Genomic DNA, 72,089 nt, shown 5'->3' with positions numbered 1-72,089 from the left:
TAGTCCTGGATTTTCACACACTGCCATCCTGACACATTCTAGTAACTGCAACATCAATTTCAATAGGTAGAATTTAGGGACTACATATACCATCAGGCCCTGGGATATACATTGAAAACCTGGGCAAGGCTAAAACCTCTCTGCTAGAACTGGGTTACACGGTAACTCTGGGGTCCTTTTACTAAGGTGTGCTGAAAAATGGCCTGTGTTAGTGTAAGCACATGTTCTGGATGTGCGCAGGTCCAAAGTACAAAACAAGAAAATCCTCTACGACAACGAAACACAGCAGGAAAAAGTAGAAGCTGACCAAAGACGAATCACCACCGGCGATATGAATCCAACAGTCTTTATTTGTGATGAATAAAAGACCCGACACGGGCCATGTTTCAACGCTGGAGAGCATCTACATCAGGGGTCAAACAATAAACTCAAGCAAACCAGTTTGTTGCAATGACTGTAGGAACAAAAAAAATCCATTTTTCAGCGCACCTGTAAAAAAAAAATGCCTTTTTTTAAACATTTTGGCCGAAAATGGACGTACGGCAAAATGAAAATTGGCGTGCGTCCATTTTGGGTCTGAGACCTTACCGCCACCCATTGACTGAGCGGTAAGGTCTCACACATTAACCGAGCAGTAATGGTCTACTCGCATAAAATGCCTTTTACCGCCACCTATAGTGGACGAGCTTAAAAAATGAAATTACCACCCGGGCCACGCGGTATCCGGGCAGTAATTCCAAATTCCTTAAGAAGGACTGGGGAAAATCCACTATTTCTGGGATAAGCAGAACAGTGTTAGACAAGATAGCACCACTCCAAAGTAGAACCTCACATAGGAAAAGTTCAATCCCTTGGTTCAACGAAGAGCTGAAAGAACTAAAAACACAGGTTAGAAGACTAGAAAGAGCTTGGAGAAAAAAACAAGACGAATACACGCTCAAAGAATGGAAACAGACGCAAAGGAAATACAAATACAAAATCAGACAAGCCAAAAGAATGCACTACAGAACTATAATAGGACTAAATTTCAAGGACACGCATAAACTCTTTTCACTTGTAAACAATCTCCTAGACACCACACTGGTCACCTCAAATAGTACAGAAACCCCATCGGCAACTAACCTAGCAAACTATTTCAAGGAAATCACTACCAACTGAGTATACAAGCATCCTTGAATGCTTAGACCCGAAATCTGGGGAATATCCAGCAGACAGATCATGGACCAACTTTGACTTGATTTCAATGGACGAACTCACACACTGGCTCGGAAAATACGCCAAATCTCAATGCAAACTTGACATCTGCCCGATTAGCCTATTAAAAGCTGCCCCCAAACAATTCAAAAAAGACCTCACAAACCAAGTAAATTACAGACTCCTAAATGGTCTCTTCCCTACGGACAAAGGAAATATCCTTCTCACACCACTGCCAAAAGATACCAAGAAAAGCACAATGGACCTAACAAACTACCGACCAGTCGCTTCTATCCCGCTCATAACAAAACTGATGGAGGGCATAGTGATGAAACAACTCACGGAATACCTAACCAAACACTCAATTCTACATGAGTCTCAATCAGGATTTAGATCAAATCATAGTACTGAAACTGTACTTGTGTCTGCAATGAATTCATTCAAAAAAACAATTGCAACCGGTAAAAACATACTCGTACTACAATTCGACATGTCTAGTGCTTTCGACATAGTAGACCATGGAATATTACTACACCTGTTAGAATATTTTAGAATCGGAGGCCCAGTTCTCAACTGGATCAAAGGCTTCCTCACTACCAGGTCCTACCAAGTAACAACGAACAATGACAGATCACTGCCCTGGACACCGGAATGTGGAGTTCCTCAGGGATCCCCCCTCTCACCAACTATTTTCAACCTGATGATGATACCACTAGCCAAACTACTAGCCAATCAGAACCTTAACCCCTACATATATGCGGACGATGTTACGATCCACATCCCGTTCAAGAGTAACCTAAACGAAATAACCAACGAGATCAATCAGAGCCTCCAAATCATGCACTCTTGGGCGGACTCATTCAAGTTAAAACTGAACGCAGAAAAAAATCAATGTCTGGTTCTCACTTCCCAATACAACACAAACAACTACCCTACCATAACCACACCTTACTGCACACTCCCCATCTCAGAAAATCTGAAAATTCTGGGAGTCACTATTGATCGAAACCTCACACTTGATACCCACGTGAAGAACACAACGAAAAAAATGTTCTACTCGATGTGGAAACTCAAAAGAATAAAACCTTTTTTCCCTAGATACGTCTTCCGCACCCTAGTACAGTCACTAGTGATAAGTCACCTGGACTATTGCAACGCTCTGTACGTAGGATGCAAAGAACAGACCATTAAAAAACTCCAAACAGCCCAGAACACCGCAGCGCGTCTCATTTTTGGAAAAACCAAATACGAAAGCGCAAAGCACCTACGAGAGAAACTGCACTGGCTCCCGCTCAAGGAACGAATTGAGTTCAAGATCTGCACGACCGTATACAAAATCACAACTCGTGCACTAGGCACTTGCTCCACCTCCCTTGCACAGATCACACCGAGAGCAACTTAGAGAAAGTTGGATTTTATTTTGGCTGCAGCCAGGAACGTTTTAGATTACAATTCAAAACAACTTCGTAACATATTATAACATAGCTATCACATAATTATCGTTACAACCACATAACCACATTTATCATCTATTAGTAACTTGGGGTACACAGTTTCGAATCTCACAGATGCTTAGTATGACCCACAGGTTGCCACCCAAGCAGCCTGTGCGTTCCCTGTGCCAATTACCAGCACCCGTAGACTCCAGGTGCATCCCGCTTAAGGATGCCCAGATCTAATATCAAAACGGCGTTCTGGCCCCCTGGCCGCCTAAGCCAGGAGACACGCTGTCCAGATTTTCACGCTGCCCCTCTGCAGCCTTACTGTTGCTTATGCTTATCACTTTGCAAGAGGTCTTTCTGCCCCCGTTATCAGCATCTCATTTAGTACTGTTACTGCTATGTTGCTGTGTACCTCCCGTCATTATTGTGTAAATCTCTCCTCTTAACGCCACTGACCACGGCAATGACACCTCGTTTGCCATGGTCCCCCAATTGTTCCTGACTGCGACCCGCTCATAACATAAGTGCCTCGATATACTCCTGTAAGTCATTATTAAATATATCGAGCCCTATGTCTGATAGGTGTACTCCATCTGCCCTGTACAATCCCGCACACGATTCTTTTAGCAGCTCATGCGTTATCGTATGCCCCCTAAGTGACACCATGAATTTCGCCAACCCAATGTTAATTTTCTTCCGCACCCTGTCCACTGCCTTATGGGACCTTTCGTCCCTCCATACCCTCCGCGGAATGATGCTGGACCAAGCCAGACGCAACCGTGGGAACCAACGAGCCAAACTCGCCAGGTCATACTGCATATTTTTCCATAGCAACACGCTATTCACTCAAGTCAAATCATTGCCTCCCAAATGCACTATGAGCACGTCGGGCTGCCCTATGGACCTTAATGCCCACAGCACGGTTGGTACGAGCTGGGCCCAGCACATTCCCCGTTTACCCAACCAAGTTATTGCTATCTTTTCCGTGTTAAAACCCAAATTCTGTCCAGCGGGTCTTGCTGCTGCTCTGATATGCACCCAGTGTACGTAAGAGTGACCGCAAATCCAAATCCGCCGTGGCTCTCCCTGGTGACCTGCAACGCACAGTGGAAAATGAGACGTTAGCCAAACAACTTCTAACAGCATTAAATGTGCATACCGAATATACCCCCCAGTGTGATATCATGTGCATCAAAACAGCCGCCCCGGGTGCGCCATCTGCGCGGGCCGAACGTATCGCTTGTATACGTTCGACTTCCACCGGCCCAGCTGTCTGATGCCTTCCGGATGCATGCCGCTCGCTGCAGCTTCAGTGGCGGCTCCGATCCGGAATGAGTGTGTCTTGTATACATCAGTTGGCATGCCTGCCCAATGCACACACCGCTTCAATATGGCGGTGAATTGAAAACAGGTCAGCGGCGTCTTATCCGCGTGTACCAGCAGCCATCCCTCTCCCCCGGCCCTATCCGCTAAGTATGCCTGCCAATTCAATACTGGGCATGCTATGTCCCGGTTCTTCCGGCATAGCCGGATGCGGGTCCCGCTTGCCCCCTGATCTGTCTTGGATCTGCGTATCAGCAACTCCGCGTTTGACTCCGTGATAGTGACATCCCGCAAAAGGAGACCGGTCTCTTGGCTGGCACTCTTAGATCTTGCAACTACCTCGCTGACGCGCAGGGCACCATGGAAAGCCAGTGCGAATGCACAGCTGAATAAGCGAACCTCGGCGGCACTGGAGCATACCTCCTCTAAAGCTGCAAACAGACAGACCAGCTGGTGATGCGGAATTGGTTGCCTCCTATCCTCTGTCCTCCCTGCTGACCTGTGCCAGCCTTTCATCATTTGGGTTATTGCAAAGTGTTTTGCTGGGTTTGGCATTCCCATTGCTTTGGTGACGAATGCGATGCTAGCTAGAGTCACTAGTACATGTGTTCTACTGAGCCCTTGCTTGCGTGCTACTATGACAAATTGTACTACTGCTGATGCTGTGAAAAAATCCGCGCGCCCAATCTCCCTCACCTGCTTGACATAAGACCGTAATGCTGCCATGTACCTCTTACGCATGGCGTCCGACAAGGATTGCAGAATCGATTCCCAGACGTCCGCGGTCCAAAACTCCACACGCTGTCTGGGATCGGGGTCTGGAACGGTTCCGCACCCGGGGCCAGGGCTCTGAAGTCGGTGAACTTGAAACGAGAGAGAGCGTCAGCTAGTACATTCTCCTTACCCGCAATGTGTTTTGCCTTTATGGCCACATTATGTACCAAACACTGCAGTACTATCTCCTGAATCAAATTAATGGATGGGACTGTGTGTGCGGCCAAACCATTTATAGCGTGCACTACTGCCATATTATCTGAGTGAAACATGATCGCCCTGTTCGCTAACTTGTGTCCCCAAATGTGAAACGCAGCCATTATCGGGAAGAGTTCTAAAAACGTTATATCGCGAGTAGTCCCTGCCGCCACCCACGCTTCTGGCCATCGCGCCGCACACCATGCCCCCTGGAAATATATGCCGAACCCTTCCCCGCCTGCTGCATCTGTGAAGAACTGCAATGCATCCGCAGGGATGGGGGCATCATGCCAAAATGAAATCCCATTGAAATTGACTAAAAACCGCCTCCACACTTCTAGGTCTTGCTTAATCGCCTTTGTTACTCTGATGTGATGATACGGCCGTGACCACTCCGGCGGTCGCCAAGGCCAGCTTTCTAGCGAATATGCGCCCCATCGGGATCACCCTCGTGGCGAAACATAATAGCCCCAACAGCTCCTGAAACTGCCTCAAAGTTGCTTTGTTGTCTAGGTCTTGCTTAATCGCCTTTGTTACTCTGATGTGATGATACGGCTATGACACTCCGGCGGTCGCCAAGGCCAGCTTTCTATCGAATATGCGCCCCATCGGGATCACCCTCGTGGCGAAACATAATAGCCCCAACAGCTCCTGAAACTGCCTCAAAGTTGCTTTGTTGTCTAGGTCTTGCTTAATCGCCTTTGTTACTCTGATGTGATGATACGGCCGTGACACTCCGGCGGTCGCCAAGGCCAGCTTTCTAGCGAATATGCGCCCCATCGGGATCACCCTCGTGGCGAAACATAATAGCCCCAACAGCTCCTGAAACTGCCTCAAAGTTGCTTTGTTGGCCTGCAGCATAGTGTTAACTGCCTCCGTAAGCCTAATGATTTTGTCTACCGGCAATCTTGAGCATTGGTCTTTAACGTCCAGCTCGATCCCTAGAAAGGTAATTACCTGTACTGGGCCCACCGTCTTATCTGCCGCCAATGGGATGCCGAATTTCTGCGCTACCTGCATGAAGACCTGCAACACGTCGGTGCATTCCTGCGCATCCTTGCCGCAGAACAGGAAATCATCCAAGTAGTGCACCACCGCCCCTGCTGTGGCTATCTGCTCTACTACCCAGTGAACAAAGGAGCTGAACTGTTCAAAATATGCGCATGATATTGAACAACCCATCGGGATGCATTTATCGAAATAGAAGCGACCTTTAAAGGTAAAGCCCAGCAAATGAAAAGACTCGGGGTGCACTGGCAGCAAGCGAAAAGCAGACTCGACGTCGGCTTTTGCCAGGTGTGCTTGCCTTCCCCACTGCCGAACCATTTGAATAGCCCTATCCACTGACGCGTAATGTACCGTACAGCTATCTGGGTCCAAGAAATCATTGACCGAAGCGCCCAGCGGATAAGAGAGATTCTGGATCAGGCGGAACTTTCCCTGCTCCTTTTTTTCAATTATCCCTATTGGTGATATTATCATGGGCGAGAATGGCGGGTCCGCAAACGGGCCCGCCATTCTACCCAGCAACAATTCTTTATGTATCTTATCTTCCGCTATCTGGGGATGCGTGTTGATGGAGGCTGCATTCTTCGGGCAAGTGATGGTCATGGGCTTGGGACCTCTATAAGGAATTACGTAACCCGAACTGAAACCTGAGACTATGGCCCTCGCACTATCCTTGTCCGGGCAGTGCGATAACCACCACCCCATGGCCTCAAGCCTGATTGGGGATGGTGCCATTTGCATCTGACCCGTGCCCTGACTGGAAGTTCTGTTGCCTCCTATTCCTTGTGCTCCTGCAGTATGCTGCTGGGTGGCCTCCCCCACAGTTTATGCAAGCATGCTTGAATTTACAGGGATGCCACGTACACGTCCCGCTATTAAACTGCGTGCATATTCTTTTTCCTGTCTGCCCGCTATATTGGCGCTGCCCTGGTGTAAATGCCTGAAAGGACTGCCCCTGCCGATTCCCTACGTTATCGGCCAGGTTGAAGCCCTTGTCATGGGCAAAAGGTCTATTGACTGCCATCTCATCCATCCACAAGTCAAATACTCTGTGTTTCCATGAGATGGCTGGGTTCTCAGCCATACTTTTACGGAATTTAATATCGTAATTTAGCCAAGCCCAACCCCCATAACGCTTATGTGCTCTGTTGATGGTATCCATATAACGAGCTAAGTAAGGCCCCAAATCTGGCTCCCTCTCAATTATTACCGTCATAAATACGTGGAAAGCCGATAACCAATTGCTGATAGATTTATAAATTTTCGGCTTTCTTTCCCGCTCCCATGGGGGGATAAGGCTGTCTTTCGCTTGGCTATTCTCCTCTTCCGTATCCCTCAACAACAGAGAAAATATGTCGATAAACTCGTTCTTCCAGATTTTCTATTTCATTGCCTTGGGAACACATGTAGAAAGGGTAAAGACCCCACACAGAGCATCACTGCTAGGACTGAATACATGGCCCGCCCCATCGCGCGCCGCTGCTGACTGCGCCCCGCACTCTGCGGCGCTCTGCATGCCCCCCATCGCTGGGTGTACGCACCGCCGCGCCCCAGACTCCGTGGCACTCAGCGCTCCCCCCTCCCCTGTTTGTCCACTTTGCACTGCTGCCATAGGAACGACCAGTGCCGCCTCGAAATCATGCACTGCATTTCTAAGAACCTGTAGGAATGCATTGTGTTGATTCTGTGCCGTGTGTGGTACGGCGCTGCCCGGTGACTTACCCCCGGCGGGTGTGTGAGGGGCCTGCGGGAGCTCCACCGTCTGCGCCTGCAGCTGTTGCGACCTGGGATCGAGCAGTTGTGAGACCTGCTCAGTACCAGCTCTGGCCTCGGTCGACCCCGGTACTCCCATGTCCCGCAATTGCTGTGTGACCGTGGACACGCCATGCTGCTCTATCTGTCTCCTGAGCTCGACCATCAAAGCGTCCATGTCTGTTGCTGGCAGTGCGTGTGGTGCCTGTGCCTGCTGCGGAGTTCCTGATCGGCCTCGCCGCTGTGGCCTTGCTTGGCTCGCCTTTCCATCGCGCCCCGCTCGCTCCTGGGCAGGCTTATTCTTCTTCTGCGACGCTGCCTTCACAGGAGCCTTCCTCGCTGCCCCTTGCTTCTTGTTGCGTTGCGATGGCATAATTGCTCTGCAAAAAACTAACTAAAAGTCAGCAAAACACATTATTGGTTTTTTTTGTACTTTATTATATATATATATATATATATGCGCATTTCGTTTGCTTTCCTCCCCGCATTGCTGCCTTCGCAATCGGGTCTCCTGCCCTGATGAATCTCTGGTGTATAAATCTTGCAAAAATCCTGCTGCCCCGAATTTAACATCTTATGGATGTCAGCTAACTCACTTTGTAACGCATTGCTGCCCTCTAGTGGGAATAACGCCACACGACATCTGTAATTATTCAAAATCTCATATTATTAGTCCATCACCGCCCTCTAGTGTCTCTATCCCTGCACTACCGTCTAATCTAGACAATGGGAGAAACATGCTGCTGGCCACGTGTAGCTGCTCACCTAAGATCCTCCTCCCAAATGGCTGCCACCTCGTTTCTTTTTTTTTTTTTTTTTTTTCGCCTCCATGCTTGCCTCCGGGTACACCCCGTGAAGCGCCTCCCGCTTTAAATGGAGCCCTCTTCTGCTCTACATTACCCCACGTGTTTTCCTGCCCGGTACGAACTCGGCCCTCGCTCGCTGGTATCCCCCTGGCCATGTGTAGTTCTCTCGGGGGCGCGCGGCCCCCTAGGCTAGAACAAGACCGCATCTATCTTGCTGCCCCGCTTCTCGGGCACGGAGCCCATGTGGCAAACGCAATATCGCGGCCCCCGCCCTGCTGCGTTGGCCTCGTGCACCGGCGCTAATTTTTCTGCCCGTTGCTTTCCTCCCGCCGCTAATCGCGGGAGGCGCCCTCGCCAGCAAACGCCAGCAAACACGGATTCACCTTTCCCTTCCTTCCTTTTAATTTCCTTTCTCTCCGCCCCTCCCCTCCCTTTCCCAGCCTTAACCCTTTGTCTGCCCGACTCCCTTTCTATCCTCCCTGTGCCCTCCCCCCCTCCCCCTCCCTGCCTGTCGCCGGCCATCGGCCCAGTTGTGCCCAGCCTCCCTTTAGGAGGTGTGGCTGGGTTCTTTCACGCAGAGGCCCCACTCTACATGCTGAACCTAATAGACTTACCACCCAGAAATGCCAGAAGATCAGCCCGCAAGTTCCTCAATTTGAACTTCCTCAGCTGTAAAGGAATTAAATATAAACAGGCATACGCTACTACCTTTGCGTACAAAAGCACACAGTTATGGAACGCACTGCCCATGACCCTGAAAACCATGGACAACTTAACCAGCTTTCGGAAATCTTTGAAGACATTTCTCTTCAACAAGGCCTACAAAAATAATCCTTGATGAAACAAACTACTCCGTATACTACCCAAACGCTTTAAAACACCTCTAACACAACCTTACCTAATACCTTCTAACTAATTCCTCTTCTACCTCCAGTTTATTACCGACTGTTTGTAAAATTATGTAATGACTATACCATATTAACACCCTGTAAGCCACATTGAGCCTGCAAAAAGGTGGGATAATGTGGGGTACAAATGCAATAAATAATAATAATAAGCAGTATAAAATGTTTTGTACATTTTTGGGATCTTGCCAGGTATTTGTATTTGTGACCTGGATTGGCCACTGTTGGAAACAGGATGCTGGGCGCGATGGACCTTTGGTCTTTCCCAGCATGGCAATACTTATGTAAGATGTATCAGATCAAGGTTTATCACAAATGTTTTTTAGTTGAAGAAGGGCCAACAGCTGTCACTGGAATGCATCTGTTTTTGCGGGGTATAGAATCATTACTGGATGTGTCTTAGCTGGAAATCATCCCTCCCCACCTAAGATCTGATGTCTAGATCTAATACGTAAGTCTCCTGATTCAGATGAACTGTGAGACTGAGCCAAGCAATTCTTGGGTGAAAAAGGAAGTGTCATGTGTAAAATGTGTACATTTATGCAGGGCCGTGCCGATGCGGTAAGCGGGGTAAGCACCGCAGGAGGGCGCCCACCTCTGGAGGGCGCCGCCGCAGTGCTTACCCTCGCCCCGCGCCGCCGAGGCCTTTAAATCTTTTACTTGCAGTCGCAGCAACGTCTGTGAAAACGGAGCGCTGCCGACGTCTCCCTTCCCTTGCACTCGTTGGTTCCCTCAGTGTCCCGCCTTCTTCTGACGTCAGAAGAAGGCGGACACTGAGGGAACCAAGAGCGCGAAGGGAAGGGAGACGTCAGCAGCGCTCCGCTTTCACAGACGCTGCTGCAACTGCAAGTAAAAGATTTAAAGGCCCCCAGGGCGCGCAGCGATCATCTTCACGGGGGGGGGAGAGGGGCGTGCGCCAACTGTTCTTCTGTGGGGGGGGGGGGCGCCAACAGTTCGTCTGCGGGGGGGCGGCATAGACCCTTGGCACGGGCCTGCATTTATGGGTTATGCAGGATCAGAAGCGGCAGTGCATCAACTGCTAGAGCTATCAGTCTGTTTTCCAGATAAATATCCAAACAACTTTAGAAAAACAAGACAAATGATCTGGATAACGTACTGAATATCACCACTCTCTGGATAACAGGACTGTTGCAAAGGGTAGTAAGAACCCCAGAAAACCTTCAGCCTTGCACTCCCTTCAATTAAATCCTATTCAAAACCTGCCCACTCTCCCTGCTGTGCTTTGTGTGGTTGTCAGAACCTATTGAATTGTTTTGACTGCAGTTGCCCCACCACCTAGAAGCTGCTGTTTTAGGAGATTGCCTATACCTGCCTGATGGTTGGCCCAAGCTTTGCCCAAAAAAACTTGCAGCTCCTTCCTTGCTCTGCCCACACCTGCCTGACACTGTACGGATACTCCCAAGGCGATCTGCATGAATATCCGGATAGTATTTATTTATTACATTTGTACCCCGCGCTTTTCCACACACGGTAGGTTCAATGCGGCTTACATTGTAACTAGAATAACAAAGTCTTGTAAGGAGAAATAGTACAAACCTGAATAAACATAATAGTAGTAAGACTTATACGGTCTGTGCCGGAGCCGGTGGTGGGAGGCGGGGCTGGTGGTTGGGAGGCGGGGATAGTGCTGGGCAGACTTATACGGTCTGTGCCAGAACCGGTGGTGGGAGGCGGGGCTGGTGGTTGGGAGGCGGGGATAGTGCTGGGCAGACTTATACGGTCTGTGCCAGAGCCGGTGGTGGGAGGCGGGACTGGTGGTTTGGAGGCGGGGATAGTGCTGGGCAGACTTATATGATCTGTGCCAGAGCCGGTGGTGGGAGGCGGGGCTGGTGGTTGGGAGGCGGGGATAGTGCTGGGCAGACTTATACGGTCTGTGCCCTGAAAAGGACAGGTACAAATCAAGGTAAGGTATGCACATATGAGTTTATCTTGTTGGGCAGACTGGATGGACCGTGCAGGTCTTTTTCTGCCACCATCTACTAAGTTACTATGTTAAATAAATGAATTGGATATGGGAAGATAGACAGAGATAGGATAACAAAAGGACTAGGGATAGAAAGGGATATGGTATAGGAGAGATGGAGAAGAAAAGACTGGGGATGAGTGAGAAGATAGGGAGACGAGGTCCAAGTTATAATCTGAATCAAGTACTGCTAAATGTCCAAAGATAGTACCGGCCAATGTCAATATCTGTGTAGCAGCTGCTGCAATATGGACATGTGGTTTCGAATATTGACACAATCAAGTATAAAGAAAATATTAGGGATGGGCAGCCCTAATCGTTTCCCCTGCTCTTTCATTTGGCCAATTTTTTTTATTTGTCATGTTGAGTGTGTACTATCCCTCGGATTCTGCATAGGTCACCCAAAGTTGGGTGAGCAATTTCGGTCATGGATCACAGATCCAAAAGTTAACTTATTGGCTAAATAGGTGATAACGATTGATTACTGGGGCTAACAAACACTTGTTCAGAGTCATTCGTAGTTATGTGTGGATCTGCCCTACACTCTTATTCTGTAACCCATGTGCCTCATTTATCTCATGTGCGTGTCCAGAGGAGGGGCATGGGTGGGTCAAAGGTGTTCCCACGATGTAGGCATCATTAGTTGGGTGTGATCATTTATATCAGCCTTTGGCAGGCATAAATCCTCACACCCAAAGTTAGGCACAAAAATGCATGTTACGCTAGAATTCTATAAAGGCTGTTCTGCCGCCGACCCCCCGCCATTGCCGACTTTGCCTCCCCCCCCCTACCGACCCTCTCAACCCCCCTCCCGCTGCCAACCCGCCGTCGCCTACCTTTGCTGGCGGGGGACCCCAATTCCCGCCAGCCGAGATCCTCTTCTTCTCACAAAAGTGCAGGATGTCAGAAACAGAAGGAAGCCTTTTGCGAGAAGAAGAGGACCTTGGCTGGTGGGGGTTGGGGTTCCCCACCAGCAGATGCAGGTGACGGCGACGGCGGGTTGGCGGTGGAAGGGAGGGTTGAGAGGGTCATTGGCAGGGGGGTCCAGGGCCAAATCTACAGGGGGCTCAGGCCCCCACTGGCCCCACATAGCTATACCACTGATCCCGACACCTAACTTTGGTTGACCTACACAGAATTTCCCCTATGTGCACATACACAATGGGCCAAATTCTATAAATGGTGCCTTAAAAATCGGCACCAAAAAACATACTCTTAATGCGATTATATAAACTATGTCTAAACTGCCCAAACTGCACTACCCAAACTGCGAAGGACTCAAATACAAATCAACTTATGCATCCAGCTTTTCCTACATAAGCACACAACTTTGGAACGCACTACCAAAAGCCGTGAAAACAACGTATGACCACCTAAATTTCCGGAACTTACTAAAACCTAACCTGTTCAAAAAGGCATACCCCACCGACCCAACCTAAATTGCCTGAACCCTGCAGCACAAACGAAACCAAACAGCGTAATGGACATAACACAACTCTTCCTCTCTAGGATTCTCTATTGTGTTGGTTATACATGAACCTTACTTTACCACTCCAACACTTTGTATTTGTTCATACCGCAATTGGCGATCGCCTTCACGGTACCATGTAAGCCACATTGAGCCTGCAAATAGGTGGGAAAATGTGGGATACAAATGTAACAAATAAATAAAATAAAATAAAGATAGGTGTAGTTTATAGAATATGCTTAGCGGTTACTATTGCAACTAAAATTTAATTACACCCATTTAGGCCACCTAAAATCAGGCCTAAATAACTGTGCCTAACCTAGGCACAGATTGGGTGTATTACATAATAGTGTGCATATATTTTTTAAACATCAGTGACCCACCCATTCCACACCCAAGGTCATGCCCCCTTTTTGGCTGTGCGTATTAGAATTCTAATTAAAGCCAATTAGTGCCGCTAATTGGTTGTTAACTACCAATTATTGACACTCATTGGCTTGTTAATCAATTAAGATGTGCGCACAATTCGGCCGTGCAACCAAATTAGCGTGCACAACTTAAGGCGCCATTTATAGAATTAGGGGGAATATGCACAGGTGTACAGTGGTTCGCACATGTACAATTGATATCTTCTTTGTAAACATTGTGTGTTCTCTTGAAAGAGTGAGTGCTATTATTGGCAAACCATGAAACATTCATTTTTGTGTTTTTCTGCTCATTTTTGTTTGCAAATGACATTCAACAACAAGGGATATGTCATTGCCATTTTCCATCTCATTGCAAATGAAAGTCCATCCCTAGAGATTTCCTATTTAAGCGCACAACTATAGAACGCTCTGGCAAAAATAGTAAAAACAATGTACGACCACCTAAACTTCCGAAAAGAACTAAAAACAAACCTGTTCAGGAAGGCATATCCCACCGACCCAACATAAAAGCCTGAATACCTGCAACATAACAAAACCAAAGATCGCAACGGACACACTCCAACTTCCTTCTCCCTCCCTAACTTCCCCAATGTATCTACCATACATTAACCTTATTCTACCACAATAACACCTGCATTTGTTCAAACTGGAACTGGTGAACGCCGTTATGGTACTATGTAAGCCACATTAAGCCTGCAAATAGGTGGGGAAATGTGGGATACAGATGTAACAAATAAATAAATATGTCCTGAGGTTCATGTAATATCACAAAACTACTTTGGTGTCATCTGTTGATTTTTTTCATCTTTGGAAGACAATGGTTTTTTGACTGTAATTCATGAACGCAGTCATCATTTACAAGACAATAGATATTTTTATTATTAAAATCATCACAATTTTAGTTACAAAACTGAGGTCTGCACCAGCTTCCTCTCTGGTGGTTGGTAGGCGGGGCTAGTTCTGGGCAAGACTTCTACGGTCTGTGCCCTGAAAATGGCAGATACAAATCAAGGTACGGTATACACAAAAAGTAGCACATATGAGTTTATCTTCTTGGGCAGACTGGATGGACCATGCAGGTCTTTTGCTGCCGTCATCTACTATGTTACATGTTACTTATATGGGTCTTTGACAGTACTAACCAAAGTTACAGCATGTAGCCATCATCGTTAACATTGCAATTTTGAGAATTCCATAGTTGATAATAATCAATGGTTAAATTGAAATGAACTTAATGAACGTTCTTGAATGAGTCAGCAGAGCATTACATTGTTAACAAGTATGGACTAGTTGTGGTAGAATTGGCAGTTTCTGACAGAATGTAGTCTTCTGTTCAACTTTGAGACACAATATAAGGCTCAATCCCATTCTCCCACTCTCTGCTTCTTCTCCAGGGAAAAACGTTTACATTCTTGGGAAGTTATATGCGATATCTGTGTTGAGCTGGAAGAATTTCTGAGGGAAAAGAACACAAGCATTAAAATTAGGTTGCATTCCACACACAGTTGGAAGTGTTTCTACAATGACCTTCCAAGTCCCTTCATCTACATCTGCCTTTTCATTTTAGTTTCATTCTTCTCTATGAAAAAGGATGTCTATAATATCGCAAAAGCTCATGTATTGCATCGTTTTTCGTTGGTCCTTTCAAAATGTATCACAGCCTGCTAATCCTGAAAGAGAACCATCCCTGATCGTCTTGCTCACAAATGACTTTGGATGTAGATAGTCATTCCCAGTTCAGTTGGTGAAATATTTAGAGATTCATTGGAATTCCTAGTCGTTGATGGAATCACAAGTTATGCGGGTGCTCAAGACAGCCTTTTTTTCAACTTACAAAGGGTCAAAAATGAATATCCATCGTTAGATGATAATTTATTTAGAACATTTAGATTATTTCAATGGTTGTTATTTGAGTTTGACTAAGAAACGTTTTCATCAACAACAAGTCGTGCAGAATACTTTGGCTGGGGTGATTTTGAGGATTCCCAGGATGGCCATCCTCTTGTTAAAGGTCATTACAATGGTCACCTATGAAAGCTTGAATATAATGTAAGACACATTATAGATCATGACCCACAATATTGATCATATTAGAATGATAATTACTCGGGATCCTTGCTCTAGTTTGGGTGCTCAAATTGTGGTACCAACATGATATATGTGAAGAAGGTGAATCCTTGTTACAGGGCCTTTTCAGTGTGTGCCCTCTTCCCATAGAACAAACCCTAAGTAGATTTTAGGCAGGAACTAGATTGTGTGAAATTCCAGTAGAAATTCAGAACATGGGTCTTCTCTTTCTTTAGCTGTTGGATAATTTAAGTCTCCCGTACTACTAAGTTTATCTACAGATATTATTATGGGGAGTGAATGTAGTCTTGTGTATTTTATCCCATTATACGCCACTTTGGAAGTGGTTTATAAAATAAATATGAGATTTTCTTTCTTTCTGGCCTAATTCTTGCTCGCCTTCCACTCTAATTTTATATATATTTACATGATATAAATGTACAAAAATTGAAACCAACATGGTTTCAGAATCTTACCTCATTAGTGTGGGAAATAGGATTAACCAGTTTTATAAAAGGAACACTTGGAATAGTCACCCCGCGCTTCAGTTTCCCTTTAAAATAAATATAAAAACAAAGAAACAAATCAAATCGAATGTAACACTCTTACAAACCACACCTTTTCAGATACTTCTTTATCCATGAATGTATTATCCATTGCAAGTTCAATGCTTGCTCCTCTAACTTTATAGATGTTATAATGTGGCTACCGTAACACTTTCTAGTTATACCTTAGGATCATCAACTGAAAACCATGCTGGAGTTCACCATGGCCTAGAAACCCATTCTGCATTCTGTCATCGCGTCAGTCTTTACCACTAGGGTAATGCGTGGCGGTAAGGTCTCAGACCCAAAATGGATGCATGGCAATTTTCATTTTGCCGTACGTCCATTTTCAGCAAAATTGTTTAAAAAGGTCTTTTTTTACAGGTGCGCTAAAAATGGATTGGCGTGCACCCAACACCCACGCCTACACTACCGGAAGCCATTTTTCAGCGTGCCTTTTTAAAAGGACCCCTTAGACATTGAACCTACTAGTGACAGAGAAAATACCTGCACGTAATAAATGAGAACCGCTTTGATTGTACCACAGAAAGGCAGTTTATCAAACCCATGACCCGTTACTCTTTTCACTTACATGGAATCCAGGCAGCCATACAAAACCCAATTATCAGTTCATTTGGGACATGAGATGCTGTGGAGGTAGCAGTATATATCTGTAGTCAATCCCAAATGTAGGGTAATCCAGTAAAGAATTCCACACTCTCCAATTAGTAACTGTAACCACTACATACATTAAATATTTGGATATTTTAAAGAAGGGAAATGCAAGGAGAATTCAGTCTAGGCTGATCCTTCAGCCAAGCCTCTTTGTTAGTGAGACTAGCCGTAATAACGACTCACTATCATGCTCTATACATCATTAATACTTCTTATTTTTGAGACCCTTCCAATTTTTTTTAATGTGAAATACTTTTAACAAACAAATATGTGAATATCAAAATAAATCAAAGAAAGTGTAGAAAACTTTAGTGAAAGTCCCTACAAAAACCTTGGTTCAAGAACTCTGAGTGCAATTCAATCAAAATACTAAAAGGCATTGCCAATATTGTTTTTCAAAATGGCAAGCACTAAACTTGAAAAAGCAACAACCATGGACCAAGGGGATAACAACTTCAATTTCTTGTCTTCTCCTCACTATGGTTCCTTCCGTATCCCTCCTCCATATTGTGATAGGGCTAAGCACAGTGATCCCAGCCAAGGGCAGGCAAGTTCTGAACTACCTTACCCAGAGTTCTCCAGGAAGCTTAAAGAGAAGGGCAGACAGGCAATCCCGGTAGGGATTCCGGAGAATAACTGGAAGGGATGCAGCTCGGGAAAAGGGATGCCATTGAAGTCAGTCACCAGCAGGGGTCCACTGAAAGATGAAGCCCAATTCCCTTGGGTACCTAATCAGTACAAGATACTCACAGATGCAAGGGGGGAGGGGAGCTTGAGTCCCTGAGAACAGTGAGCAGGTGAGCAGTGAAGAGAGAAGTGGAGAGTGGAAGGAGGGGGCAGAGCCCATGGACTGTGTGGAGGAAGGGAGGGAGTTCCCTGCTGACTTGCCCTGCTCAGAGGATCTAGCACATATGGACTGAGAGGAAAACACCTAAAAAGTAACTTTTTGTTAGCACTAGGTGGCAGAGTGGGGGGTGGTCGCAGAGGTAACATAGTAACATAGTAGATGACGGCAGAAAAAGACCTGCATGGTCCATCCAGTCTGCCCATGACAAACTCATATGTGTATACCTTACCTTGAATTTGTACCTGTCCTTTTCAGGGCACAGACCATATAAGTCTGCCCAGCAGTATTTCCCGCCTCCCAACCACCAGTCTCGCCTCCCATCACCGGCTCTGTTACAGACCGTATAAGTATAAGTCTGCCCTCCCCTATCCTCGCCTCCCAACCACCACCCCCTCTTCCCCCCAACTGCTCCGCCACCCAATTTCAGCTAAGCTTCTGAGGTGAATCCTGTGAAGAGGGTGGTGCTCTGCTAGGCCTTCTTTGTGCAGGGCCATTCCAGTGCTTTAGTGAGAGACTGAGAAACTTTAGTTTGAACTTCTACCTTAAGGATTTGATGGAGCAGATGAACTGAACTCTTGGTCCTGTATGAATGTTTTTCCCCTGGGAGGTTTGGGGATTGCACTTCAACTGACAGAGGGAACTGTGATAAGCTGAAGGATGAAGCTGAGTGGAGGTTTTTTTTTTTTTTTGGTTAGAACTGAGCAGGCCAGCCCTTGGCCCAAGAAGAGAGGCTGGTTACCAAGTGTGTGTTTGGTTCTAAACCGAGTTGGATTACAGGGTGGTGTTTAACTAGATCTGGGAGTGGGACAGGGGCATTCACCCCATCCGGAGAAGAGAATTGGACTGCAAAGAGCCATTCCCTGACCTAAAAAGAGTGCGTTACAATATTCTGTTTCCCATTTCATATCATTTTGCCTTTTGAGATTCTCTTCCTTACTTACCATCTAAAGTTGGCACAAGATGTTTCTCAATGAAATTTTTCACAGATTTCTCTAACTCTGCAAACTGGTAACGAAAATAAATAAAGAGCATTTAACTTCATCACGAGTCGGACGTTTCCCTGACCAGGCAAATCATTTTAACTACATTTGAGATGCGCACTATGATTGCCAGAATTGCCTTTGTGAGTTTTTCTCATCAGCCAATGGCTATGTTGAATCAGGTTTGTAGTCAAAGAGGCCAATGCGCTAAACCAGAGATGCCCATGTCAGTCCTCAATGGCTGCAAAAAGGTCAGGTTTTCAGGATATCCTTAATGAATATGCATCTGTCTAGTAACCACCTCAAATTTATTAAGACATTTCAATGACTTCTTTATAGAAAACGCTCAATGACAAATTGAATTAAAACCTTTTCGAACAGCAAAATAATATTAACCCACCACTCTAGTTCAGTCATTCCACATTCTCACTATCTCCATTCAGGCTAACCCAGTATAGCAATGCTTACGTTCTTATGTTCTAATAAGATTTACTTCCCAGTCCCATATGAAATAGATCCCCATACTCAGAAAAAGGCAGCAGATTTTATTGAAATATTAATTCTGTTTTATTCCTCCATCATTTCTTTTATCTCTTCCCCAGTTGTCACTTACCTTGGAGGCCTTAGTTTTGTCTTCAGACATGACATGTAGTGTAATACTAAAAGGAAGATAAAACCAAGGTAAGATCATACACTGACACTATTTTCAGTTTGAACTCAATATATATAATGGGGTGAGTTACCTAGGTTGGTCGGTTGAAAGTCACAAAATATAATTAGGTACCACTCGCCTCCACCTACCCTCCTCTCCTCTTTCCTCTACACATTAATTGATTTGCTTGCTTTATTTTTTTGTCTATTAGATTGTAAGCTCTTTGAGCAGGGACTGTCTTTCTTCTATGTTTGTGCAGTGCTGCGTACGCTTTGTAGCGCTATAGAAATGCTAAATAGTAGTAGTAGTAGTAGTTAAAGAGGAAAAAGGCCTCGAGAAACCCCTTGGCAGCTTAAAAAGTCAAATTGGGGTTGGACTTCCTCATTATCGGCCCCAAAAACCTCTATGCGCAGACTTAATTGGCTAAAGAGTATTAGAAGAAAACTTAACCAACAAGGGAGCACAGAGACTGACTCGTCCTTGAGCTAAGTTTTGTTCTAATACTCTTTAGCCAATTAAGTCTGCGCATAGAGGTTTTTTGGGCCGATGATGAGGAAGTCCAACCCCAGTTTGACTTTTTAAGCTGTTGAGGGGTTTCTCGAGGCCTTTTTCCTCTTTAAGCTAAGAGTACTTGCTTGAAGTAATTCATTCTTTTGAGTATGTAATTATATTTTGTGACTATTTTCAGTTTCACATTAAGTAGAGGAGTGTAGTAGCCGTGTTAGTCCACTCTTAAGGTTATCAATAGAAATCAAACAAAATAAAACATGGAAAAGAAAATAAGATGATTCAATTTACATACTACTACTACTATTTAGCATTTCTATAGCGCTACAAGGCGTACGCAGCGCTGCACAAACATAGAAGAAAGACAGTACATAGACATCATATGAACAATACTGGTGCCAGCAGGGTTCCCACGCCTGTTGGTCAACATTTTATAGGACCAGGACACTGTACCAGTGACTTCACAGTGAGAATCCTGAAAGGTAACTTTAAAACCATACAAGAACGTAAGACCTTTGAAGTCAGAATGATTGAATATTTTAACACCCAACAGAAAGGACTTAACAAGGATCTGGGGTTCCTAGCCCATTATAAACCATGAAGCTGTATGTCTCTGTTGATCACCCCACCCCTCACCTATCCACACCCATCCTGTTAGAATATCAATGATATGCTTTGATGTCCCCATGCATACTTCCTACCCACCCCCCTCCCCCCACCCTGTCAGACTGTCATAGTAATGCTTGAATGTTTCACTTATATATACTATCTGCTACCACATTTGCTTATTTCCGATCTGACGAAGAAGGGCAACCTTCGAAAGCTAATCAAGAAATGTATTAAGTTATGTCCAATAAAAAAAGGTATCATCTTATTTTCTTTTCCATGTTTTATTTTGTTTGATTTCTATTGATAACCAGTTTCACATTAAAATGCATCAATGCCGTATCATATAGCAAAGAGCAAAGCACCTATGTTTCTCTTCATTTTCATGATTTGCCTTAATGTCTGGATGCTAGAAGTCAGCATTTCATCACTGACAACCTACAAAGTAGCAGAGCAATGAATGCTAAGAACGTGGAAACTCTAAGAACCAAACAGCTAATTACACAAGCTCTGAAAGTTTTTATAGTTTCCGAGCTCTTCAGGTACGGGGATACGATCTTTAAAAGGCTATCAGATAATGTTGCTTTCTATTGCAATAAGTGCTGACCCGGCCTAGCCAACGATTTGTAGTGAACTACTCTGGAGATAGTGACAGCTCCATTACAGATAATAATTGCTGGAGTTCACGTGATTATTTTTTTTTAGATCTAAAGACATTTTGGATTGCTTTTACAATTTCATTCTGATGTTGTGGTTTGGAGTATTTACAATAAGAGATTTTTGGACACTTTTTTTTGTTGTTTCTATGTGCATCTAGGGCTAGTGTTACCATTTTTTTTTGTTACATTTGTACCCCATGCTTTCCCACTCATGGCAGGCTCAATGCGGCTTAGTTACTTATTTGTACCTGGGGCAATGGAGGGTTAAGTGACTTGCCCAGAGTCACAAGGAGCTGCCTGTGCCTGCAGTGGGAATTGAACCCAGTTCCCCAGGACCAAAGTCCACCACTCTAACCACTAGGCCACTCAATGTGGCCGCGCAGGCTTCTGTTTTTGTGAGTCTGACGTCCTGCAGGACGGCAGACTCACAGAAACAGAAGCCTGTGCGACCGTGCTGCTGATCTGCAAGGGCAGGCTTCTACATGGAATGTTGCTAGTGGAATAGCAACATTAACATTCCATGTAGAATCTCAAATAGTAGCAACAGAATCTCAATAGTAGCAACATTCCATGTAGAATTTGAAATAGGGAACTGGGACTTGATATGCTGCCTTTATGTGGGGTTTACATAGTATATACAGGTACTTATTTGTACCTGGGGCAATGGAGGGTTAAGTGACTTGCCCACAGTCACAAGGAGCTGCCTGTGTCTGCAGTGGAAATTGAACCCAGTTCCCCAGGACCATGTTCCCCCCCCCCCCCCAAAAAGGACACATGCCCCGGCCCTGCCCATCCCTGCCCTTCCCCCACCCCACCCTGCCCGCTGTTACGTACCGCCTACCCCTTTCACACCCCAACCTGCCCCCATGTCACAGCCCCTAACGGTGTCCTATCCTCCCTTTCCCTCCCTTTACCTTAATGTACTGCCCTGGTGGTCTAGTGACCTCTTCGAGGCAGGAAAGAGCCTCCTCTTTCCTGCCCAGAGCGACTGCAGACTGTCTTGCTGCCTCCCGTCCCGGTGCCGATTCAAAATGGCTGCCGACAGGGTTATTATGTCAGGATGCCCATTTTAGTAAAAGAGTCCTTGAATTATATCCCTGAATCTGCCAGTGCATTACTTTTATTTTTTTATAACTGGTGTGGTTGAGTGATGACTAATTAACAAAAATGTGCTACAAGGTGACTGTTTGGCAAGAATAGAAATAGGTGTTTACCCCTTCCTTGGCAAGCACCTATATTGCTATAAATACTCTTTAACACTGGTATGCAAGTTGAGTTGGCCTTTGTCCTTTCCCTTTAAACACAGTGAATCCTGAAATCTGGCATTACCTGTTCAGAGTTAAAGAACCGGTTACGTTCAGTCTGGAGTTTGATTCTGAAATGGACACGTCAGCACTGATGCTGCTTGTCTGCATGGAATAAGAATAGGAAGAGTCATCTCAGTAAGGCTGTTGTTAAACACCAAATATCCTGGTTCTGAGCGTGCCACAATTTTAGATAAATATTTGTTCTGAGGAGCCAGGAAGACTGATAATCCTGCAGGTGTGCAATGATGCTAGCCAGGAGCCTTGCACAACAGATACACAGGGATGTCATGCAGGCAGAGATGGAAGATCTAGTTTGACTCAAACCTTAGCCAGTCTGGTTCAGGGTTTGCAAACACCCAATGGATTTTTCCAACTAATATGTGATTTCTGAAGTATAGTTGCAGAGGTCTACTAGCAAATTTCTGTGGATATCCTACATAATAATTCTCACCTCCAACAGGATGTGCTTGGGACTGTGCCTGCCGGAAGTGGTCTGCTAGGCAGGCATGTACTGACCTCAGTGACAGACAATTTGGCAAAGCAAAACAATCTGAGTGCTGGCCATTAGGACACAGGGTTGATAGGAGAGTTTTAAAAGACTGAAGGAACCGAAAGTGTTAAATGGGGGGAGGAGGGGAGTTCTGAAGGACTGAAAGACATGAAAATTTGGGAAAGGAAAACAATCTGAATGCTGGCCATTAGGACACAGGAGGGTAGATAGGAGAGTTTTAAAAGACTGAAGGAAACGAAAGTGTTAAACTGGAGAAGGGGGGGGGGGGGGAGTTGTGAATGACTGAAACACATGCAAATTTGGGACAGGAAAACAATCTCAATGCTGGCCAGGGTACATAGGACAGTTTTAAAAGACTGAAGGAACCAAAAGTGTTCGGGGGGGGGGGGGGGGGGGGGGGAGGCAAGTTCTGAATGAATGAAAGAAATGAAAATTTACGAGAGGAACACAATCTGAATGCCGGGCATTTGTACACAGGGTAGATAGGACACTTTTTTTTTTTAAAATGAAGGACGTGAAAGTATTACATCTTGGGGGGGGGGGGGGTGAGGAGGAAAGCGGTGGGGTATCCGGATACTGGGCGTTAGGGCCACGGGGGTACATAGACTTTTGAAAGCCTTAAGGAGCCCAAAGTGTGGGAAGGAGGAGGAAAATGAGGGGAGGGAACGGGGTGAGGGGCATTAGGAACAGGGGAGGGGGCCCTGTCACGCACTCTCATTCTCACACACACACTGTCACACAGACAGTCTCACTCTGTCACACACCCGCACATTCACTCTGGCTCTCTCTCTCAAACATACACACTCCCAGGAAAACCTTGCTAGCGCCCGTTTCATTCGTTCCAGAAACGGGCCTTTTTTACTAGTTACAAATAACTTCTCTCTCTCTCTCTCTCTCTCTCTCTCTCCAGTAAAGTTGGTGAACCACTTGATGAAACCTGGATTTTGCAAGGGTTCATCAAACTGATTTGTGATGCTTTTATGGAACTTTACCCTCCCCACGTATTGATTTTTCGTGTTTTCTCTATGCAGAAAACAATTCTTCCTCTCCCTCTTCTTTGACCACAGAAAAAATGAATGCAATATCAGATTTGGGATTAGCCTCAGTGAATGTGCCTGTCATGGCAAGAATATCCAGAAGTGCTCATCACTGTCTCCTCTAAGCTTAGTGGGAGTCCTCCAACTGCAATGCTGCCAGTAGGGGGTGATGTTTCAATAGCAAGTTTTCAATTGCTATGGACAGACATGTTCCTTGGAGCTCTGCAGAGCTTGCCTGTCCCTCACTATTGAAAATGTGATAGTGAAACAGCTCCCCCTACTGGCAGGACCATAGGTGGACGACTCCTGCTCAGCTTACAGGGAACAGCGGTGCTCATGCAATGCAATTTATTTCCAGTATATTTAGGAACTTCTTTGAAGTTCTCAATGAGAGATCACCGAACATATTCTGCTCCTTTTCAAAAACATACGAGAACATTTTTTTTTTTTGAAAAGTGTGCAAACTGGTGTGGGTTAACCATTACCGCAGAAGTGCACTAACGGATATCGAAGTGGTACGACAGTTTGCACGTGCTAGTTCGCACATTAACTCTCAGATTCTATAAAATTTCCCCAAATTTGGGTGCAGGTCTCAGATCTGCAACCAAAATGATTAGTTAATGGGTGGAAAGGGAAATGGGACTTGATATACTGCCTTTCTGAGGTTTTTGCAACTACATTTAAAGCAGTTTACATATATTCAGGTACTTATTTTGTACCAGGGGCAATGGAGGGTTAAATGACTTGCCCAGAGTCATGAGGAGCTACAATGGGAATTGAACCCAGTTCCCCAGAATCAGAGTCCCTTGCACTAACCACTAGGCTACTCCTCCACTAGCAACATTCCCTGTAGAAGCCTGCCCTTGCAGATCAGCAATGCGGCCGTGCAGGCTTCTGTTTCTGTGAGTCTGACGTCCTGCAAGTATGTGCTCAGTCGATATTCATCACAGGCCGGTTAAGTTGAAACTGGTCAAAAATAGGCCTGCTATTTCAGTGGCCCAATTTGACTGCCCAACTTAGCCAGTGATGCGCTGAATATTCGTGGATAGCCGGCTATATCACGCGATACAGCCAGTTATCTGCTAAGTGCTGACCGAAAGTATTCAACGTGAGATAACTGGCTATTCCAAGCTAAATATTCACAGATGCCAGCTAAGCGCTATTTAACCGGTCAGGAGCCATTCCTGGCTGGTTAAATAGCACTGAATATTGGACAGCTTTTGTTGGGGTCAAGAATTAGGTGGGCCATAGAAGAATGGTGGACTGCATAATGTGTTGAGCTCTAATTTTAAGATTAATTTTAAGATTATCTACAGTGCAGCCCCAGGTTACATGATTGACCTTATCAATCTCTCAATCAGAAAAAGTACTAGTTCATCACGGTCTTATCTGAATCTCCACTACCCTAATTGCAAAGGACTAAAATACAAGACAACCCATGTGTCCAACTTCTCTTACATAAGCACGCGCCTGTGGAACGCACTGCCACAAGTGGTGAAAACAACTTATGATCATCTAAAATTCAGAAAATGATTAAAGACTCACCTATTCGGAAAGGTATATCCGAATGACCCAACTTAAGTGACTCAAGCCTGCAACACTTCACTATCAAAGATCGTATTGAAGATTGACAAACCCTTTTACCTCAAACCCAACTTGATTGAATCTTATCTTCCCTATCCCACTATAACATTTTGTACTGTTCCCATACCGGACTTGGCGAATGCCTTCACGGTATTATGTAAGCCACATTGAGCCTGCAAATGTGTGGGAAAATGTGGGATACAAATGTAACAAATAAAAAAAAATTAAATTTCCATTAGCACAATTACCATGGCTTCACTTAGGGGTCCTTTTACTAAGGTGAACTGAAAAATGACCTGCGCTGGTGTATACACGTGTATTGGACGCGTGCAGGTCCATTTTTCAGTGTGTCTGCAAAAAAGGTCCTTTTTTGGGTGAAAATGGACGTGCAGCAAAATAAAAATCAGCATGCGTCCATTTTGGGCCTGAGACCTTAACGCCACCCATTGACTAAGTGGTACAGTCTGGCACGTTAGGCGGTAATCATCAGTGTGCATACACTGCCGATTACCGCCCAGTTAGCGCCATGCAGTAGAAAACAGACATTATTTTCTGCTGCGCGTTTTGGACGCACGTCAAAATTAGAATTACATCCTGGGGCGTGCAGTAGCCGGGCAGTAATTCTAATTTGGCGTTAACTGTATGCACGTAGGAACCTATGCATCTTAGTAAAAGGGCCCTTAAGGTCTTCATTATAGATCAAACATATTTTAATGACGCCGAATTTGGTGGAAGATTCTGGCTTTTATAATGGAGCAATAATGAATAATTTGCATGATGTTCTACATCCTGTAATTTCCAACGAAATAGGTATCTGTAACTAGTTTCTTTGACCTCATTGCTCCACACAGATGCCATTTGTCATCATGTGTCATGATACTTACAATACTGACAGTGATCTCAGAGTGAGCAGGCTTTTTGTTTTCCTTGGTGACCAACTCAATTTGACCAGCCAATTCCACAGTCATGTTCTTTGGTTTCAGTGTGAATACTGGAGCCTTAGTGGCTCTTAATCTGCCTCTTGCTTCAGGTAAATTCGCGGTCACCTGTAGATCAGTGAAGACAGAAACATGAGGATTGATCAGGGAAGCACTGTAGTTCTGCTCCAGAGCAAACCTCTCCTTGGGGAAGCAGTAAGTCAATCCTCTGCCAAAAATATGAAAGCCGAAAGCACCTGTACGGTCCAAATACAGCCATGGAGGGGCGTTTTTGAAACAAAATGTCCAAATCAGAATTGGCAGCAAAGCAAGAGAACAGGAGAAAAATTCTCTGCAAAATCAGTACAAGCAGAAACAATAGCAAAGGCAGTCCAGAGAAGAAGAAGACGATTGTCAAATGTTTGCCACATGCAACTCAATTTTGCAACGACTCAGCCAAGTTTCGGCTCTATGCCTTTGTCAGGGGTCAGCAAACTGTGCAATATGAGTATAACCAAGTGGCTCATAAATATATCCTCCTAGTGAAGCCACAAATCACAGCTGCGCGTGGTCGTCAAAACACCGTTGTGACTTGTGGCTTCACTGGTCACATATTTTTATTATATTGCAATGCCCGCTAACCTCACTAGCACTGCTGCCTACTATTAAAACCTCACACATTCACTCCTCCGCTCACCTTGCACACCTGTATTTAATTTAAATACAAAACAGTTGATTTTACATTTTAAACTGCATACTTATACTGTTTCGTATTGTGCATATGTTTTACCATGCTTATACATTATATCATACTCAAATAATCAAAACTCAGTCCTGCCAGCTAAATGGTCCTTTTCCTACAAACGCCATGCCTTCCGCATGGACGCAGTGAAAATGTTTCCACATAAACGCTGGATGACTGTTCTTCATGGACAAACTCTGTATGTCCGTTAAACCTCCGTTGGCTGTTCAAATACGCCACCTCCAGTCATTAGTATGCATCACAATACAGGTGCTGTGTGCTCAGCATAACATGAAACAGATATGGTGGACTGTTGAGTTAGTCACCGAGCACACAGCACCTGTATTGTGATGCATACTAATGACTGGAGGTGGCGTATTTGAACAGCCAACGGAGGTTTAACGGACATACAGAGTTTGTCCATGAAGAACAGTCATCCAGCGTTTATGTGGAAACATTTTCACTGCGTCCATGCGGAAGGCATGGCGTTTGTAGGAAAAGGACCATTTAGCTGGCAGGACTGAGTTTTGATTATTTGAGTATGATATAATGTATAAGCATGGCAAAACATATGCACAATACGAAACAGTATAAGTATGCAGTTTAAAATGTAAAATCAACTGTTTTGTATTTAAATTAAATACAGGTGTGCAAGGTGAGCGGAGGAGTGAATGTGTGAGGTTTTATTAGTAGGCAGCAGTGCTAGTGAGGTTAGCGGGCATTGCAATATAATAAAATGTTTTTGTGATAAAGAAAAAATACTGGAGTCTTTGTGTAGTCGATATTAAAAGTGACTCTGGAATTAAAAGAGTTATCCCCCTGATTAGTAATTTTGGTCACATATATTTATGAAAAGTTCTCTGTTGCACCAGAATGTAAAACCAGACATTAATTCATTTCAATTTTTTAATGTTTTAAATTTGCAGTGCTCAGTCGTGCTGATGTGCATAAAACCATAATGATATGGAGTAAGATCTCAGCTTCCAAACATCACAGCACAAGTCCTTCCTTCCTTCCTTTCCTTGTTTGTCCAATCTAATTAATCTTGCGCTGCCTTAGTAGACTGTCACATATCAATAAACAGGTCACAACTGATATCTGAGGTAAAGCGTTCTTCACTTATCTTTGATGAGTAGACGCCTGAGTCAAGTCTGCTCCGTATCTCCCAATGTTCAGTGTTCTGTGTTTTAAAATCTTCGTTTTCCCAACGTGGAAGCCACGTTTCACTTTTAACGCTTTTTCAAGGGAATATATTTCCAACCTATTAAATAAACGGGAGAGTCTACTATCCTCGCTCCTCCCCGCTACAGAACACTGAACACTGACGGTATTGATTGGAACTTGGTTTTCGAACAATTTTTGGTGTTACCATAAGTGTGTATAATATATTTATATACACCTTTGATAGTTTTACCCCTGACGCAGCCTGAGGACGAAACGTGGCCACATCGGGCATTGTTCCAATAAACCTTTTTGACCTTATTCTGCTTTTCTGTTTGTTTATGAACCATTTTATTATTACAGGTAGATAGAAGAAAGGAAAACAGAACAACTTACTCCATCCAGCTCTTTAACAATGTGATCAAGCTGTACCAAGACAAAAAAAAAATAAGATTGAGTGTCAGAAATTTAAAAAAATCCTACAATTTGCGAAAACCATTATAGGATTTGCATTCCTTTCTCTAATGCACCTTAAAATATTTAGGGGCTCTTTTAATAAAGGGGCCCATTTACTAAGCAACGTAAGGCTGTACGTGTGTACGACGCATGCCAAAGGGAGTTACCGCATGGCTACCGCATGGCTCTTGCGGTAATTTTAGTTTTGGCGTGTGTCTAATTCCCCCCCGGCCGAAAAAGAATGTTCATTTTTGGCCACGCATATCGGACACGCGCCAAAGTGGCATTTGGCGTGCGTAGGTCACTACCTCATGGAGATTTTACCGCTAGATCAATGGCTGGCGGTAAGGTGGCTAGACCCAAAATGGACGCGCGGCAATTTTGATGTTGTCGCGCATCCGTTTTCAGCAAAAATTTAAAAAGGCATTTTTTTTTTACAGGTGCGCTGGAAAACGATTCTGCGCGTGCCCAAGACCCACGCCTATACGACCGCAAGCCATGTTTCAGTACAGCTTAGTAAAAGGACCCCAAAGTGTGGCAAAATCTGGACCTTAACGTGCACTAAACCTAGATTTACTGCAAAAACTTTTTAAGGTTTTTTTTTTTTCTTTTTTGTCATTTGCAGGTCATTCGCTAATGTTCCATTAGCATGCTCTTCCTGCAGACAGTTAACATAGGAGCACTTACCACCTCCTATTTAGGATGTGCTAAGTTCTCCTGTGTTAACCCTGTGTTAGCCAGTTAGTTCACATTATGTATGTATTTATTTATTTATTTATTTTGCTGCATTTGTATCCCACATTTTCCCCACCTATTTGCAGGCTCAACGTGGCTTACAATATATTATTACAACAACAATCGCTTTAATGGAATAAGAATTACAGAATATAGATACAGATATGGTGCATAAGAATATCATGGCAATCATATTAACGGAATAAGAGTTTTAGAATTGTTACAAATAAGGTGCATAAGAATATCGTGTAGGATTAGAAGTGGATAATTAGATAAAACCTAACATAATGATATCGGGGCAAGATATAATATTCAGTAATGAGGATGTAACTAAAATAGACAAATTAAGAAGTGTTCCATAATACGCTAACTGGTTAACATTTACATATCCATTCTCCATCCACGACATGCCTCTCTCAAAATATATATATATTTTTAAATTGGTAACATGCAGGGTTAGCAGATGCAAACAGGTAAACTACCGCAAAATGCTTTAATTTGTGTCTGCAGTAGCCTGTTCGCACGCATTACCAGAGCATTAAGAGGTCCATATTAAGCAGGCTGCCTTCTGTGCTCTCAAGTGCTGCAATCGGTGCTGAGCCTGGATCAGTGTGGGCAGATGGGAAAAATTTTCCCTACCCAAAATCGGCCCTAAACCAGCCCAAAACCCACCCAAAGTCAAACCCCGCCTCCAACGTCACCGACCCCGCCCCTGACGTCACCTCTGATGTTGTTAGCCCCGCCCCTGATGTAATCTCTGATGTCATTAACCCCGCCCCTGATGTCAACCCTACCCCGGAAAAGCTTCTATTGGACCAAATTGGACCAATAGAAGCCCCGGAAAAGAGCACAAACCCCGCACAGCTGCAACGAAAAAGAAGCCCAATTTCCCGCAGCCTTCGAAAATTTCCAGCATCCTGGCTTGAAAACCAGCCCAATTGGGTGGGAAACCCACCCATCTGGCAACACTGGCCTGGATAGTCAATGCTGAGCTGTTTCCGGTGACTGGCAATGAATATCCAGGTTTTATTTTTGGTGGTGGGGGGTGCTGGCTCAAACAGTTCAGGACCAATCTGCACAGGCACGCCATGAGACGACACTGACTCAACATCACTCAACAATAACAACGTATTTTAATACTGATTGATAACCATTTGTCAATTTTATTACACAAACTGCAGTTACAAAATGGCAGGGAAAATGACGACTAATTTTACCTGTTCTGGAAGTATTTCACTTACCTGCTTATGTGTGAAAGCTAAATGCAAGGCCTGATCATCAAAATAGGCCTGTGCTACAGAGTTCAAGGTATATTCAGAGATTCCAACGTACAGCATGGAATCGCTTGAGTCTGGGAGGGTGAAAGGGGCTGGAGCGAGAGCGGGCTCCGTGCGATTGTTAATTGCATAGAATGTTCCCTGAATTGGAAAGAAGTTCAAAGGTGGTTATTTATTTATTAATTTATTTATAGATATTTATATTCCACATTATCTCAAATTCTAAGCGGAGTACAAATACATACAAAAACTTAGGGGCCCTTTTACTAAGCCGTGGCTAAAAGTGGCTTACGGCAGTGCGAGCACGTCTTTTGATCATGCGCCGGGCCAGTGTTTGCCATGTCCTGGAAAAAGATCCCTTTTTTTAAGTGGCCGGAAAATGGACGTGCTGCAAAACAAAACCCAGCGTGCTTCCATTTTCGGCCTGAGACCTTACCGCCACCCCATGGACTTAGCGGTAAGGTCTCGCGCGTTACCTGGGGCATGCAGCGTTCTCCCATTGCCGTTTACCGCCAGGTAAGCGCCATGCAGTAGAAAATATTTTCAACCGCGTGTTTTTGACGCACGCCAAATTCAGACTTACCACCCGTGGCATGTGGTAGCCAGGTGGTAATGATGATTTGGCGTGTGCTGGGCTCACGTAGGGCCTTAAACATCTTTGTAAAAGGGCCTCTAAAAATACAATAGCAATAGTGAATTAACACCACATCAAGATCTTCCAGGTCCAGGAACAGACACTGATGTTATGAGGTGAGAGAGGGTGTCGGAGCTTGCAAACACGCGTAGCTGGAACAACGCAGCTCTGGGCTGATGGTCACAGATGGTAAAGTCTCACTTCCTCTCTCCGGCATCGATCTGGACTTTTTATAGGCCCAAACGCGCCTGGTTATGCATCTGATGGCTTTTAATACTACTGTAAACATATTTCATGAAAAATTTAATAATCTAAAGAGGAAATAGTTTAAGGGGCTTGTTTACTAAGACTTAATTGGTTGTCAACGGGAGAACTGCATGTAGAAATGTTTTATTATGGAGATTCATTTTGGGGCACTTTTATTAAGCTGTGGTTTTGTGTCGGGCACAAGCTACCTTGTGCTAAAAATAGAAAACATAATTTTGCGCTGGAAGCGTGTTTGGGGGTGGAGAGTAGGCATGCCCAGCGCTACACTGGTTAATGCAGGTGCATCACCGCGCACTAACGAATTATCGCAGGGTTAGTGTGGAAGCCCTTACTGCCTAGCAGATAGGTGGCAGTAAGGGCGTCTGTGCTACTAGCCCTGAGCCAATACTTTATTCCATTTTGTTTTCATTTTAATGCTCTCTGAAATGATTCAGTGTGCACTAAAATGTTTGGTGTGCACTACGGAACAGGTTTGCTAAAGTGTGCTAAGCAGTTAGCGTCAGTTTTACCATGCGCTAACCATAATTACAACAAATATTTAAAACAAATAGGAGGAAATATTTTTTCACTCAACGAATAGTTTAGCTCTGGAACTCTTTGCCGGAGGAGGTGGTAACAGCGGTTAGCGTATCTGGGTTTTAAAAAGGTTTGGACAAATTCCTGGAGGAAAAGGCCATAGTCTGCTATTGAGGCAGACATGGGAAGCAACTGCTTGCCCTGGGATTTGTAGTATGGAATGTTGCTACTCTTTGAGATTCTACATTGAATCTTGCTACTCTTTGGGATTCTGCATGGAATCTTGTCACTCTTTAGGCTTCCAGAATCTTGCTGTTCTTTGGGGTTCTACATGGAATCTTGCTACTCTTTGGGATTCTGCATGGAATCTTATCACTCTTTAAAATTCCAGAATCTTGCTGTTTTTTGGGGTTCTACATGGAATCTTGCTACTCTTTGAGATTCTGCATGAAATCTTGTCACTCTTTAGGATTCCAGAATCTTGCTGTTCTTTGGAGTTCTACATGGAATCTTGCTACTCTTTGGGATTCTGCATGGAATCTTGTCACTCTTTAGGATTCCATAATTTTGCTATTCTTTGGGGCTCTACATGGAATGTTGCTACTCTTTGAGATTCTGCATGAAATCTTGTCACTCTTTAGGCTTCCAGAATCTTGCTTTTCTTTGGGGCTCTACATGGAATGTTGCCACAATTTGGGTGAGAAAGGGCAGGGGACTGGGCAGGGTTTAAGTGGAGATTAAGCATGGACTGCACATTATAATTACTGTGGGGACACAAATGTGCATTGTTAAATGTGCAATTGTAGGGTATGTTTAACACCACCTCATGAGGTGGTGTTAGGCACATCCATGCTGATCACTCTCGATAATAACATGTATTAGGGAAGTTGTCTATGTGGAAACTTCATGGGGAATGCTGTACACACCCCCAACTGATACCCCACAGCTTTTACACTCATCACATTTTAATTTGGGCTGTTAACCTGTGGTAAATGGAAATACCTTCTGCACTTTAGTAAACCATCCCATACGTTATTTCAGTGCGAGGTATCAGTCTCCCCCCACACTCCTAAGAAAGATCTTCTAGCCCAGCTGTAAATTCCTGCTCCCTTTCCCCATGCGTTATCCAGGCTCCATCATTATTTCGGACCCTGTTACTAACCCTTATGCGTCCTTAGGGGTCACAAGTAATCCCCACCCACTTCTGCCCTATTGCCACCATAATCCAAAACTACGTATGTGTAATTATAGAATTATGTATACTGAATTAAATCGTTTCCTCACACGATCAATATAACCAGAGGTATGATAGAAAGCTTCATTAAGCTTCAAGAAAATGAAAAGTATGGTATGTATAAGTATGTCACAACCTTGAATTGAACTAAAAAATAATAATAACCACGTTGCGCCATTTTCAATGTGACACAAACACCCAGTAAAAACAAGGCATTGAATTGAACCAATTTTATAACCACACATGCTCTATAGTTAATATACTAAGATGTACTTTCATTTTCAAAGGATTTCTTTTCTAGTGCGTTCAATTTACAAACACCAAATCAAACACTAAAATATAAAATAGTAAATCTGAAATTGCCTCTCCCTTTTAAACATATACAGTGACCCAAATTAACATTTAGGAGCTGCTCGGCCTTGCAATGTACAAAGCACATCAGTTGTTACATTCCTGGCTTCACATTGTATAGCTGCTGCTTTCTCTTCCCTTCACTAATTTCAAAAAGATATTCTAACTCGTCATAGACAGTTTTGTTTTCGTGATTAAGAGTGAGTACTGCAGATGCCCCTTCCAAGTTGGTCAACCGTCCAATTACTGCAGGCATCTAACATAGTAACGTGGTAACATAGTAGATGACGGCAGAAAAAGACCTGCATGGTCCATCCAGTCTGCCCAACAAGATAAACTCATACTGTATGTGTATACCTTACCTTGATTTGTACCTGCCTTTTTCAGGGCACAGACCGTATAAGTCTGCCCAGCAGTATTTCCCGCCTCCCAACCACCAGTCCCTCCTCCCACCACCGGCTCTGGCACAGACTGTATAAGTCTGCCCAGCACTATCCTCACCTCCCAACCACCAACCCCTCTTCCCCCACCTGCTCTGCCACCATAGACAGTTTTGTTTTCGTGATTAAGAGTGAGTACTACAGATGCCCCTTCCAAGTTGGTCAACCGTCCAATTACTGCAGGCATCTTATTTTTAAATGGAGCTTGATGACAGAAATTTGCATGAGTCATAGATGTTTATAATTCACTACAGTGTCAGAAGGTTAACTAGCATCAGCTCTTAGTGAATCCACGCTCATTACCACTGTGCTCAGTGATACTTGTACGCCAGGGCCTCTGTCTTATGAGGGGAGGGTCACATTATCGATTGACTGAATAAAATATTCTAACAGGAAAAAAAATGACCTAACTGCTGATAAGAGATTTACCCAATTCATTTGCCCTGGCATCACACTTACCTTTACATCCACATCAGCATACTTGTTTGTGAACACTGGTGAATTCACTAGTCTGTAGTCTATTTGAACATGGTCGTCGATCTTGTGTTGGACTATGAGAACAGCAAGCAACATATATGTTACAAGCAGAATATTAATTTTCCAAGTAAGAAAACACAAGCTGATCAATTTTGGTGTTTGACTGAACAATGAAAACTCTCTCATCTTTTTCTCATGCCCATGTTCTCTATTCAACATGCGGAATATTCCCAACTAGTAAAAAAGGCCCGTTTCTGACACAAATGAAACGGGCACTAGCAAGGTTTTCCTCGGAGTATGTATGTTTGGGAGAGTGTATGTGAGAGTGACTGTTTGAGAGTCAGAGTGAAAGTGTGAGTGTGTGAGAGAGAGAGTGAGTCTGGGTGTGAGTGTGTTTGTGAGAGTGTGTGAGAATGAGAGTGTGTGCAAGTGTGTATGTGAGACACAGTGTGAGAGAGAGTGTGTATGTGTGGGCGAGAGAGAGAGTGTGTGTGAGACACAGATTCTCTGTGAGAGTGAGTGTATGAGACCAAGCGAGTGTGTGAGTGACTGTGTGGCACATAGAGAGTGAATGTGATACAGTGTGAGACAGAGTGTGTGAGAGTGAGAGTCAGAAAGACATTGTATATGAGAGAGAGAGTGTGAGCCCTGCCCTCCCAATCCATGCCCATCTGTCCCCTGCCCCCTCCATTCATCCTTTTCCAGCAATTCCCCTCTCTCCCTGAGCCCTGCCCTCCCAATCCATGCCCATCCATGCTCCTCTGTCACCTGTCCCCTCCATTCATCCCTATCCAGCAATTCCCCTCTCTCCCTGAGGCCTGCCCTGCAATCCATATCCATCCATGCCTATCTGTCTCCTCCATTCATCCCTATCCAGCAATTCCCCTCTCTCCCTGAGGCCTGCCCTGCAATCCATATCCATCCATGCTCCTCTGTCCCCTCCATTCATCCCTTTCCAGCAATTCCCCTCTCTCCCTGAGCCCTGCCCTCCCAATCCATGCCCATCCATGCTCCTCTGTCACCTGTCCCCTCCATTCATCCCTATCCAGCAATTCCCCTCTCTCCCTGAGGCCTGCCCTGCAATCCATATCCATCCATGCCTATCTGTCTCCTCCATTCATCCCTATCCAGCAATTCCCCTCTCTCCCTGAGGCCTGCCCTGCAATCCATATCCATCCATGCCCATCTGTCTCCTCCATTCATCCCTATCCAGCAATTCCCCTCTCTCCCTGAGCCCTGCCCTCCCAATCCATGCCCATCCATGCTCCTCTGTCCCCTCCATTCATCCCTTTCCAGCAATTCCCCTCTCTCCCTGAGCCCTGCCCTCCCAATCCATGCCCATCCATGTTCCTCTGTCACCTGCCCCTCCATTCATCCCTATCCAGCAATTCCCCTCTCTCCCTGAGGCCTGCCCTGCAATCCATATCCATCCATGCCCATCTGTCTCCTCCATTCATCCCTATCCAGCAATTCCCCTCTCTCCCTGAGCCCTGCCCTCCCAATCCATGCCCATCCATGCTCCTCTGTCCCCTGTCCCCTCCATTCATCCCTTTCCAGCAATTCCCCTCTCTCCCTGAGCCCTGCCCTCCCAATCCATGCCCATCCATGTTCCTCTGTCACCTGCCCCTCCATTCATCCCTATCCAGCAATTCCCCTCTCTCCCTGAGCCCTGCCCTGCAATCCATATCCATCCATGCCCATCTGTCCCCTCCATTCATCCCTATCCAGCAATTCCCCTCTCTCCCTGAGCCCTGCCCTCCCAATCCATGCCCATCCATGCTCCTCTGTCCCCTGCCGCCTCCATTCATCCTTTTCCAGCAAGTCCCCTCTCTCCCTTCCATGACCCCCCCTCGCATCCATGCTCCTCTCTCTCCCATGTCCCAGCCTGGCCCGCCCTCTTCTCCCCCCCCCCCTTCGCATCCATTTCCTTCCCCTTCGCATCCATGCTGTCGTTTCTCCCCTGCCCTCCCGCTCCCATTGTTCTACTTTACTGGCCACCCTCTTCTCTCCCCCCAACATCCCTTTTTGTTTTTTTTCTTCTTTTTAAATTTACCTCCGTGGCGGTTCCGGCAGCGAAGCGTCAGGGAAGGAGGCGGTGCTCCCGACGTCTAGCTTTCCCTTCGCTGTGTTCCGCCTTCTTTTGACGTCATCCTTGACGTCAGAAGAAGGTGGAACACAGCGAAGGGAAGGCTAGACGTCGGGAGCGCCGCCTCCTTCCCTGACGCTTCGCTGCCGGATTTGGTTTGTTTTTTTTTTCCGCCCTCGACGTCATGACGTTTGACGCGAGGGCGGGGCAGAGACGGCTGGCTGGCTTGAAGGCTTCACACCATGAATCCACGAACCCTTCAGCCTGGGAGTGACATCAGATGGCTTCAGAACGTTGTCCTCAGAACGTTGAGGGTGCGTTTTATTATATTAGATATGCTATCGCTGGGCAAGAAGAGAAAAAACTCACCAGGGAGAGCGTTGACATAGACTGCCCACTTCTTGGACTCTTCTGCCAAAGCTGTGCATATCTGTCATAAATAAGAAAGAATTAAATGTGTGCCTTTAAATGATCGCACTTGGTGAATTTATTTATTTTATTTATTGCATTTGTATCCCACATTATCCCAACTTTTTGCGGGCTCAATGTGGCTTACAATTCATCGTGGATATGGGAAATAGAGGGGAACATACATTTATTATAACAGAGAGTTTTGGATTAAATGATAGTAATATTTTGGAGTCGATATTAAGTGTTGAACTCTTGGGTTCCCTGGTGGTCTAGTGATTAGGATTCGGTGTGCTCGTCTCCACAGCCCGGGCTTGATTCCCAGTCAAGGAAAAACTGATTTTTGGAGTGGAGGAGTAGTCTAATGGTTAGTGTAGAGGGCTTTGATCCTAGGAACCTGAGTTTGAGTCCCACTGCAACTCCTTGTGACTTTGGGCAAGTCACTTAGGGGCCTCTTTACTAAGCCGCATAGGCGCCTATGCGCACCCAACATGCACCAAATTGGCCCTTGTGGTAAATTCAGTTTTGGCGCGCATCCGCTACGCGCGACTGAAATTTTTTTTTTTAATTTTCTGATGCGTGGCAGCTACGCACATCAAGTGGAATTTGATGCGCCTAGACCATTACCGCCCGGTTACCGTGTGAGACCTTACGCTAGGTCAAGGGCTTGCGGTAAGGTCTCAGACCCAAAATGGGGATGCGCGGCAACTTTCATTTTACCACGCATCCATTTTTGGCAAAAAAAAGGCATTTTTTTGTAGGTGCGCTAAAGAATAATTCTGCACGCGCCCAAAACACATCTACACTACCGCAGGCCATTTTTCAGCACACCTTAGTAAAAGTACCCCTTATCCCTCCATTGTCCCAGGTACAAAAAAACACAGATTGGGAGCCCTCTAAGGGACAGAGAAAGTACCTGCATATAATGTGTACAGCAGTGCATACATCTAGTAGCACTATAGAAATGATTAGTAGTAGTAGTTAGTCAACTGGGTAGGAGATGCTGTTAATGGGTTAAGTAAAGTTGACTGAGTCAGGACAACATTTAACCAGATAGTGCCACTAGGGGGAGAAGTTGTCATCATGGGCTGCCATTGAAATTTGTTATTTTACTGTTAACCTCAGTTATCGCTGAAGACCAAGAAATTCAATGCTGAGACCTAGGAGCAGTGCCTGAATAACTAGCGGGAGCTGCCGAAAACCCGGACACTCAGTTCTATTATCTGGATAAAGGCCGACACTGAATATCACAGGCACTCGGATAACGTCTGGGGTTTGTCAAAGATCAGATATTCTAGCAAAAAAAGGTGCCGGTACTCAAATGCCAGGCCACCCTTCAGGAGTGGGGTGATCACTGAGGGACCCACCCCATAAAAGCCAGGCCCCCTGCACAGTGGCGTTCCTGGGGGGGGGGGGCGGTGGGTATGGTCCGCCCTGGATGCACGCCGCTGGGGGAGTGCCATGCACCTGTCGGTGCCGCTCGTTCCGTGCTCCCTCTGCCCCGGAACAGAGGGAGCATGGAACGAGCGAAGCAGACAGGTGCGCGGCACCCCCCCCCCCCCCCCAGCAGGTAAAAATGCACCCGGGGGGGGGGGGGTTCGTTTCGCCAGGGGGATATGTCGTTTCGCCGGGGGGGGGGGGGGGCGCATCGGCGATCCACCCTGGGTGTCAGCCGCTCTAGGAACGCCACTGCCCCTGCAACCAGTCACAGAACCTATGACAAGGCAGAATTGGTGTGTAGAGCCTGAGCTCTTTCATTAAAACTTGGCCACCATGAGTCAGTTTTAGCAGACAATGGAAAAGGGGCCGGTACTCAGTACCCCTTCAAAAAAGCCCTGGGGCTAGCACTGAATTTCCAGTCTAATTCAGCCGCTGCCAGGTCCTGTACCTTGGCTTAATTTTCCTTTTTACACCAAATACTTCTTAGGCTGTGCAAACCATAAGGATCCCACTGATTATTGATAGCATAATTTCCTTTTATGGGTTTTTTTTTCTAAAATCTGTGCCAGCGTTGTTATGGAATACACCTGGTCGGCGTCTAATTTAGGCCTCAAGATTTACACCAGGTTTTACTTGGCATAACTGCCTGCAACTAAATTTAGTCCTACAGATGAACGCTCAGCCTATTCTATAAACTGTGTAGAAATTAAAGCTGATTCTATAAAAAAAAATATGCCTAAATTAAGACGTACTTTAAGCAAATTTCATTTTGGCGCCAAATGTTTAGGTGTGATGTATAGAATCTAGACCTAAGTTTCAGGCCTCTGCCTTAACTGTAACAAGCTTAACATGCTTTAGTCAAAGGCCTCCCTCAGGGGCTCTTTTTACTAAAGATTAGCTCAAGTTATCTGCAGCTGGGTCCATAGGAATGAAATGGGCCCTGCTGCAGATAACTGGAGCTAATCTTTAATAAAAGACCTCCTCAAACACTAGACTGCAATCATGTGAAGTCGTCTGAAGCACTAGGTCGTCTGTCTGGTCAAATGTTCCTCCCTTTCTTCTGCCCACATTTGTCTTTAAAAGAATAGGCAGAGGACAGCAACACCTCAAACTGTAAAGGTCTGATTCAAAATAGTTTCAGCTCACAGCAGTGGCGTAGCTACGTGGGGCCTGAGGGGGCCTGGGCCCCCGTAGATTTGGCCCTGGCCCCCTTCCGAGGATCCCGTTGAACCCCCCTCCCGCCACCAACCCTCCCCCGCCGTCGCCGCCCGCCCCGCCACTTCCAATACCTTGTTGTTTGCTGGCCCCGCCAGTCGAGAATCTAGTTCTTCGGCGCCGGAGTAGCACCCGCATTCAATGCAGTTCCTGGCGTGATCAGCTGTTTCTGACGCCATACATCACGTACGGCGTCAGAAACAGCTGATCACGCCAGGAACTGCATTAAATGAAGGCGCTACTCCGGCGCCGAAGAACTAGATTCTCTTTGGCGGGGCCAGCAAACAACAAGGTATTTGAAACGGCGGGGGAGGGTTGGTGGCGGGAGGGGGGGTTCAAGGGGATCATCGGGGGGGGGGTTCAATGTGGTGTCGTCGTTGGCTGGGGGGGCGGCGGCGGGAGGGGGGCTAAACAGTGCCCCCCCACCTAGGGCTGTGGCCCCCGCTCCCAGCGAGGTCTGGCTACACCCCTGGCTCACAGGCATCCATGTGATGATTTAGGAAACTCTCATTAGACATTCATGTGAGGCTTATGTACTGAAGGTTTTCTCTCATTTGAAAGAAGCACCAAGTGGGAGCGATGCTGTCAGTGTAAGAATCACCCAGAAGGACCAACAAGGCCAGTTTAAGAAGGAACAAATTAATTTAAGCCTTACCATATCATCTTTATTTTTTTTTTTTTCAGATTACGATGAATTGTGAAATCCGATCTGTGAATGACAACACGGCTATAGACCTGAATCATACATTCCTTCTTTTGCAGAATGGATGGAATCTGGCATATCTGACCTATTGCTCTGAGTTCGAGCAGCATTTCAGGGCCACCGAGTACCACAAAATCCAACTGATAGTCGTAGTTTACCTGTGAGTTCAGGAGCTTGAGGATGACGTCTTTGATCTTCTCGTCGCCATACTTTTTCTGGATCAATCTGTCAGGAATTGAGTAGGAAAGAAAATGCATGGATTTCAATCAAGCCCAGCATCCTGTTTCTAACTGTGGCCAATCCAGGTCACAAGTACCTGGCAAGATCCCAAAACAGTACAATACATTTGATGCTGCTTAAATAAGCAGTGGATTTTCCCCAAGTCCATCTTAATAATGGTCTATGGACTTTTCTTTTAGGAAGGCATTCAAACCTTTTTTTTTTAACCCTGCTAAGCTAACTGCTTTTACTACATTCTCTGTAGCTTCATCGCGTGCCCCCTAGCCCTAGTATTTTTGGAAAGAGTAAACAAGCGATTCACATCTACCTGTTCCACTCCACTCATATTAAGGCGGTCTAGGGTAATATTTAAAAACAGGTCAAAATCTAGAAACATGGGTCAAATTTAAAGAAATGCTTAGCACAGGCAGCACTAGCACAACCTTCATATCCAAGAAGGCATTCAAGGGTATAAAATGTGAGCAAATTCACATACTGTAAGGTAAGCACATACCATAAGTTACGCACTTAGAGCCAGATTCTATATAAGTGCCTAAAAAATCCGCACGGTACACATTTCCGCCTAAGTGTATTCTATAAGCGGCACCTAGATTTAGGCGCAGTATATACAATACATTTAGTTGATATCCCAGTGCTGAGAACTACGAGCCTCCATATACACCAATGAAAACATAGCATAAATCCCTGCTCATAGATTTACATGCACTTGGCCATATTTAATAACAATGCACATAAGTTTTGGTACGCTGATTTCCCCGCCCATATCCACGTCCCTTTTAAACTGCATGCTTTAGAATTTAGGCGCAGTTTATTACAAAATACGCTTAGCGAATTGGGCATGTAAATTTAAATTACTGCCAATTAGTGTTCATTAGTGCTTGTTAAGAGCTGTTGAAAATGCTGATTGGCATGTTAAAGCCAATTAAGTTACGCGTGTTGCTATAGAATGCGCCTGGATTTTGGCATGGATTTCTAGGCACGCTATTTAGAACTTGGAGGTTTCTACTGTAAGTTATCTGCATTGCATGCCACACTTGCATATTTGCATGCTTGCATGATTGCCATTGACCTGAGGTAAATGGGTGCGTCTGCATGTAGGCATGTTAATGTGGGTTTAGGCTAGTATTCTATAAGAAAGTCCAGGCACTCCCTATACAGCAGTGAGGCACCTAAAAGGGGGTGCACAATCATACAACTGCCCCCTTTAAGGGGTCTTTTACAAAGGCGAGATAGCATTTTTAACGCATGCTAAAAATTCACGTGCACTAAATGCAAAGATACCCATAGGAATATAGGGCCAGATTCTATATATGGTGCCTAGAAAAAACATGCGATAAACATTTCCAGCTAAGCATATTCTATAAGTGGAACCTAGATTTAGGTGTGGTATATAGAATACGCTTAGTTGATATCCCTGTACCTAAACTACGCGCCTCCATTTACACCAACGAAAACGTGGCGTAAATCACTGCACGTATATTTATGCACACTGGGCCATATTCTATAACTATGCATGTAAATTTAGGAATGACCACACAACAGCCATTTCCCCGCCCATAGCCACGCCAATTTTGAACTGCACGCATTAGATTTCAGGCGCAGTTCGTTACAGAATACACTTAGCGAGTTGTGTGCATAAATACTAATTATTGTGAATTAGTGTTTATTATTGCTTGTTAACCGCTGTTATCAATGCTGATTAGTTTATAAATCCAATTAAGTTGTTATAGAATATGCCTGGATTGCGGCACGGATCTCTAGGTGCAATATATAGAATCTGGCAGATAATGGGCGTCTTAGCAGTTAGCGTGTGCTAATTATTAGCATGCGCCTTTGTAAAAGGAACGCTAAGTGTCTATGGGGTGAATGTTCAGTACAAAAGTCCCATATGCCTTATTTGAAGTAATCAAGACAACACATTGTAATTATTTTTTTTTAATTAAAAATGATTTGTCTTGTTTACTCGCATTGTTCCGGAGAATAGCAATTTTGAATCAGTCTAACTTTGTGTTACATTCAGTGGTGTAGCTATTTGGGGCCACGGGGGCCTGGGCCCCCGTAGATTAGTCCCTGGACCCCCCTGCTGACGACCCTCTCGACCCCTCCCGCCGCCAACCCTCCCCCGCCGCCGTCGCTGTCCGCTACCTTTGCTGGCGGGGGACCCCAACCCCTGCCAGCCGAGGTCCTCTTCTTCCGGCACAAGGCTTCGTTCTGAAACAGAAACAGAACGAAGCCTTGCGCCGGAAGAAGAGGACCTCGGCTGACGGGGGTTGGGGTCCCCTGCCAGCAAAGGTAGGCGATGGCGGGGGAGGGTTGGCAGCAGGAGGGGGGGCTAAAATATGCCCCCTCTCCTCGGGCTCTGGCCCCCCCCTCCCGCCAAAGTCTGGCTACGCCCCTGGTTACATTGTAATACAATTTCTCTGATACCCACTTTAATGGTCCATTTAACTTGATTTCGACCTTCTTGATGTCAGACTGACAGCTGTTCAAAGATAATAATGGAGACCCTGTATCATTCTTTGAAATTTTGAAGGCTATTATGAAAGATGCTTCAGATAGCTCCAAGGTAGTTTTTTCTTTGGCTTTGCTGTAGAAAGAAGGGGATATGGATTCATATTAGACATATGTGAAACATCATGGGATTTGTTCAGTTGTAATCAAAATTAGGGCCCCTTTTACTAAGCTGCATAGGTGGCTACTTGCTCCCAATGCACGCCAAAATGGACTTGCCACCCGACTACCACGTGGCTCTTGCAGTAATTTCATTTTTGGTGCATGTCCAATACACGTGACTGAAAAATATATATTTTTTTGGATGCACGTAGCAGCCGTGCGCCAAGTGGCATCTGAGGCACCTAGGTCCTTACCGCCCGAATTCTTTACCGCAAGGTCTATGGCTAAGGGTAAGATCAGAGACCCTAAATGGATGCGCGGCAATTTTGATTTTGCAGCACATCCATTTTGGGGGGAAAAAAGAGGCCTTTTTTAGAGGCACACTGAAAAATAATTCTGCGCGTGCCCAAAACCCACGCCTACACTACCGCAGAATTGAAAGGTGAATGTTGATGCCTTGTATCTAAAAATGTAAAAGTCTTCAGGTGCTGTTACCCAGATGTGAACTCCTGACCAGAACCATATTGAGATTTTCAGAAACATTATTATTATTATTATTATTATTAGATTCTTTATATACCAAATAACAGATATAGTTATCAACGTAGGCTACCATTCAGACTTGTAATTTTACCACTAACTCATGCTATTTTAGTATGGGTCTCATTTTATGTAATGAGACTTAGGGGCAGTGGCGTAGCAAGGGCGGGACGGTGGGGGCAGTCCGCCCTGGGTGCATGCTGCTGGAGGGTGCAGAGAGCAGCCACGTGCCTGTCGACTCCGCTGGTTCTCTGCTCCCTCTGCCCCGAACAGGTTACTTCCTTTTCCGGGGCAGTGGGAGCCAGTGGAGCCGACAGGCGTGCGGCTGCTCTCTGCACCCTCCAGCAGCCAAGAATGCACCCGGGGGGGGGGGGGAGGTGGGGCCTTGATGCGCCGGGGAGGGAGGTGTCATTGCGCCGGGAGGGGGGGGTGTCGTGCTGCACCCTGGCGGGACGGACGCCACTGCAGCACCCGGGGGGGGGGGGGGGGTGCGCAGTGGTGATCCGCCCCGGGTGGCAGCCAACCTAGGATCATCACTGCTTAGGGGCCTTTTTAGTAAGCCTGACTACTGCGTGGATCTTCCGGTAATTTCATTTTTGGCGCATGTCCGATACACGCATCTGAAAAATATTTTATTTTATTTTCGGATGCGCGCCAAGTGGAATTTGACACGTGTAGGTCATTGCCGCCCGGATTCTTTACTGCTAGGTCAATGCCTGGCGGTAAGGTCTCAGACCCAAAATGGATGCGTGGCAATTTTGATTTTGCTGCAATGTCCAGTTTCGGCAAACAAAAAGGCCTTTTTTACGGGCGTGCTAAAATAAATGGATCGGCGCATGGCCAAAACCCGCGCTTACACTGCCGCAAGCCATTTTTCAGCGCGCCTTAGTAAAAAGACCCCTTAGTTACTGATAGCTGAGGTTAACAGTAAAATAACACATCTTAACGGCAGCCCAGACTGATAAGTTCATCCCTTAATGCTGCTGAAAATCACAGTTTAGTGCCCCCTGCACTACCTGGATGGAGCTAGTGTGGTCCAGAGGTGGAGGCAGGAGTTATCAGATGACCGACAATATTCAACTCTGGTTTTCCAGATAACTATTCAGATCAGTTAAGATGGAAAAAAAAAATGTTCTCCAAAATTAACCAGTGGTTACTCTGTAACAGGACTGACTGTCATCGTAATCTCTGTAATCATGACTCAGCTCTGATATCCAGATGGGCAACTGGTTATAACTTCGAACTCTGCGGCCAGCATTTAAATGAAACATTGACTGCAGAGTTTGAATACCGACCTGTAATTGTTCAGGATTTCTATATATTTATTATTATTGGTTGGTTAGATTATGTTCGCCTCAACCCCATTATCGTTCAAATACTCATCCACAAATTTCCACCTAATCCAAAGGTACACATGTGTTTATATACTCTACACATACAGTTGTGTATTTTATAGAATGCATGGATACATGGTAACTCTGCCTCCTTCCTGCCCAAACCACTTCCATGGGAATGCCTACGAGCGACACTTTCATAAGTATTCAGCACCTTGTCGGATTGCCTACGAGGTTTTATTTTGTTTTATTTCTATTGATTACCTTTAAAGTGGACTAACACGGCTACCACACCCCTCTACTCAAAGCCCTGATGAATCTTGACTTTCTAGATGGGAGGTGCATGGATCAGGCTCCCAGGTTTACTCATGTTGATGTGACCCATTTCTAAGTTGCAGCTAATGAACTCTCTATAATCTGCTTGACCTCTTATGAACATTTAATGCATTACCAACTTGTATTTCCTCATACTGGAAATGGCGATCGCCATTACGGAATAATGTAAGCCACATTGAGTCTGCAAATAGGTGGGAAAATGTGGGATACAAATGCAACAAATAAATAAATGATTCAACAGTACTTACATAGTCCAGTGTTCCACATTCCAGTTGCTCAGAATAGTTGCTTTACTATTTTTGATGGCCATCTGAATACCGACATCGGGTACAAAGGTCAGTGAACTGTCGATAATTTTGTAGTCTTCTACTTTTATGCTGGGGAAAAATTGCAAGCATGAATATTAGAATATGGTGCCTCTTTTTGAACCCCTAGTCATATTTTAGATGGGCAAAACCAAGCATTTAGATGTGCATAATGCAGACGTGTCTAAATACCGATTTTACAGCTGGAATGTATATGTCAAAAACTCAAAATTTGCATATAGCAAAGAGGCATAGTCTAGGTGTGGTTTTGGTAGGACTAGAGTAGGTCTAAAAAAATACTCACAATAACACAGTAAATGATGGCAGATAAAGACCCTCACTGTCTATCCAGCCTGCCCGACAAGGTTACCAGAGCTGCGTGCCCACTGTGTGTAGGCCCCAGCCACTCATGCTTAAACATTGGTTGTCATGTCTCCATCATGTCAACTATATAGGCAGCCACACATGATGGGAGTCTTGGTTATTCCCCATTTCAGAAGGAGAAGGACGAACATCTGCTCAAAAACAGATGTCAGGATTTACACCTGCTATGCCAGGTGCCCCAGAGGACTTTAAAGGCCGACTGAATTTCAGATTCGGCACCAAAACCAACCAGAAATCCGGGTTTGGGTTTCTGCCTAAAATGCCTGTGCATTTTCAGCGGAAGCCAGCGGAAGCCTGAAACTGTATCTCCACTATCAGTGCTGCAGGCCAGCCTCCCCCCACCAACCCTGAGAAAAAAAACATGGCCCCCGCTCCCAGGCTCCCCACCACTCTGCCCTCGTCACCCACAGTAGGTCCTCCTCGAGCCTACCTTTTAAAAGCCCTGGTGGTGTAGCGGTATCTTCGGCCACTGACATTAATAATTTATTTTTTTTTAAAGCAGACACCTACTTTTCTTTATAAAATAGGCTTAAGATAGGCACATTTTGGCCGCCTTAAACTAGATGCTTGGTTCTAAAGTTACCCTCTAATTATTAATATAGCAGATAATGCAGAGCTGTTAACACCACCCTGATGCCACAATGCAGTTAACGGGCAGTAAGTGTATTGTTTGCATTTATTGTATAATAGTTCCAGTGACGTTTCTAGGGGGGGGCGGTGGGTGCGGTCCGCCCCGGGTGCACGCCGCTGGGGGGGTGCCGCGTGCCTGTCCGCTACGTTCGTTCTGTGCTCCCTCTGCCCCGGAACAGGTTACTTCCTGTTCCGGGGCAGAGGGAGCATGGAAACGAACGAAGCGGACAGGCGCGCGGCACCCCCCCCAACGGCGTGCACCCGGGGGGGGTTCCTTTGCCGGGGGGGGGTGTCCTTTCGCCGGGGGGTAGGGTCGCGCTGCACCTGGGGGGGCGCTGCACCTGGGGGGGGGGCGGGGCGCATCAGCGATCCGCCCCGGGTGTCAGCCCGCCTAGGAACGCCACTGAATAGTTCACTCAAGCCTCTGAATTAACTGAAAATCTAAACACAGCCTCGGAGTGGTTGTGTATATATAATATTAAACACACACTCTGTTATCCACCTTATAACAATTATTTCAATCACTGATGGAGAAAAAAGCTTCAGTATCGCCACCCAGCCAGCCCGACATAGCAGGCTATAAGGCGTAGGTTCGGCGCACCCGCTTCCTCTAAATTTTTCGGATACAGCAGAGCGAATAGAGGATCGATTTTGGATACAATTGGATATTACTATATAACCCCTGACGCAGCACTAGCGAAACGGGGGCTCCCTGTCGGGTTGATCAGCTGGTGATACCGATGTGAGCAGAACACTACAGCGATTGGATTAAGCTAAGTGATATCTGGCGGGAACACCGGGGTTGAACCTAAGATTACAATATAAATGATATGGATTGTATCAGAGAACCATTGAAATATTGATCCTAATAATTTTGGACACACACAACTGTTATTTGAGATTGATTAAGTATTCTGCGAGAAGTAATTTATTGATGGAGTTTTATTTTAAGCTAAATGATGGTACGCCAAACCTACGCCTTACAGCCTGCTATGTCGGGCTGGCTGGGTGGCGATACTGAAGCTTTGTTTCTCCATCAGTGATTGAAATCATTGTGATAAGGTGGATAACAGGGTGTGTGTTTAATATTATATATACACAACCAGTGTGAGGCTGTGTTTAGATTTGCATTTATTGTATGACAAAATTCTGGTAAAGCTCCCTCCCCAACAGAAAACGCAGATCACCAGATATTTTAAACCATTTAACGAGCCAGGATCGGCTCCTAGAATGGCTCCTGGGTGGTTACATGGCACGTAACTGGCTATCCAGTAATATTCAGTTGGAGATAGCTGGTTATCGTCTGCTGAATATTGCCGGATAACACTTAGCAGATATAGCTAGTTATATCACGCAATATCACTGGCTATCCACCGATATTCAGTACATCCCTGGCTAAGTTTGGCCACAAAAATAGCAGGTAGATGTTTATTTCTTTACTTGATATACCGGCCAAAAGCTGTTCACTGGAAACAGCCCGGCATTGAATATCCAAGCTCAGGGTCTGATTATCGGGCCCAGAGTAAATGGACAACTAAGTTATTACTACTACTAATCATTTCCATAGCACTACTAGATGTACGCAGTGCTGTACACATTAGATACACATACTTTCTCTGTCCTTAGGGGGCTCACAAGGTCACAAGGAGCTGCAGTGGGAATCGAACCCAGTTTGCCAGGATCAAGGTCCACTGTACCAGGGGCGTATCTGGACTCGGGCGGTAGGGGGGGGCCAGAGCCAGAGGGAGGGTGCACATTTTAGCCCCCCCCCCCCCGGCGCCCCCCATCCCCCCCCCCCCCCCCGCCATTTCCGGACCCCCCCCCTCGCCACCAATGACACCCTCCCCCGCTGCTGTCACTTACCTTTGCTGGCGGGGGACCCCAACCCCCGCCAGCCGAGGTCCTCTCTTCCATGCAGGCTGCGCCGCTGCAAGTTTCAATGCTTCCTGTTCTTCTGAGTCTGACGTCCTGCACGTACAACGCGCAGGACGTCAGACTCAGAAGAACAGGAAGCGTTGAAACTTGCATCCTGCACGGAAGAGAGGACTTCGGCTGGCGGGGGCTTGGGGTCCCCCGCCAGCAAAGATCGGCGACGGGTTGGTGGCGGGCGGGCGGGAGGGGGAGGTGGAGAGGGTCTGTGGTAGGGGGGTCCAGGGCGAAATCTGCGGGGGCCCAGGCCCCTGTGGCCCCACGCAGATATGCCCCTGCACTGTACTAAGCATTAGGCTACTCCTCTACTCCTGCTATTCCAGTTCTCTCTGGACCACTACAACCTTGCGTTTTCTTACCCAGATAACTTTTATTTGGATAATCCATGGCCATGTGTTTACCAAATAACTTTCAGTCAGATAAGCGGCATCAATTTTCAGCCAAAGGCCTTAGCCAAATAACACCACTGTTAACTGGATAAATGCCCTTGACGTCAGGCCCCTGGGACCTTCAACTAGGTGTAACTCCAAAGCTGGGACTTCACTTTTTTCACACGGGACATTAACTACTTACTTGGTGATCTCATATTTCAGTTCTCCTTGGATATCTTCTTTACCACTTATATTTGGGATTGAAAGAGCTTGTACTTGACTTTCCAGAAAGTTCTTTGCAACCTCATGAGCTATCGGAAAAGAAACACAACAGAGAATATTGAAGGAGTAGACTGTTGAGTACTGTTCCTCTGGCTTTGTTATTATCGGGATGTCTCTGAGGAACAACAGCAGACTTTTAGATGATTCTGCAAAAGCAAATTTCAATTTTGGGCCAACTTGGTAGAAACCTCTCCATAGAAATAAGTGGACAAGCTACCTATTAAATATTTTACAGGAACATATTGTCCACATCAAGTTTATCAAAAAGCGCTTCATGTTAAAAAGTATGCAAAATGCCTGAAGATTTGTATCTGTTTTCACTTGAAGTGCACTTTTGCAGCCCTTGATCTGCCCCTGCCCCTCCCATAGCCGTGCCTCCTTTTCGGATCTGCACGGAAAATTTACAGGTGCATCTTTATAGAATCCCAACTAGGAAGTTGCAAATTTTAATTGTTGACAATTAGCACCAATAATTGATCGTTAGTGCCCAAATATTGCCAATTAACTGTTCATTTGTCCAATAAGTTCCACGCGCCAATTATGGAATATGGCCGATGCGTACCAAATTTTGTCACGCAATATTGAATTTGGGGGTTAGTGCAAAACTGCGGAGAGGGAAAGGGAATGAACACATGGGCAGAGCATGGGTGTGCCATGGGTACGTCAACAGGAGGGGCATAATCGAACGGGGCTGGCCATCTATAAGGGCGGCCATCTCTAACGCCGGCCCCGTCAAGCGGCGTACCCGACTGTATTATCGAAACAAGATGGCCGGCCATCTTTTGTTTTGATAATACGGTCGGGGCCGGCCAAATCTCTTAGAGATCGCCAGCGTTAGAGTTGGCCGCCATTGTTTTTCGCCGATAATGGAAACTAATGGCGGCCATCTCAAACCCAGCCAAATCCAAGGCATTTGTTTGTGGGAGGAGCCAGTATTTGTAGTGCACTGGTCCCCCTTACATGCCAGGACACCAACCAGGCACCCTAGGGGGCACTGCAGTGGACTTCATAAAATGATCCCAGGTACATAGCTCCCTTACCTTGTATGCTAAGCCCCCCAAATCCCCCCCAAACCCATTACCCACAACTGTACAACACTACCATAGCCCTTAGGGATGAAGGGGGGCACCTACATGTGGGTTCAGTGGGTTTTGGGGGGTGGTTGGGGGGCTCCCATTTACCACCACAAGTATAACAGGTAGGGGGGGATGGGCCTGGGTCCGCCTGCCTGAAGTGCACTGCACCCACTACAAATTGCTCCAGGGACCTGCATAATGCTGTGATGGAGCTGGGTATGACATTTGAGGCTGGCATAGAGGCTGGCAAAAAAATGATTTTTTTTTTTGGGTGGGAGGGGGTTGGTGGCCACTGGGGGAGTAAGGGGAGGTCATCCCAGATTCCCTCCGGTGGTCATTTGGTCAGTTGGGGCACCTTTTTAAGGCTTGGTCGTGAACAAAAAGGGACCAAGTAAAGTCGGCCAAATGCTCGTCAGGGCCGGCTTTCTTTTTTCCATTTTCAGCTGAAGTCGGCCATATGGTGACCACCCCCCGTCCCGCCTTCGTTATCCTATCGACACGCCCTCTTGAAGTTTGGCAGGCTCTGCGGCGGAAAGCAGTTGGCACCGGCCAATGTCACAGTTTCTAGGTTTTTCTGTTATGAAATTGTTTTTCCTAATGTGGATGTTGGATCTTTTTTTTTCTTGCTAAAGAAAGATCAAAATATATTCAGTTTCACATTGTTGAACAAAAATGTTTCTGTTTTATAATAAATTTTTATTATTTTAGTTACATTTGTACCCCGCGCTTTCCTACTCATGGCAGGCTCAATGCGGCTTACATGGGGCAATGGAGGGTTAAGTGACTTGCCCAGAGTCACAAGGAGCTGCCTGTGCCTGAAGTGGGAATCGAACTCAGTTCCCCAGGACCAAAGTCCACCACCCTAACCACTAGGCCACTCCTCCACTGTTGCTACTATTTGAGATTCTACATGGAATGTTGCTATTCCACTAGCAACATTCCATGTAGAAGTCGGCCTTTGCAGATCACCAATGTGGCCGCGCAGGCTTCTACATGGAATGTTGCTAGTGGAATAGCAACATTCATTCCATGTAGAATCTCCAATAATATCTATTTTATTTTTGTTACATCTGTACCCTGCGCTTTCCCACTCATGGCAGGCTCAATGCGGCTTACATGGGGCAATGGAGGGTTAAGTGACTTGCCCAGAGTCACAAGGAGCTGCCTGTGCCTGAAGTGGGAATCGAACTCAGTTCCCCAGGACCAGCGTCCACCACCCTAACCACTAGGCCACTCCTCCTGCTTTTAGATCTAACTTTAGTGTGCATTTCTGTAATAAACTCTAAAAACAACCAGCTTTGTGTCAGGCAGCATAAGCAAACATCTTCTATGACAATATACAACTGGCTTACAGTAATGCATGTACTTTTTTAATGATAGGCACTGTATACATGAAAGCATATAACATACCAAAGTCTAGCCCCTTTTGAGATATCATTAATTTCATTCCAGGATTGACACAATGAGAGAGGGTAAGTCCTGAGACAAACAGGACAAAACAGGAAACCTTCCACATCTCTTTGTTCCTTCCTTCTGCCAGTCTTCTCTGGAATCTGTTAACAGGTACAAAAGAAAGTGATCTTGGGGTCCTGACATCTGTGAGGCAGACGGGCAAGATCCAGATAGTAAACATAGTAAACATACATAGTAGATGACGGCAGAAAAAGACCTGCACGGTCCATCCAGTCTGCCCAAGAAGATAAATTCATATGTTCTACTTTTTTATTTGTACTGTCCTCTTCAGGGCACAGACCGTATAAGTCTGCCCAGCACTATCCCTGCCTCCCACCACCGGCTCTGGCACAGACCGTATAAGTCTGCCCAGCACTAGTCCCGCCTCCCAACCACCAGCCCCGGCACAGACCGTATAAGTCTGTCCAGCACTAGCCCCGCCTCCCAACCACCAACCCCGCCTCCCAACCACCAGCTCTGGCACAGACCCTATAAGGCTGCCCAGCACTAGTCTCGCCTCTCAACCACCAGCCCCAGCACAGACCGTATAAGTCTGCCCAGCAGTAGCCCTGCCTCCCAACCTCCAGTCCAGCCTCCCACCACTGGCTCTGGCACAGACCGTATAAGTCTGCCCAGCACTATCCCCACCTCCCACCACCGGCTCTGGCACAGACCGTATAAGTCTGCCCAGCACTAGCCCTGCCTCCCAACCACCATCTCTGCCACCCATTCTAGGCTAAGCTCCTGAGGATCCCTTCCTTCTGCACAGGATTCCTTTATGTCTATCCCACGCATGTTTGAATTCCGTTACCGTTTTCATCTCCACCACCTCCCGCGGGAGGGCATTCCAAGCATCCGCCACCCTCTCCGTGAAAAAATACTTCCTGACATTCTTCTTGAGTCTGCCCCCCCCTTCAATCTCATTTCATGCCCTCTCGTTCTACCGCCTTCACATCTCCGGAAAAGGTTTGTTTGCGGATTAATACCAGATGTGATATTAAGGAAAAATGTAGTAACTGCATATTGAAGAGAGAGCTGGGCTGAGTGCTAGCACATCGTATTAGCAGGGGAATAAAAGTTACAAAAAACAAAACAGAAGGTGATTCATTTTATTGGGCTAACCTAATACATTTCTATGAGTGCCTGTAGTTAGACGCCCAGAGATCGTGTATGTGGCGCCTATTATATGTTCATGACAGGCCGTTTTACTAAACCGCGCAAACATCTACACATGCCCAACACACGCCAAAATGGAGTTAACGTGTGGCTCTTGCGGTAATTTCATTTTTGGCGCGCATCCGATACGCAAGTCTGAAAAATAATTTTTATTTTCGGACGCACCTATCGGACACGCACCAAGTGGCATTTGACGTGCGTGGGTCATTATCGCTAGGTCAATGGCTGGCAGTAAGATCTCAGACCCCAAGATGGGATGTGCGCCAATTTTGATTTTGCCACTCATCCATTTTTGGCAAACATTTTTTTTAAAGGCATTTTTTTTTTTTTGCAGGTACGCTGAAAAATGGATCTGCGAGCACCGAAAACACGCACCTAAACTACCGCAGGCCATTTTCAGCGTACCTTAGTAAAAGGACCCCTTTATGTTGTTAGCAAATGAAAACAAACAGAATAAAGATGAGCTTTGGTATTTTTCTTTTGAAAGAGTGTGCACTCTTGACAACATAACTCCCATCATGAAAAAATGTCTGGAAAACCCCAACAAAATGAACATCCCAGTAATTGAAACGGCTTCCTGAAGGAAAAGGCCATAGAATGTTATTAAATGGACGTAGGGAAAAATCCACTATTCCTGGGACAAGCAGTACAAAACGCTTTGCTCCGTGGATCTTGTCGGGTGATTGTGACCTGGATTGGCCACTGTCGGGGACAGGGTGCTGGACCTTTGGTCTGTCCCAGTGTGGCAATACTTACATCTTATGAAACGAGAAATAGCATAAACATGAAAATCTTCTGGCTGCATACCCTGATCCAGAAGAGAAACAGGAGAAAAACAAAAATACTCCACAGCAACAGCAAAAAATTGAGACAGGGGGATAATGATGTCACTGGAGCCACACTGTAGTTATAATTTTATTGTTGACCAGTGGCGTACCAAGGGGGGGGGCGGTGGGGGCGGTCTGCCCCGGGTGCACGCCGCTGGGGGGTGCCGCGGCACGCGCCTGCTGCGAGAGTTCGCTAACTTCTCTCGTTCGCTGCAGCTCCCTCTGCCCCGGAACAGGTTACTTCTTGTTCCGGGGCAGAGGGAGCTGCAGCGAACGAGCAAAGTTAGTAAACTCGCAGCAGGCGCGCGCTGCGGCACCCCCTCCTCCAGCGGCATGCACCCGGGGGGGGCTCTTTCGTGGGGGAGGGGGTCTTTCGCCGGCGGGGTCCGCGCTGCATCAGGGGGGGCGCTGCACCCGGGGGGGGCTCTTTCACAGGGGGGGGCTTTCGCTGGGGGGGGCGCGCTGCATGGGGGGGCACTGCACCCGGGGGGGCGGGGCGTCGCCTCGGGTGTCCGCCCCCCTAGGAACGCCACTGTTGTTGACCCAACATATCTGTGTTTCAGCAACTGCCTACATCAAGGGCCCTTGTTTTTCAATGTGAGTAAACACAACGGGGCTCATTTTTAAAAGAGAAAAGCGTCTCAAAAATGGCATAAAGTGGCACTGGGATGTTCCCCCCCCCCCCCCCCCCAAAAAAAAAGTCAAAATTGTAATTTTTGAAACTCAGATTTGAGACACTTTTCTCTGCAGTGCATCCAAATCAAAAGGGGGTAGGATATGCAGCATTAGCAGTATTTTGTTGATTATATGAAAGCCTAAGGTTTCCAAACACATTCACCCTAATATTCAAAGCTATTTAACTGATCAGACACCTCCACTGACTGGTTAGTACATAAGTACATAGGTATTTCCATACTGGGAAGGACCAAAGATCCATCGAGCCCAGCATCCTGTTTCCAACAGTGGCCAATCCAGGTCACAAATACCTGGCAAGATCACCAAAAAGTCCAAAACATTTTATACTGCTTATCCCAGAAATAGTGGATTTTCCCCAAGTCCATTTAATAACGGTCTATGGACTTTTTCTTTAGGAAGCAGTCCAAACCTCTTAAAAACTCCGCTAAGCTAACCACCTTTACCACATTCTCTGGCAACGAATTCCAGAGTTTAATTACACGTTGAGTGAAGAAACATTCTCTCCGATTCATTTTAAATTTACTACATTGTAGCTTCATCGCATGCCCCCTAGTCCTAGTATTTTTGGAAAGCGTAAACAGACGCTTCACATCTACCCGTTGAACTCCACTCATTATTTTATAGACTTCTATTATATCTCCCCTCAGCCGCCTTTTCTCCAAGCTGAAGAGCCCTAGCCGCTTTAACCTTTCCTCATAGGGAAGTCATCCCATCCCCTTTATCATTTTTGTCACCCTTCTCTGCACCTTTTCTAATTCCACTATATTTTTTTTGAGATACGTCGACCAGAATTGAACACAATATTCGAGGTGCGGTCGCACCATGGAGCGATACAAAGGCATTATAACATCCTCATTTTTGTTTTCCATTCCTTTCCTAATAATACCTAACATTCTATTTGCTTTCTTAGCCGCATCAGCACACTGAGCAGAAGGTTTCAATGTATCATCAACGACAACACCTAGATCCCCTTCTTGGTTCGTGACTCCTAACGTGGAACCTTGCATGACGTAGCTATAATTCGGGTTCCTCTTTCCCACATGCATCACTTTGCACTTGCTTACATTAAACGTCATCTACCATTTAGACGACCAGTCTCCCATATCGATGCCTAACTACTAATATTTAATGGGAGATAACCGGTTATATTTCCGGTTAGCACCTAGAACATAACCAGCTATATCGTATGACTTATCCAGTGAGGAGCTAATATTCAGCACCTAACCGGATAAGCTTAGCGGTCAAATAGGACCCGCATAGATAATTGTTCTTTCTTTAGCTGCTAAAAATTAACTAATTAACACTGAACATTGGCATAGCCAGTTAGCGGTTAAAAAAACACCCTGGATATTCAGTGCTGGTTGCTGCTACTGTGGAAGTGAATAGTTACGCTAACGACCTGTCTTACAATGAGTTTGACAGTGACATGCTTTAATCTTGTTGCTGCCGTACCCTTCCCTACATCACCTTTATATTAAATTCCACTCGAGTTATTTAAGATGGGATTTAGAAGAAGTAATGAATCTTTACCATACATTAGGATATTATAACCCACATATTAAAAGCAACAGACTGTGACAAGGCTACATCCCCGATGTATAGAGTGAAGCAGCAGAACCATGAACTACATATCCCAGAATGCATTTCCTTTCCTAGCAGTGAGATCCCAGGGGATAGGCAAGCTGGCCATATACCGTCTCTGACCACAAGAGGGAGGGTGAATGAAGGAGCCAGTTCCCGGGACCAGCAATCTGTATATCATGCTGCCCACCTGTAATAGGGAGGGATGGGCTGAGAAGCAGGAGGATGATTGGATGGAAGAGGGAATTAATCAGCCTGAGCAGGGGAAGAAAGGAGAATGGAATGGGAGCTTGAGAGCTGAGGAAGGCAACCCCTGAAGATTTAGAAACCTACATGGTTTTGGAATTTATTTTGGTTTAAACCCTGCTTAAGTAGAGAAGCCTGGTTTTCTTTTGGGGAAACCCTGAGTGGTGGGGGAATTACTACCCTGTTTTGAAACCTGATTATTGTGAGAACCTCTGAAGTTGGAAGGCTTGTTTATGAAGGAGGGCTGCCTAGTGGGAAGAGGGGTTCAGTTCAGGAGGAGAGGAGCAGTACAGGCTGAAAATCCTTGGGCAAGACAGGTCCCTAAAGAACTGAAGCAGGCTGAAATACCTTGGGTGGAAGGAAGTCCCAAAAGTATTGAACCTCCTGAAAGTAAAGGCTGCTTGGTGATTAACACTGTCTTGAGGGGAAATCCTGCTTATGGGACAAGTACTATTTGTTTGCTACTGACTGGGACCAAAAAAGCAGGGATTCCCAAAGGACTATTGCATTCCCCTCAGGGAAGGGGGCAAAGTCTTTGTGTAATTGGCTGATGTACTAAGCAAGGCAGAATAGCCCTGCCTGAGAAGCAAGTCTCTACTCTGGAGGGAAGTTTTGCTTATGAATCTGGAAAATAAAGGAATGTTTTTGAAGTATTTCCTGGTGGCAGTTGTGTGAAGTTCTGGCTATTCCTAGGAGGCAGCTTCCTCCCCCATACTGGAGCAGCGGGCCCGTTTACAAGACATTGAAAATTAGGTCTACAAAATCCTGAGTGGTGTAGAAAGAGGAAACGTGAATCAATTGTTTATTCTTTCAAAAAGTACTAAGACTAGGGGACACTCAATGAAATTACATGGTAATACTTTTAAAACGAATAACAGGAAATATTTTTTCACTCAACGAATAGTTAAGCTGTGGAACATATTACCAGAAGATGTGGTAACAGAAGTTAGCGTATCTGGGTTTTTAAAAGGTATGGACAAGTTCCTGAGGAAAAGTCCGTAGTCTGCTATTGAGAAAGAAATGGGGAAAGCCACTGTTTGCCATGGGATTGGTTGAATGGAATCTTGCTATTATTTTGGATTCTGTCAGGTTCTTGTGACCTGGATTGGCCATTGCTGGAAGCAGGAAACTGGGCTAATAGCCCTGGTATGGCGATTCTTATGTCCTTATGTTGAAACTCATATTAAACGCCTAATCCCCTAATGGTTAGTTAGTTCCAAAGCATCTGATGATTTAAACTTCAAAAGTCTTATGCTCCTGGACCATGCTAAACTTTTCTCAGAGTATCCTTTAAGGAACCCACTGGAGAGAAAACAAACCACCACAAGAGATGAATTCCTCCATTCCAAACATATAGCGGCAAACACTTGTTGGTTCAAAGAAATTTCCAAAAGCTTGAAAACTTTGAGGCATACTCACATCACTGATTCAGGCAACATAGAAACCTCTCTATCTTACCTTATGGTGATCTTAATGTCTTCTGCAGGGCCAGGAGTCTTCTTTCCCACAATGAACTGAGCTTCAGAGTTTGAAGCCTATAAAGGCTGCTGGAGAATTTAGAGAAATAAGTCAAGGTATAATTATTATAATTGTTATTCTCCTCGTCGTTAGACTTTGGGTGTGGAGAGAGAAGTAAGTGAAACAGGAAGTAAAAAGAGTGATGTTTTCTTATGCGTGTGTAGTAATTTGAGCATTGATAATGTTTTGTGTAGAATGTTTTCCTTGTGTTACGTGGTAAACAAATTTAACATTTCGCTCTGTCTATTCCATATCAGCTTGTCCAACCTGTGGAACCAACTCCCAGTATCTTTGAGATCGTGTATAGAATTCCTGCAATTCAGAAATCTCCTAAAAACATTTTTATTCTGTACGTGAGGGCTTTCAAATGCCTAAACAAGGCAACTATTAATCAGGTCTCTTCCGAGCTTTAAGATATGTCATTAGTTTGTCTCTTCCATCTGTAATTCCTGGACTGGTTAGTCAAGCTCTTGGTTAATTGTGATCCTTCTTTCAACTCAATGGAAATAGGCGGAATACAAAAACTGGAAATAATAATAATAATAATAATAGGTAATATTCAGATTGACCATATTGAGACAGAAACCAGATGTGCTCTTTACTCTGACATCCAACTTTATTTTTGATGCCGAAAATCTACGTAGGGATTTAAAGGAAGCTGAAACCACCACTTCCCTTTATTAGTACAAGGCAGTTCTATAAATCTGTGCCTATGGCTAGGCAAAAAATCCATGGGTAACTGGCACTTATCCGTGTATGTGGTTGGTGCTCTTCTGTAACATATTACCAGGTGTGTGCTAGAGCATTGTATGGGGACAGAAATTTCACCCATCCCCACCCATTCCCAATAGAATCTAACCCATACCTGCTATGATCCATTCCATCCCCACCTATTCCCACAATTAATCTCCTCCATCCCCACCCATACCCACAGGAGTCAACACTATTATTTACTTGCTTGCGGCCTTTTGTCTCCTCCCAACTCCCAACAGCCTCCTGTGGGTTTTTGGATGCTATCCACTATTCAACCATTGAATATTCCAAGCCTCAATCTGATGTTCCAGCTGCCTCTCTGGACATTCCAAGCCTCATACTGGGGCTCCAACTGCCTCTCTTCGTACGCTCCAACCTTCATTCTGGTGCTTCGGTTGGCTCTTTCAGTGCATTCCAAGCCTCGTTCTGGAGTCACAAGAGATTTTGACTACACTCCTGCAGGAATCCCATGGCAACTTCTTCCATCCCCATGAGAAGCCCATGGCAACTTCTTCCATCGCCCCGGGTTCCGTGAAATTCCCAAAATCCCTATTCCTAGGCAGCTCTCTAATGTGTGAGGGCAGTGTGCATGGGAGGCATGAGCAGACAATGGGCGGGATCACCAGATTTGAGTATAACTTATAGAATCGTGTAAATTATGTATGAAAATGCTACACCTGCTGTTGATATGTGGTAAGTGATTGCAACTATATATTAGCACATATCTCCCTCCTTGTTCCAGTATTCTATAATGGCACATACCCATATACTTGCCGTTATAGAATACTGCATTACACTGTTGTTTCTGGTACTAATTTCTTGGTACCAATGTAAAAGGTGTATATATTTTTTAAAATAAAAATATGTTTTTTACCCGCCTTCTGGGATGTCTCCGGTACTCTGTGAAGGCTCTGTTGGGCTGCTGTTGGTCCCAGGATGATTTGGGGCTAGCCGATCAGAAAGCATCCTGGTGGGACCTGGTTTTGAGTCCAGAGGCTCTCCGATGGGATGGTTGGGAGATCCTGACGTTTTCTGGGCCATGATTTCAGGTGGAATTGGTGACCAGTGGCTAGAGGAGAACTGCCAGAGGGTCCAGGAACAGACACTCACAAAAACATCACCAGCAGTGAAAGTGTGCTGGCCGCAAATGAAGGGAGGCTGCAGGCAGCCCGGCAGGAAAATGTCCGACTTTCGGCCTGGCCTCCTGGGTGGGAGTTGACTGAGCATGTGCAAACTGTTGCACAGGTTCAGTAGGACTATGGAGCCCAGGGTAGGCCCAAAATGAAGCCAGGGCCTCAATTTTTCAGCCTGCTCAGTGGAGCTCCACGAAAACCGTCATTTTTTCTAGAACCACTGTGAGTCCAACTGGACTAGATCTGGAAGCAGAAGTGGTCTTGTTTGCCTGTGGGTAACCAGGTAAGAGGTCCATTGGGCCTTTGAATTTTAAAATGTGTTTTTTAAACCACATTTGATAGGTCTCCGGGGAAATTGTTTGAAAATTTTTTCTTGATGGTAGGGGTCTCTGAAGACATTCCTTAGGTGAGCCATGAAAGTCTGATCCAGGGAAAATTTTATTTATGTCTGTAAAATGGGAAAATGTGATATGGAGGGTCAGCACATATTGGCATGTGTGTTTGGGAATTTTTTGTCGGTTACAACTGGTAAAGGGGAATTTGGGATGGGGGGGTTCTATATGGTTTTAAGAAATTTTGCTGGCAATTTCTTTAACTTTTTTTTTGTTACATTTGTACCCCACGCTTTCCCACTCCTGGCAGGCTCAATGCGGCTTACATGGGGCAATGGAGGGTTAAGTGACTTGCCCAGAGTCACAAGAAGCTGCCTGAGCCTGAAGTGGGAATTGAACTCAGTTCCTCAGGACCAAAGTCCACCACCCTAACCACTAGGCCACTCCTCCTGTGAGAAAAATGCAGGCTTCTCAAGAAAGCCCTTATTTTAAAAATGTAAAATTACAGGAGCGTTGAAGGAGATGTGTTTAACCTGTGTAGAGAACGGGAAGTGAGTTGCATTTACTATTATAGAAAAATTCAGAAAATGTTCCTTTTTCCCATTACAATCTATGGGGATTTGGGTTTTCAAAATGGAGCTGGCACTATAACATTCCAGGTTCCTTGAAAAAAAACTGTGTTTTGTTTGGTGACTGCTAATTGGCCAGTGTGGGTCAGGTGACACTAGGTAGAACCCTGTTGCTATAAGAACAGCTTGGGGAGAACAGTAAGTTCAGTTGGGGACTAGTGCTGGTAAGAGAAGGGTGCTTTTGAGAGTGCTGGCAGGCCTGGGATGAATTTGGGAACCCTAGCTGTAAGAAATACTAGCCTAAAATACAGCTAATGATTTTGAGAAGTGTTGCTAGGAATTAAGAAGCATTTTAAAGGTGTTTTATGGTAATAGGCAATTTTTTGGAGGAAGCCTAATGTTTGGATGCTGTTCCAGTTCTAGTTGGCAGTGTATTTCTTTAAATACAAGAAAATCTCAAAAATTCACAAAATTATATTGTTGGGTTTCAAGGCCCCCGGGACACCACAGCAGTTCACCACATGCCTATCCATGGAGAAAAAAACTTCAGTAAAGCGACCCCACCTGCAATGCTTCTAAGGTATGGGCACAGCTCACCATCATAGGAAAAACACCACTTACCGCAGTGTAGGAACATTATCACTTTTGGTCCCAATGTCAATGAAGCCCAATAATTTTTCACAGGAAAGTCCAAGGGCAGCACAATCGAACACTCAACGGTAATACTTCAGATCTTTGGGTTCTTCTCAATCTTCCAATCCTGCCCTCCGCCAAACTAAAACACTCCCAGATGCCCGACAGGGAGCCCCTGTTTTGCTAAGAGCTGCGTCAGGGGTATCGCACTAGGAATCTCCAATCCCAATCCTGTGTCATGGCCACTTACAACCAACAGCGGGTAACTTGTAAGTGTATTTCTTTAAGCCACAATTCTCAGGGAGTTGGCTGTAAGGGGTGACCTTTGGGTCAACAGGCCCAAAACGTAAAGGGAACTGGTAACAGGAATTACCTGAGTAAACCCAAAAGCAGAGTAGCTTAGGGAGATGGATTTTTTCTTGAGAGGAGTCCAAACACCATACATGTCAGGTCAGATCACAGCTGTTAACAGGTGGATCTGACTGAGAAAGGGAACAGAGTTAATTAGATGCACTGGGGTTATCTCAGAAAGGGAGACGTGCTTATGTTTCTATTCTATGGCTAGCTAGTTTCATCTAGGTTCCTGCTGAAGAGAGGACACACAAACAGTGCAACATACAGGACATTAGCCTCTCTTTTTGATTTATTTAAAGCTAGACTAGATAAGTTAGTAGGTACCGGAGCACAAGAGTTACAGTCCTAGCCATGTGGTTCCTGACCGGGAGTAAGGAGGTTACCCAACGCAAGAAAGTGCAAGGAAAAGGATAAGTTTTTACTATTTTCTTGTTTTTGTTTTGTGTATGTGGGTGTGCCCACGTTTTCGTTTTTTTTTTTTTTTTTTAGAAAGATGAGTTTTTAAAACCGGAATATTTAAAAACACTTTATGAGTGCTCAATGTTATCACTTTTGGGACTCTTGATATTGCTGGGACATTACAACATACTACTCACCTGAAGACAGTGACGTTCGTAACCTGTTCGCCAGCCAGGATAGATCACACTGTGCTCCCCCGGTGCATCACCCCCCGGCGGGTCACCCCCCAAAGCGCATCACCAGACCTTTCCTCCCAGCAAGGGATATGAGTAGCAGACACGTGGCTATCGGCTGTGCCGGCCCCCTGTCCCAGAACAGGAAGTAACATTAGAGGGGCCAGGGGACCGGAAGAGCTGACAGCCATGCACCTGCTTCATGCACCTCCTTGCTGCCTGCATCCAGGGGCGGACCGGCCCCACCACCCCACCCTTGGTAGACTACTGCTTGAAGATGGTGGTGGGGTATTCCTTGTTCCTGACCTGTGGAGACTAAAGCAAGAAGCAATAATTTTAAGACAAAGAAACATATTCTTTTGAAAGTTAATGCTCAAATGTAATCTGAGTAAAGCTAACTTTACTTATGTAATTGCATGCTTAGTGGAGGGAATTCTTTCTGTGGGCTTAAATCCTGAGTAAAGCTGTCCTGTAGAGAAACAACAATGCATGTGTCACTTGTAAGTTGTATATGACTGTGGGGATTACATTGAAATATTATTACAAGCACTTTGCAGATGTTTACAGATTTGACTTGTTTTTAACAACTTCAATTATCATGCTTTAACCTGATTAAATGTGCAATAAAAGTTTATCACTTTAGAAAAGAGTTTGAGTATCTTTGGGAAGTTCTCAAGCGTTGCCACACGTCTCCACATTTCAACATTGGTCCTGTTTTTTTTTAATAACTTGATTTTTTTATTGAAAGCAAAGCATGAATAGACAAATAATACAATAACAGCATGAGCAAATGCACCACAGCCCTGCGTAAACAACAATGAATCCTCCCCCCCCCCCCCCCCCCCCCCGACCCATTCTGTTGACTCCCATCTTAAGTAACACAGAGTGGGGGTGAAGCTGCAATGTTGGTCCTTTTAAACCTGTGTGGTGATTTCAGTTGGAAGCATAAGCTCGATTCAGGGGAACTATCCTACCATCAGCAACTCTGATCATTCCGCTACTGTATTGAGTCGGTCTTGCTGAAACCAAGGGGGCATTACACCAAGTTTGGTACCCTTTGCAAAATTATCTTCAAATACACCAATTCTGAAACACAGCAAAAGGGAAATTTCCTTTCCAGTGATCTTTTCTATAACAGTGAAAAGGTGCTGTGGGGTATCTGTGAAATACATAAGCAACCCATACAATCATAGTAACATAGTAGATGACGGCAGAAAAAGACCTGCACGGTCCATCCAGTCTGCCCAACAAGACAACTCATATGTGTATACCCTACTTTGATTTGTACCTGTGCTCTTCAGGGCACAGACCGTATAAGTCTGCCCAGCACTATCCTTGCCTCCCACCACTGGCTCTGGCACAGACCGTATAAGTCTGCCCAGCACTATCCCCGCCTCCCAACCACCGGCTCTGGCACACACAGACCGTATAAGTCTGCCCAGCACTATCCCCGCCTCCCAATCACCAGCCCCGCCCCCCACCAACCAACAGCTCTGCCACCCGATCTCGACTAAGCTTCTGAGGATCCATTCCTTCTGAATAGGATTCCTTTATGTTTATCCCACGCATGTTTGAATTCCGTTACTGTTTTCATTTCCACCACCTCCCGCGGGAGGGCATTCCAAGCATCCACTACTCTCTCCGTGAAAAAATACTTCCTGACATTTTTCTTGAGTCTGCCCCCCTTCAATCTCATTTCATGTCCTCTCGTTCTACTGCCTTCGCATCTCCGGAAAAGGTTCGTTTGCGGATTAATACCTTTCAAATATTTGAACGTCTGTATCATATCACCCCTGTTTCTCCTTTCCTCCAGGGTATACATGTTCAGGTCAGCAAGTCTCTCCTCATACGTCTTGTAACGCAAATCCCATACCATTCTCTTAGCTTTTCTTTGCACCGCTTCAATTCTTTTTACATCCTTAACAAGATACGGCCTCCAAAACTGAACACAATACTCCAGGTGGGGCCTCACCAACGACTTATACAGGGGCATCAACACTTCCTTTCTTCTGCTGGTCAGACTTGTCTCTATACAGCCTAACAACCTTCTAGCTACGGTCACCGCCATATAAAAGTTAGGCATGAGCTGCTAAAAGTATACGAGTGTAGTATTTTATAAGGTATCAAAAAAAGAAAAAAGCTCTCAAAGTAGCTGTGGCACAGAAGAAAGTATTTGAATCTATCCCACTAAAGATTCTGTGGAGTGTTATCTGTTCTAATTTTGAAAATACAACAAGGGAAAAGCCTCAGAATTCCCCAACCTCCAACCTATATAGAAATAAGGCTTCACATTGAGAGCCGTAGTGCTCTTCTAACATCGGAGGGGGTTCTCATCACAGACAAAAAAACCCTTGTGTTTCAAAGGTAAAGGATACTAAAAGAATCCACAGAATCCAAAAAAGGGGGGTGGGGGGATCCATATGAAAAGAACTAATAATAACAAGTTGAACGTAACTTTTAAGCATGCAGGTATAGATAAAGAACTGTCATGGGTTCCAAACACACCCACTCAGGCCTCAGTTTTCGCAAAAAATCGCAGTATCAAGGCGTGTATTTACCACAAATTTAGACTAACAAGCAGGAAACAGACCTGTGTCTAAATCTGTGGTAAATACACGCCTTGATACAGCGATTTTTTTGCGAAACTGAGGCCTGAGTGGGTGTGTTTGGAACCCATGACACTTTTTAATCTATACCTGCATGCTTAAAAGTTAAGTTGAACTTGTTATTATTAGTTCTTTTGATATGGAGCCCCTCCTTTTTTTGATTTTGTGGATAAATTACAGGGAAGTGTGCCCTTCTGTTCCTTTTCAGTCTGTGATGGAAGTTTACTTCTGATTAGCTTGTGCTTTAAGTTGGGTGGCTGTCGGAAGGCCAGTACTGGTGGGGATGGGAATATCTCTTTCAGTAATTCATCCTCCTGGAGTATAGGTTGTAGATCTCTTATGATTTTCCTCAGTTTTTCCAGCTCTGGATTGTATGTCACTACAAGGGGGATTCTGTCTGTGGAGTTTTTCTCCTTGTACTGTAATTTATCCAGTTGCAAACTATGCCAAAATATTTCACAGGACCCCAAAGTCATCCACAAAGGAAAGATATTCAACATAAAGGGATCTTTCACTTGCTCATCTTCCAATGTGGAATATATCATTCAGTGTAAAAAATGTAACAAAGGATGCTATATTGGAGAAACAGGCCAGATGCTTAAGACAAGATTCAATTTACATAGACATCATATGAACAATACAGCTAGTAGGGCCCCCACCCCAGTGGGACAGCACTTCACAGAACCAGGACACTGTCCCAGTGATTTCACAGTGAGAATACTGAAAGGTAACTTTAAAACCATACAAGAACGTAAGACCTTTGAAGTCAGAATGATTGAATATTTTAACACCCAACAGAAAGGACTTAACAAGGATCTGGGGTTCCTAGCCCATTATAAACCATAAAGCTGTATGTCTCTGTTGATCACCCCACCCCTCACCTATTCCACACCCATCCTGTTAGAATATCAATGATATGCTTTGATGTCCCCATGCATACCTCCGACCCACCCCCATCCTCCCACCCTGTCAGACTGTCATAGTAATGCTTGAATGTTTTCACTTATATACACTGTCAGCTAGCACATTTGCTTATTTCCGATCTGACGAAGAAGGGCAACCTTCGAAAGCTAATCAAGAAATGTATTAAGTTATGTCCAATAAAAAAGGTATCATCTTATTTTCTTTTCCATGTTTTATTTTATTTGATTTCTATTGATAACCTTAAGAGTGGACTAACACGGCTACCACACTCCTCTACTGTAGAACAGGTAATAGCAAATCAATTTTTCACTCTTTCAAAAAGCACAAAGAGAGACACTCAATAAAATTACATGGAAATACTTTTAAAACAAATAGGAGAAATATTTTTCAATCAAAGAATAGTTAAGCTCTAGAACTTGCTGCTGGAGGATATGGTAACAGCAGTTAGCATATCTGGGTTTAAAAAAAGGTTTGGACAAGTTCCTGGAGGAAAAGTTCATAGTTTGTTATTGAGATGAACATGAGGGAAGCCACTACTTGCCCCAGGATTGTTGGCATAAAATGTTGCTACTAATTGGGCTTCTGCCAGGTACTTGTACCATCCTGGAAGCACAGGCCAAATATATTCCACGTATTAAAAAAGGAGGACGGAAGACCAAAAACAGCCAGCATGGTTAAAATGTGAGGTGAAGGAGGATATTACAGCTAAAAGAAAATCCTTTAGAAAATGGAAGAAGGAACCGACTGAAAATAATAAGAAACAGCATAAGGAATGTCAAGTCAAATGTAAAGCGATGATAAGGAAGGCAAAGAGGGACTTTGAAAAAAAGATTGTGTTGGATGCAAAAACATATAGTAATTTTTTTTAGGTATATTAAAAGCAGGAAGCCGGTAAAAAAATCGGTTGGACCGCTAGATGACCGAAAGGTAAAAGGGGCAATCGGGGAACACAATGCCATAGCAGAGAGATTAAATGAATTCTTTGCTTCGGTGTCACCAAGGAAGATTTGGGAGAGATACCGGTGCCAGAAATGGTATTCAAAGATGATGAGTCAGAGAAACTGAATGAAATCTCTACAACCTGGAGGATGTAATGGGGCAATTTGACAAATTGAAGAGTAGCAAATCTCCTGGACTGGATGGTATCCATCCAAGAGTGCTGATAGAATTGAAAAATGAACTTGTGGAACTATTGTTAGTAATATATAATTTATCTTTAAAATCAAGCATGGTACCGGAAGATTGGAGGGTGGCCAATGTAACGCCGATTTGTAAAAAAAGGTTCCAGAGGCGATCCAGGAAATTATAGACCAGTGAGCCTGACATCGGTGCCAGACAAAAAGGTAGAAACTATTATAAAGAACAAAATTACAGAGCATATTCAAAAGCATGGATTAATGAGACAAAGCCAACATGGATTTAGTGAAGGGAAATCGTGCCTCACCAATCTATTACATTTCTTTGAAGGGGTGAACAAGCATGTGGATAAAGGTGAGCCAGTTGATATTGTGTATCTGGATTTTCAAAAGGCATTTGGCAAAGTACCTCATGAAAGACCAGAGGAAATTGGAGAGTCATGGGAAAGGAGGTAGTGTCCTACTGTGGATTAAAAACTGGTTAAAAGATAGAAAACAGAAAGTAGAGTTAAATGGTCAGTATTCTCAATGGGGAAGGGTAGTTAGTGGGGTTCCCCAGGGGTCTGTGCTGAGACCGCTGCTTTTTAACATATTTATAAATGACCTAGAGATGGGAGTAACTAGTGAGGTAATTAAATTTACTGATGACACAAAGTTATTCAAAGTTGTTAAATCGCGAGAGGATTGTGAAAAATTACAAGAGGACCTTATGAGACTGGGAGACTGGGTGTCTAAATGGCAGATGATGTTTAATGTGAGTAAGTGCAAAGTGATGCATGTGGGAAAGAGGAATCCGAATTATAGCAAGTAATATAAAGTTCCACGTTAGGAGTCACCGACTAAGAAAGGGATCTAGGTGTCGTTGTTGATGATACTTGAAACCTTCTGCTCAGTGTGCTGCGGCGGCTAAGAAAGCAAATAGAATGTTAGGTATTATTAGGAAAGGAATGGAAAACAAAAATGAGGATGTTATAATGCCTTTATATTGCCCCATGGTGTGACTACACATGAATATTTGTTCAATTCTGGCCACCGCATCTGAAAAAAAAGGTATAATGGAATTAGAAAAGGTGTAGAGAAGGGCGACAAAAATGATAAAGGGGATGGGACGACTTCCCTATGAGAAAAGGCTAAAGCGGCTAGGGCTCTTCAACTTGGAGAAAATACAGCTGAGGGGAGATATGATAGAAGTCTATAAAATAATGAGTGGAGTGGAAAGGGTAGACGTGAAGCATCTGTTTACTCTTTCCAAAAATACTAGGACTAGGGGGCATTCAATGAAACTACAAAGTAGTACATTTAAAACAAATCAGAGGAACATTTTCTTCACTGAACATGTAATTAAACTGTGGAATTCATTGTCAAAGAATGTGGTAAAGGTGGTTAGCTTAGCGGAGTTTAAAAAAGGTTTGGCTGGCTTCCTAAAGGAAAAGTCCATAGACCATTATTAAAATGGACTTGGGGAAAATCCACTGTTTATTTACGGGATAAGCAGCATAAAATGTCCAGGGTGTCTCTGTCCATTTCATATTTGTTATTGTTAGGTTCTGGTCTGTTGAGAGTTTGTGTGAGATGAGATCAAGTGTGTGCCCTTTGACGTGGGTTGCTTGCATTTGTGGCCATTTGAGATTGCATAAACAGAGAAATTCCTTACATTCTCGTTCGTTGATAGAGACCTGGATTGGCCATAATTTGAAGCATGATACTGGGCAAATGGACCATTGGTCTGACCCGGTTTGGTTATTCTGTTCTTTTCTCCTCTAGTGTTGTCACTGTTTTGTAGTGCATTATGAATATGAGTCTGCAGTGCATGGCTCTCAAGCACATGCCAGTACTCAAAGGCCTTCCACTCTCTGCTTTCTGACCACATCAAATCCGCCATCAGTCAGTCACACACAGCCATCACGCACAAGGAACTCCTTTCTTCCTAGCATGGTGGCTTCATGTGATGTCATTTCCTACTGGCTGCTGCTGTGTGGGCAGTGAGGAGCTAAAGATGTCCTGACTTATAAGTATATTGCAGAATGGAGGGTCACATTTGGCCAGATCAGGTTCAGAGTTAGTCTTGGGAGCAGAAGGACTGCTCTGCTCTAAACTGTTCCAATGGTGCCTACAAAATTGTGTCACTCTAGGTACGTATCTAGCCTACCTAGAACTAGGGCTGCCCTGTTCCATGGCATTGCTAGATGTTCACCAACATGCCACCATCCATCCAGTTGTTTTCTGAGCTCTTGTTGCCTCCTGGTACTGCCCCAACTAGAGTGCATTCTCATTTAACGTAGTTCTTGAAAGATAACCACAAATTAAAGAAATACGTTCATTAAAAAGATATTGCCGACGCATTTACGAATTTTAATGCTTTACCACTTTGTATTTCTCAGATCCGGAAATGGCGACTGTCACTACAGCATAATGTAAGCCACATTGAGCCTGCAAAAAAGGGGGAAAATCTGGGATACAAATGCAACAAATAAATAAATAAATAAAATATCCAGGTGAACCAACAGAGCAATACTACACAATTCTATGAGAGAACTTGGAAAACAAACAAAATGCATTTCAAATCGATCTTCTTGGAGGTTAAACATGGACAATACTGTATAACTACCTTTTCTGTTCAGGGATTTAGTAGGAAGACAAGGTCACTGGCAAGTCATGGAGATGAGCCATGGTTCTATGTATATTGTACAAATCCCATACAAAGGGTGATTCATTTTTAGGTTTATGAATGTTTGTAAACAATGGGAGTGGTGTGCTATGCATTGTGAGTGATTTATTTGTGTGTGTGTGTATGTCTACCAGTATTGATACACTGGTTGAATGCCTACCTCTTAACTCACCTTCTTAGGAGGAGGATTAACCTTCTAATGACATCATTCATCAACTTAGATTCCAAATGCATTATCCTCTTAAATACAGGACAAGGCAACTGAGACTGACACAGATCTTACTGATGAGTGACTGTGACGCAGCAAACTGAGAGGCATGGTACTTGTAAGACCTTAGTAGAACAGTATTTTTAAGAGTAATTGATGTAGAAGAACTTAGAAATTCATAAAATCTTCAGAGTAGATTTGCGTGCTGGTAGTGTTTCACCAGAATGCCTACATGTCTGTATCTGGCAGGTATCGGCTGCTCTCTGAAACTGTTTGTGAAAGTCTCAGAGGAGACCCTGTGTTTCACTGGGATGCTGTAGCAGAATCCCTTAGCCTCGTTCCCTTTGCTTGCAAAGCTTACCTCGCATCATGGTGAAACAGAATGATTCAAGGTAGTTCCTTCAGCCCACTCAGTGGCAAAACAGTGCCAGCTGTGTACTCATATGTTTTGGTGTCAACCCTGTCTGTTGTTACTGAGGAAGGAGGAGCAGTTCCCCACTCCCTTTGGAAGCAGAGATTTCTCCAAATCTAGACAGGCTTGGGACATTATAGCAAAAGATGAGAGTATAAAGGTATTCTCTCCTGCCCGGTTAAACCCTTTTGAATATTGACCCCGATGTTACCAAGTTACTGTCATATTACTCGGTACCTCTTATTCAATCCAATATCAGAGGTAGTGATATCACGAGGCAGCTGTTTGAAATATCACTAAAAAATAAACATTGTCAATGAGGCATATTTTCAAAGCACTTAGCCTTCCAAAGTTCCATAGAAACCTATGGAACTTTGGAAGGCTTTGAAAATGAGCCCCATTATCTCTAAATAGTGAACATTGTCTTGTGCAATGTACATGTAGCACTCCCAGGAAATGGGTGTGAAAATCAGTCATAGATTGGAATGAATGACCAACAAGGTGATTACTATTAATAATGATTATAATACTAGTAATAATTTGACTCTTTTCCTGGAGGAATAGCAAGTGCTTTGCTATTTTAAGCACTTAAGAAAGTGGCCTGGAAGCTCATTTTTGTCACCTGCATTGCCTGCATAAAAAAGTGAGAAGCCAATGGTATCACTATTACCATATTGATATATCTCCGACAGGGGATGTGCAGCCAGAAATTTGTCTTTTCTTGTTGTCCTGTTAATGTTCATTTTGTTATTTTTTTTTCTTATTGTGTTGCCAAGGAGCAATGCCATTACTAAAGTGGAGTAAGCAGTTAAGGCTCAATTCTGGAAATGGTGGCCAAAGATAGGCGCTGAAATGATGAACACTAAGTTGGTATGCTGTAAAGGGCGCTCTGCATGGAATGACTTTTACAGAATAAATAGCTTAGTGTGCATTTCCCCTGGGATTTTATATAGCAGGCTGAGATTTCCACGGGAAAATCGAAGTGTGTTCCATAACAATGCACACAAGCTAATTGGTCAACAAGTTAATCAGTGCTGATTGGATGTTAACCAATTATCAACACTAATTGGCATTAATTAGAATTTATGTGCACTATTTGCTAAGCATATTCTGTACTATGGTGCGCGTAAATTCTAAGTCTCATAGTTGAAAGGGAGCGTGGCTGTAGGTGTGTAATGGGCGGGTCATGGGCATATCTAAAATTTATGCATGTTGTTATAGAATACATCCGCTCCGTGCCGAATTTAGTTGTTGGGGTTTACACCAGGTTTTACTTTGCATAATTGGCCGCGACTAAATTTAGTCGCGTGGACCAACGCTTGGCATATTCTATAAACTGTTCATAAATATAGGCTTATTCTATAAAGTATGCCTAAATTAAAGCATAATTTATAGAATACGCTTAAGCGAATTTCATTTCAGCGCCAAAATTTTAAGCGTGATATATATAGAATCTAATCCTTTGTGCCTAGCTTTGGGTGCGAGCATTTATGCCTGCCAAAGGCTAGTGCATAGCTGCAAAGCCTTCCCCAACTGTGAGCAAAAGTGAACTCATATTTCCCATGTACTTTTGTCTATGTATTGCTAGATCATATTTATAACAGCCTCTTTCTTTATATGTTTCTTAGGCAGGTCAATTAATAAAGAAATTACAATAATCAAGTCTGGCAGCAAATATACAGTGGACTATTTTTACCTAACTGTTAGTGTGTAAAAGAAATCCCAGCCACCTATGCAACCGGAGGTACACAAAATAAGTCTTATGTAACAATTGGTTATGGGGTAGAAAAGTTATTTTATCGTCTAAAAACACACCAAAATGTCATGCTTGTCTTTGCATAGAGATAGCAGATCCTCCAAGGAAGAGAAGAGGAT

The 72,089-nt window shown here is 44.8% G+C and overlaps 1 protein-coding gene across 1 annotated transcript; it reads right to left on the bottom strand.

The window, feature by feature from the left end:
- Positions 1-14,483: 14,483 nt before the first annotated feature.
- Positions 14,484-51,907, bottom strand: LOC115476534 (BPI fold-containing family C protein-like). The gene is made up of 15 exons (XM_030212957.1): positions 51,769-51,907; positions 49,203-49,311; positions 45,630-45,758; positions 42,990-43,145; positions 40,477-40,543; positions 36,922-36,982; positions 34,449-34,540; positions 30,512-30,688; positions 28,476-28,505; positions 26,144-26,305; positions 22,150-22,229; positions 19,010-19,055; positions 18,358-18,421; positions 15,826-15,902; positions 14,484-14,737 (listed from the first exon to the last, which is right to left on the bottom strand). The coding sequence occupies exons 1-15, from the start codon at positions 51,872-51,874 to the stop codon at positions 14,687-14,689; spliced, it is 1,407 nt and encodes a 468-aa protein (XP_030068817.1). The 5' UTR covers positions 51,875-51,907; the 3' UTR covers positions 14,484-14,686.
- Between the last annotated feature and the right edge of the window lie 20,182 nt (positions 51,908-72,089).

This window comes from Microcaecilia unicolor, chromosome 8 (genome assembly GCF_901765095.1).
Source record: "Microcaecilia unicolor chromosome 8, aMicUni1.1, whole genome shotgun sequence".
In the NCBI taxonomy this organism is placed as follows: domain Eukaryota; kingdom Metazoa; phylum Chordata; class Amphibia; order Gymnophiona; family Siphonopidae; genus Microcaecilia; species Microcaecilia unicolor.
Note: the sequence above shows the minus strand (reverse complement) of the source record. Positions and strands in the feature narration are given on the sequence as shown.

Excerpts from the sequence above, each read along its gene's own strand:
- LOC115476534 (XM_030212957.1), bottom strand. The coding sequence starts at position 51,874 with ATGTGGAAGGTTTCCTGTTTTGTCCTGTTTGTCTCAGGACTTACCCTC. Across the intron at positions 43,146-45,629 it reads AATGTGGAACACTGGACTAT|CAAAGCCAAAGAAAAAACTA; the intron begins GTAAGTACTGTT and ends TTCTTTCTACAG. Across the intron at positions 30,689-34,448 it reads ATGCTGATGTGGATGTAAAG|GGAACATTCTATGCAATTAA; the intron begins GTAAGTGTGATG and ends TTTCCAATTCAG.